At 43.6% G+C, this 72,089-nt stretch overlaps 1 protein-coding gene across 1 annotated transcript; it reads left to right on the top strand.

Moving 5' to 3' along the window:
• Positions 1-23,056: 23,056 nt before the first annotated feature.
• ednraa (endothelin receptor type Aa) lies at positions 23,057-62,258 on the top strand. Its single transcript, XM_067992263.1, has 7 exons — positions 23,057-24,025; positions 24,908-25,020; positions 42,965-43,163; positions 54,429-54,581; positions 57,679-57,812; positions 59,912-60,020; positions 61,109-62,258. The coding sequence occupies exons 1-7, from the start codon at positions 23,546-23,548 to the stop codon at positions 61,253-61,255; spliced, it is 1,335 nt and encodes a 444-aa protein (XP_067848364.1). The 5' UTR covers positions 23,057-23,545; the 3' UTR covers positions 61,256-62,258.
• The last annotated feature ends 9,831 nt before the right edge of the window (positions 62,259-72,089 follow it).

Genomic DNA, 72,089 nt, shown 5'->3' with positions numbered 1-72,089 from the left:
AGTTGGGTGAGAGCTGCTCTGAAGCAATGACTTTCCCATGACTGCTACCAACATATGCACATAAGAAATAGGAGCAGGAGCAGGCCATACAGCCCCGCCGAGCCTGCTCCGCCATTCAATAAGATCATGGCTGATCTTCGACCTCAACTCCACTTTCCCGCCCGATCCCCATATCCCTTGATTCCCCTGGAGTCGAAAAACCTATCAATCTCAGCCTTGAATAGATTCAATAACTCAGCATCCACAGCCCTCTGGGGTAGAGAATTCCAAAGATTCACAACCCTCTGAGTGAAGAAATTCCTCCTCATCTCAGTCTTAAATGACCGACCCCTTATCCTGAGACTATGCCCCCTAGTTCTAGACTCTCTAGCCAGGGGAAACATTGTATGGGGGAAGCAGAAATCATACATTGTTGGTGGTTCTTCTTTTAAACTTTTTTGCAATGCCAAGGGCTCAGCTGAATGCAAGACTCACCTCACTTAAACAGACTGACTGAAGTGTCAAGTAGTCCTGGATCTCAAACTGTCCCCTATTGGTCAGGAGACCTGTACAACTGACCACACACATTTTCAAACACAACTTGCAGAAGTAAAATTTAAGGGTGCTGGCTGATATATGTTATCCTTTCAGCCCTGGCACTTCCGTTGGCTACAAAGGTCCTATATAGTCTTAAGATAAGAGGTCGACCATTTAGGACCGAGGTGAGGAAAACTGTTTTCACTCAGAGGGTTGTGAATCTATGGAATTCTTTACCCCAAAGGACTGTGGATGCTCAGTCATTGAGTATATTCAAAACTGAGATTGATAGATTTTTGGATACTAAGGGAATCAAGGGATATTGGGATAGGGCGGGAAAGTGGAGTTGAGGTAGAAGATCAGCCATGATCTTACTGAATGACGGAGCAGGCTGGAGGGGCCATATGGACTACTCCTGCTCCTATTTCTTATGTTCTTATGGTAACAAATGTGTTAATGCATTTGTATGAAATTCCCCTGTTCACTATTTTAACCAAAGTACAATCATTAATTAGTCATTAACACAGTAGGTTTCATCTTTCATTGAAAAATCCCTCTGCACTTGAAGTCTCGGCAAAAACAACAGGTGCCCGTACATTGTACAGCAATAGTGATGTTGATGTGATGGCACATTATTTTCATTGGTGACGTAGACGCCCCTTAGGAATGGGGACACATGATGTCTGAGCAGTTTCTTAAGTCCTCCAGAGCCCTTCTGGTATATTTGACCTACAGCTGCACTGGCTCTGTGGTTGGCAAAAGTACTTTTCCCACCAAAGTTTTTTTTTCCCTGCTGATGTTAGATATCAGCTTAACCTTCAGTTTAGGATCAGAATAACTTGAGTTCTTATAGTGTTTACACTCCCCTATTTATTTCAAATGCCAAGTTTTACTGAACACTTTAAAAATGTTACAGAAGACATAAAAGGGGTAATTTTCCGACCTCATGCTTCTGGTGGGGAGCCTCATCGGCCGAAAGCACGTACTGGAACTCAGAAGCGTATAGGTGTACAATTTTCCAACCCACCAGCAGTGCAAAGTCAGAAAACTACCCCTTTAATACAAAGTAAGCTGCATTGTCCATATCATAGTAAAAGGTTTTGACACACCAAATAACCACCAAGTTACAGCTAGAATTCCCTATAGACCTTACTTGCATTCTGTTGAGGGAATGATTTATTAGTTCTTAAATGAAGTGAGTGAGGACTGTAGTCTACTCATTCTACATTAAAAGGCAATCTGGGAACTCAGAAAGTGAATGATATGCTGACAAGGGAACATGAGCCACAAATGCTTTTACCCAAAAATGATCTGTAGTTCTTTTTTTTTGTAGTGGGGGGGATTGTTTGGCTATAATGAAGAATGAGGTTTTTGTTCAAACTCCCAGTATGTGGAAAAATGAATATTCCCTTTCACAGCAATCTACTTAATTTCAGATCAAGTTTATCTATTCAGAATGTAACCTCTGAGTCACCTCTTTTGTATTTCAACTGCAATTCTTACTTTAAAATGGTCATATTGAAGCATGGAAACAACTGCAGACACTTAAAGAACGGGCAATGCATTATTTTATGTTATCCAGTGATACAAAGGGAGTCCAGAACTCTTGTGTTGCCACTATCTACCTGGGCCCTAGATTATGTTTTTTGCACATCTATTTATACTGCAAATTAATTCATTACATAGGAACATAGGAACAGGAGTAGGCCATTCAGCCCCTCGAGGCTGCTCCACCATTCAATTAGATCATGGCTGATCTGTACCTCAACTCCATTTACCCAACTTTGCTCCATATCCCTTGATACCCTTACCTAACAAAAATAAATTGATCTCGGTCTTGAAAGCTCCAATTGACCCAGAATCCACAGCCTTTTGGGGGTGATCCGGATTACTAACCTTTGTGTGAAATAGTGCTTCCTGATTTTGCTCCTGAATGGCCTAGTTCTAATTTTAAGATTATGTCCCCTAGTTCTTGATTCCTCTACCAGAGGAAATAGTTTCTCTCTATCTACCCTGTCAAATCCTTTTAACATTTTAAACACCGCAATCAGGTCACCCCTCAATCTTCTACGCTCAAGGGAATACAAGCCAATTACATTTTTACATTACATTTTTATTTTTAACCGTAGATAATTTATAAAACTAAATGATTCCATTGCGTGTCCTGAGTATAATTGTTATGATGGTTGTGTTACTGCAATGTAGATAATACATTAACAATGTACAGAGTGAGGAGGAGTGTTAATCAGGAGAATAGATGGGTTTGGAGCAAGTGGATTGTGTCCACTTTCAGAGTATTCACTTCTATCACTGCTGTAGAGGTACTTCAAAATCTTCCCATTCACTAGGCTCATTAACACCAATCTCAATGCTCACTTTTCAATTAACTTTCCCTCCCCAAAACATTTTTGGGTTCGGGCCTCATTTAAATGTGGCCAACACACTGCGGGCACCAAACAGGCAACTCACTGCAGTTTGCCGGTTGTGGGAGGGCAGGATATCGGCCGGCTCCCAGACTGAGCCGGCTGGCAGGTCGGGCCTGGGGGGCAGGGGAGAGGTGCAGCTGATCCTGAAGGGGGTTGAGCATAGGCCAGCCGCAGGCCACAGTATTTTTGTGGAGCCAGGGGGAGCACCCCTGTTCCTTCTGGTCTCAGAAAAATTCTCCCCCCTAAAAAACACAGGCCTTTTCTTGAGCAGCCGCCAGAGGTCCCTGTAACTGATGTAGGACTCCAATTTGCATATTTAAGCAGCCTTACGCCTGTTTACAGGCCTGCCTGAAAATTGCATCAGACGGACCTTGGGCATCTTTGGGACAGCCGAGATGCCTTCCCCCTAATTGTCAACTGCTGCCCGTCCGTTTTTCAGGTGAGAAATGGGCGGCCAGTAATTGAAAACAGTCCTTGTGATTTCCCTTCACCCAGGTCTCAGTACGGAATCGATGCCTCCTAAAGGTGAGCAGAGAAAATTAGTGAGATAAATACATAGATGTCAATATTCTCCCTTTGTTGTAGACTTTTTTAGGACAGTTTACAAATATATTTGAAACAATTTTAATAATAAAAATGTTGTTTTCTTGTCAAATATTCTATTATGATTGGGGATCTCGTACATTACAAATGCACCATGTTAATTAATTGCAATATGAATACTTTTAGAAATGCATTTCTTTTTCATTTTTCTGGCTAAATAACAAATTCAGAATAGACTTCAGAAAATTATTCATTGGCTGTGAAGCACTTTGGAATGAAAAGCACTATATAAAAGCAAGTTATTTCTTTTCTTTTATATCTCCATGTTGAATCTTTGCACCTTGCTCTGTCATTGTTTTATTGAATAACTAGCATTTTTTTTCCTTTCTTAATTTTTCCTCTGATCTTTCCACTCTTCTTCTCTGTGAACACATCCCTCAAGTTAGGATCCTTCCAATAACTAAATATAGAGCTCAAAATCACTGGGAACTCAGATTCCAGCAGCACTGAAATACAAGGAAAGGTCACTCACATCTGCTGTGATATAAACAGTGCAGTCAGTAAGAGATGAGCTTTGGCAGACACACAACAGACTGACTGAGGCCATCAGAGATTCATGTAAAACACAGCTGAAGAGCAAAGTCATGGGCAGGACTGCAAATCCTTGAATGTCACACCATCAGCACACAGTTTGTGGGAATTTCACATCTTGGGTCAAGGCACCTAAAGAGTATGTATAAGATGGTATATGGCTGGTAGAGTTACATGGCAATAAACCAAATAAGCAATTCTGATGATGTCATAAACTGTGAGAACGAATCTTAAGAGGCTTTAGGGACGCTAACAGAACCATGGAATGAACCTACCGCTGTGAATACACTGCCCAGACAATATTGTTCTTTATATTATACAGTCTGCAGTGTTTCTTTTTTAAATAAAATTGATTTTACTTAAAATTTAACTTTTACTATTACTTACAGGCATGGTAAGTGCATGAAGTGAATTGAAGTGAAGTAAAAGTAATGGTTACGCTGTGTGATCTCACTAGATAATATTACCAAATGATTTTCAGCCACAGATTACTGTGAAATTCACTATGAACCAATGTAAAAAGTTACCTGATTTTACTTGTCGAGTTACTTGAAATTTTATCTGTTTTTAAATTTCTTGTGTACTTATAGTGGGATCAAAATTCTGTGTGAGACTGGTTTACATTAGCAGTACGGAAATCTCCTGCAGTCCAGCTCTAATCCCTCTGGGTTTTATACAGCATACTAGTCACTGGTACATTCCACAGTTTTTGATATAGTTTTTCAACATTTTGACCAGTTTTAGCTCTGTAACAGCCAATGGCTTATTCAAAGCCTGTTTATTGATCTTTATGATTGTGTTTTTCACAATCATGCAGAAAATTTAAATGAAAATGAGTGACATTCACATGTGATAGTATTTTGTTTTTGGTCTGGTTTGTCACCAGGTTTGGGAGAATTTTGTAACAATCTTCATTCTTAACTGCAGTATTAAAAATGTAGCTAGCCTCGTGATCACTCTCAGCTAATAATAATAAGTTAATTAACACATTTAAAGCAGAGCTGTTTCTTGCTGCTGGGATCATGGAAATATCATGCTAGAGAAAATAGCTGATCAAAGGCAAATAATGCAGGATGGAAGGTAGACATTCTGAAGTCTTGTTTGACTTATGTTTGGGGAAACAGTGAGGAACTTTGCAACACCAGGTTCTCCTTCCTACTAGGGATATTCCAATGGCTTCATTGCAAAGGAGCTTTCAAATGCATCCTGGAGTGGTTCCATAGGAAACAGTGAATGCTGTAACTTCGGACCAGTCTGACAGCCATTCCAGAGCCACCGGACCCGAAGAAACCAGACTAAAGGCTGGGAAATCTGCCCTCTCTCAATGTTGGCTGTAAAATTTGTGAAACTAGTTTGTTCAGGCATGGGTCCATGACACAAATCTGACTTTAGTTCAGCACAAATTGACAATCTCGCTCAGAAAGACTATACAGATGGCTTCTGATTGAGGTGGAAAATTGACTGCAGTAGTGCAATAGGGAATGCTTTCTTGAAATTGGAGTTAAGCAGATTGTTGGGGTAAAGTAGAAAGAGCTTAACATTCAGCTGTGTTATACCTGATCTGTGATTTCCCTCCTGCTTGCAAGAAAAGTAAAAATTGTGATTCTTTACCATAATTTCCCAGGGTCCCCGTACTCTAGAATGGCTCAGGCTGGCCCAAGGTCATGACCCTTTATGTTCTCTATGTTGCCACTCCAGGGCACATGAGTACGCCCTCTGTGAATGACATAACCAGAGCGGTCCAGCAGGGAGGGAGACCTGCCTTGAGGGTCCACATGGCGGTAAGAAATTTGACAATTCGCCAAAATGTCAAAGAAATTTCTGGTATGTGTACTATTTTCCCTTTAATAAGAGGGATTATATGAAACAAAAAGTTTTGCTCCTGGACTTTCTTTCACCTTTAAGGAAACCTTTTAGTCAATAGGATTTCCGCAAGTAGTTGTGATTGAACTGTTGCATCTGAACAAGCTACCGCTTATTTCTTTATAATGGCAACAGTTTTCAATGCCTTACATTCTCTTTGAAACATGACCTTGGATAATTCTTCTGAAATGTGAAGTTAGAAGTTAGGAGGTCGCAAAATGACAAATTACTGAGAAGGGCAGAACATTCCCCATTAATTTTGTAGGGAATACATAGCATAACAAAAAGAATACATCCTGCCTGCACGAATATTTGTCTGATAAATATAAATTTAATTATGTAAAATTATCACCAATGTTATTAGTTTGCACATCTTTAGAAGTCTACTACTGTTGTAATGTTTGTCTCCCCCATCCACAGTGCCATTTTAACTCCCTCTGAAATCAGTGTGTCCGGGGAGAGCCTCCCAATGTCATCACAGTGAGATGGCCTTGATCAGGGATAAACAATGAGTAATGAAAATGAAATGGATGTGGTGCTTTCTCTAAGGCAATTAAACTTGAACTATGTTTGTACTATGACTGTGCTCCAAACCTCAGTAAACTACGTTAATTAAAGAAATATGTTAAAATGATTTATTATCCACTTCTCATCAATTGTGGGTTTCTTTTTAATCCAAAAGGAAGAACATTTTGGGCAATTACAGAAAAGGCTTGGCAGCACCAGCTTGCCTCTAATCAAGTTGGAAAGAATCTTAAGACCCTCGACTTCCACTCACTAGAAAGGAGGCAATCCTTCAGTAATATCAATGACAAAGGACTAAGAGCACAATCTTTGGAAAATGTGCAATTCTCACAATTCTCACAGCACAATTCATACTTATTTTTGATATTTGCGCAAGAAATATGAAAATGTGCATTTTCAGCACAATTGTGGGGACCTGAAAATTTTAGCCATTTTCTTTTTTAGTGAATGATTGTGCTCACTGACAAAAGGGATGTTCGTGCTGAGGAATGAATCACAATTTTGATTTTTCTTGCGCAAGCAGCAAGGAACTCGCAGATCAGATGTAACACAGCCAAATGTTAAGCTGTTTCTACTTTACCCCAATATTCTGCTTAACTCCAACTTCAAAAAAGCATTCGCTACTGCACTATTGTGAATTTTCTAGCTCAATCAAAAGCTGTCTATATAGTCTTTCTGACTGAGATTGCCAATTTGCGCTGAACTATAGTCAGATTTGTGTCATGGACCCATGCCTGAACAAATGAATTTTACGAATTTTACAGCCAACAAAGCGAAAGAGCAGACTGTCATCTTGCCAGTTTGGCCAGGATTCAAACCTAGCTCCCAGCGGTTATTAGACTATGTGCTAAACTCAATGCACCGCCCAGTCCCCTGAACCTTTGTAATTTTGCAAAATTGCTCTGCAATTGCTGTGCTCCTTTCATACAACATCATCAAAAATAATAATAAATATTATTCGATCTATAACTGTAATATATTAAAAGTCTTATGTCTGAGCATATGTCCTGGCTGCGCTATTTGACTTCCTGTTGTTCCGTTTTAGTCGCATTTTTGTGTCAACTTTTTCCTTATAAATCCCAATTCCCACATTTAACATGGATTTTGCCTATGCAAACATGTCATGCTGATTGCACAAGCACGGGTGACTGTGGAGCAACTTTCTGTGCTCACTCAGCCACCAGTTTGATTTTTCTTAAACTTTCTCAAGGTGTCGGGTGGGATCCCACAATAGCTGGCCAACATGTGTATCCCACAGAAGCTGCTCCATTCCTCATTCCCACCAGGCCTCAGGCTCGTGTATTAACATAATGCTCTGCTGGAGCTTGAGCCTCCCTAAGCCCGATAGCTGTTGATGCCATTGCCATTCGCTGCTCCAGTTAGGGTTGAGGATCGTCTCTCACTGTGGTGGTCTGCTGGAGCTTGAGCTTCCCCTTCACCAATAGCTGCTGATACCACTTCGGCAACAGTATTATTGAGAAGGGGAAGACTGAAGCTGCAGCAGGCCATACGATAAGGAAGGAGCCTCAGGCCTGGCAGTGTGGGGAATAGCAATTGCAGCAGTAGATATCAGGCAGGGGGAGGTTCAAGTTCCATTGGCCCACCGCAGTACGGCAGAGACCTGAGGCCTAGCGGGAGCAGGCAATACCAATGGTGGTGGCAGCTATCAAGGAAGAAGGTGGGCTCAAGCTCCAGCTGATAATGATATAAAATTTTAATTTTTTGACTATCTGATGAACTTTTTGAACTGCTTAATTGTATTTTAGATTTTAACTTCTCCCCCTTCCTCTCCGTTTCCTCACTCTCATCCCTCCTCCTGCCTCCATCTCCCTTCTTCCTCCTCCTCACTCCCAGATTTCCTCCTCTGCCTTCCTCCTCTACCTTCCCCTCTCACTCTGTCTCTCCTCCCTCTTCTTCCCCCACCTTCTCCCAATCCCCCATCTTTTCCTTCACCCCACTTCATTTCCCTTCCTCTCCCTCTCCCCTCTTCCCTCCTTCTCCCCTCCCCTCTTCCCTGTTCATCTCCTCCCCTTCCCTTCCTCCCAGCCCCTTTCTTCTAGCCTCCTCCCATGCCCATAGCTCCCTCCCCATCCTTCCCCTTCCCCTTCCCCTCCCTGTTCCATTCTAGCCAGGCTTACTGTACAGTGTCAATGCTTGCAGTGATGCAGCCACTCCCTCAGAGCCCCAGCTCTGCTCTGGCATCCTCTGGTGACTGATTCTCTTCCGACTCCCACCCTTGAGGACTCCTAACTCCCTTCTTCCCTCTTGCATTGCTAAACCTTCCCCCTAGCCCCAGCCTCTAACTCTGCATCTCACCCTCCCTTCCCCCTCCAGCCCACCCTGCTCTCAGGCCTCCATCAATCTTCCCTCAGCCCTAGTCTAATTAATTACCCTCTTCCAACCCTGCTTCACCTGAAGACTGCATTTGGTCTTGACTCCAGTTGGGCAACACCACAGGAGATCAACTAATCGATAATGATATTACAAATCTTCCATCTGTGTGCACTGCTCGTCTGTGTCACTTGACTTCCTGTTGTCATGCTTTTGTTCCACTTTTTTGTATCAACTTTCCAGTATAAATTCCTATGATACATTTATAATGGAAAACGCTATGTAAACTCGCCAGTCTGATTGTGCAATCTGGTCAGTATGTTGTCATAATTCTCTCAAAATGCTCGCTGGAAAAACTTTTCTTCACTGCATTTTTTTCTCAATAACTGAAATTTCTAATGTGCAAAATATGGTTCTAACTAAATATGAAAATTTTTTAAAAACATATTTCACAATAATGTGATTAAACTTATCAATTGTATCTTTTGCAGTATTAACGCCTTCATTAAAGTTTTTATTTGCAGGCCTCTAACTTGCCGATCAGCCTGGGCTTGGACTTGATAGTTTTACCTAGGGTTGTGATTCTGTGAGCTGAATTTGGATTGTGCAGTGTACCTAATTTCCCAGTGTACATCAGTATCATTCAGTCAGCTACACTGAGGAACAGTTTCTCTTCAGTTTCTAGCAGTTTCTGCTCAAAGGTTTTTCAAAATTACTTGAAGAAAAACTGGAGGACAAATTTCAAAAGCTTTACTGGGGTAAAATTCATACTGAGTGTCCTTTCTAAAAGAAAAGAGAAGCTGTGCGTGTTTGCACACGTGCACGTGGGTTTGAGAGAGAAAGAAAATGACAGATTATACACCTGCTGCAGCCTTTGCCCCGTGTTCTATAAACTTCAGAAAATGAGATAGATAGACTGGAGTCAAAGAGAGTGGAGGAGAGAGGGGTGTGGAGGAAAAAAGAGTGTGAATTGTTCATGTAATGTTACTTCAATTTTCAAGATGTGGAGATGCCGGTGATGGACTGGGGTTGACAATTGTAAACAATTTTACAACACCAAGTTATAGTCCAACAAATTTATTTTAAATTCCACAAGCTTTCGGAGGCTTCTTACAACAGACATCCACAAGGCAAAAGCTCTCTTTCACTCTCTCTCTGGCTTGCTGGCTCTGGTAGGCTGCTTGTCTTGGTTCTGCCTGTGTCTGGAGGAAGGAGGAAGCCTCCGAAAGCTTGTGGAATTTAAAATAAATTTGTGGGACGATAAGTTGGTGTTGTAAAATTGTTTTCAATTTTCAAAATAAAGTTCAATGGGGCAGAAATTGCTTGCAAAATAACGATGAGTTCAACAGTGCTCTCCATTGTTAGTGGTGAAATGGAGGAGCAAGTTCCAGCGTTCGCACGTACGCAATGAAACGCAGAAATCCGGAGCTTGCTCCTACTGGTTTGCTGGCGATATGACAGCTTTGAATTAAGGGTATATCGCACTCTGCAATCAGGGAAATCATTGAAAAACTTGCTTATCTGCCCAGCTGGAAATTATGCCACAAACAGGTACGCTTAAAAATACCAGGTCTAAACTAAGTTTTAACTAAGTCTTAATGACTGCCAAACAACTAAAAATTAACTTTTAAAAATGTGGAGTCTCATTACTCCTTATTTTAATAGTTTTTGGTCATTAAACTTTTTTTAAAAAATTAATTTACTTTTCCATTCTGTCTCTTTTATTTGATTCAATTATTTCTTACCCTCTCTTTTTTTCACTGTCTATAACTGTTTTTACATTGACCTTGTTCCTTTTTACATTGATGTTGTACCTTTCACTTCCTGGTTTAACATTCCAAGCCTGCAGAGACAGTTAACGCAGCGTGTCAAAAATGCTGTGATCTGATTGGTCGAGGGGAGAAATCGCCCCTCTTGCTTCTCCCAGGGCTCTTGCTTCGCTCGAACTGATGCTGGGCTCTTCTCTGCTTCCTATTCGAGGAAGTGGCCAAGGAAAAGACTGCAGTAAGTTAGTGGATAAGTATAAATCTATGGAGCAGCGAGCACTGTTGGTTCGCTGCTCCGAGTGATTTCTGCCCCAGTGTTTAAGTCAGCCAATTATCTCATACAAGTGTTGTTGATGGTTAGAAAAGCTCAGCAATATGAGACAGATATTCTAATTTCTAACATCTATGAGACAGAGGGAGAGAGAGAGAGATGGAGAATGAAATAGAGAGAGACAGAAAAACTCAAATAGAGCGTAAGGCAGACAGGTTCTTTCCTCGTTCGCCCTCCGACCACCCGTTGAGTGGCTAAACTTAAAATCAGTCCCATTGTGTGCAGCATAATGGGAGATCAACTAGTCTTTGATAAATTTACAAGGACATTGTCAACAGAGTTATAAAAATGTACTGAATGACAGATACATTGTCAAGTAAAGCACCATTCAAATAAACCTTTAAAACATTGTTTAGTTATGTTTTTAATTTTGTTGAAAATCCTCAGAGAGAGGGTTTTTAAGATAACCTTAGGGTACTATTAAAATACAAATTGAAACAATAGCTTTCTAAATTATAAATACCACTGGAGTTGAAACCTTTAGCAGCTGCTGCTACTGGACCATCAATAAATACAATTATTCTGGAAAAGCTATTTCATTATTTAATTTGGTGCAGCCATCGTTTGTAAGCTTAAATTATGTCTCTTTTTGTTTATATTTTATACTAGATTTTGATGAGCTTGGTTTCACTCCAATGCCATAATGGGAAATCTGCAAATGTCAATTTACAATGATGATATTTGTAGCTAAACTATGACACCAAAGAATTATAGTAAATTAGTATAAGAGGGAAATTAGTATTGAATTATAAAAATCAAAACAATTTACCATGTTATGGATATTATACCTAGAATAACAGTTGGCCTGGAGTATTATGCAAGTCCCTGTGACAATTAAGGGGCTTAAACAACATCTTAACTTAGGAAAGCAAAACTCAATAGGTTTGTAAACACTCTCTAAGCCTAGAATTGCATTGTAAACTTTTTTTTACTCTAGGTAAACCATTTTTTAATATTTAATATATATCCCAGTCAGGTCATTGTTATTCTTGTGATTGCATGGGATTGTAAAGATCACCACTGCTATGGATTCTGCCATTGTCCACAAATCTTTATCATGACAGTCTTCAGAAGGCTCTGGCAAATATTATGTGACAGGACAGGACAGGACAAGCAGGAATTCAACAGGTTTGATGGTGAAAATTCTCAAGTGCTAATGAAACAGAAATATGCAATGCCATGTTACCTTTTTCAGTCCTTCATAAAACTACAAATAAGGAGTTAAGGAGTTCTTAGCATGTGGGAAGCATCATATAGAAAGATCTTGTCCTCTTCCTAATAATAAGAGTAAGGATTTGTAGACACAGATTATTCTGACTCTTTCTGAGTTCAGTGCAGCATATAGTCCCTGAACAGTCACTGCACAGCCACTGGTAAGTGACAGTTTCAGCTTAGCTTTGTACCTCTTATCATCTAGTGTAAGTCAGCTAACAGATATAGCAATGTTCTATGAGCTATAAGAATGTCACTGAGCATTTAAAATATGTGACAATGGTTTAATTGCGTGATAGTGTTATCTGTGTAAAAGCATGTGGAAATTTTTTCCATGGTGTCTTATCCTTGTCTTATCACTTTTCATGTATGGACAGAACTTTGCTGCATCTACAGAGCAAAATTCACCCTTACCAATACACCAAGTAAGAGAAGTCGTGAATGAGAAAAAGCCATTCTACACAATGAACCGTCAGCATATTAACATGAATCAAACCCATGTGACCAGCAACAATTCTACCTTCAATGTGTGACAAAGATGAAGTGGCTCTGTCTTGTTTTGGTCTGATCGCTAACACCCATTTCTCGCCTGGCGATAAAAGTTAAACTTATCCCCAATATGTGTTTGCAGCACAATTTACAAACGAAACATTCACATTTTAACTTCAAGGCACAACATTTTAGGCTAGATATAAGTGAGTTAAAAAATCTGCAAATCAGCTTAGATATAACATTTTCATTGTATTTCTCCTCATGTATTGCCTGCTCTATAGTAATGCTATTTATCCTTAAATAAACAGCATGGTTTGGGAAATCCACTCCCACACTGCTGGACCTGCTGGAATAGATTCATCAGCTCCATAGAGTTTTGAGGATTATCTGGATATATTTCTACTTGCCAAATATAAAAATTACAATCACGCATCAGTGTTTGCACTGAATGTACTGAGCAAGGGATTTGGCTGTTGTGTGAGAATTGCTGGGTACTACAACTGAACTATGAGCTCAGTGCATGAGACGAGGACAAACTAGTTATTCCCAAGCACTAGTAGAGTTAGCATTCTGACAAAAAGGAATCCATTCGCATTCAGTTGTTTAAATTTCAGGGGACCAATTGGATTTCGGGAGTTAAAGTGGGAAAATGTTGATAAAGCTGTGATGTTTTCCATCTAGTCTTTTGTATGCTTGAAATATAATTTTCTATAAAACTTGCTAGAAAGTATCAATTTACCATCCACTTAATGTCTACTATACTGGCAGGAGCCTAATTTGGACATCTGTTTTTCCTATAGTATCTAATTGGAATGTCAGGCAGCCATTGGGCATGTGGGCCAATGGCTGGATTTAATATTGGTCTCAAAGTGTAATCACAGCCCACTCCCACTTGACTAGGGAGGGAACAGTTACTTTTTTGGTTTTAGAAGGTCACTGCTTCCTACACTGGTATGCTATGGGTCCATTCAGTCAGCTCTTGATATAGTGAAATGCTGATATAGTGAAGTATTGCTCGCTATAAAAGGATTTCATTGCAATCATTATTTTGTTATCATACTACCAGTTTCCAGAACCATGCATCCAGATATAATTTTTTCCTTAGTTTACAAAAAATTACAAATAGCCTATAATTTCCAAAACACACTCTTTGTCATAGTTTACTTTATGGATTGCTTACTCTATTACATAAAGGGACTACATGCTATTTCTGTTGCAGTATTACATAAACTATTCCGAAAAGTTCTCTGTGACAAAAAAAAACATGTATTTTTGTCTCAGTTTTGATTTAGTGGTTGTCTCTTTAAAACTCAATAGGAAGGAACATAGGAACATAGGAACAGGAGTAGGCCATTCAGCCCCTCGTGCCTGCTCCGCCATTTGATAAGATCATGGCTGATCTGTGATCTAACTCCATATATCTGCCTTTGGCCCATATCCCTTAATACCTTTGGTTGGCAAAAAGCTATCTATCTCAGATTTAAAATTAGCAATTGAGCTAGTATCAATTGCTGTTTGCGGAAGAAAATTCCAAACTTCTACCACCCTTTGTGTGTAGAAGTGTTTTCTAATCTCACTCCTGAAAGGTCTGGCTCTAATTTTTAGACTGTGCCCCCTAGTCCTAGAATCCCCAACCAGCGGAAATAGTTTCTATCTATCTACCCTCTGTTCCCCTTAATATCTTATAAACTTCGATCAGATCACCCCTTAACCTTCTAAACTCTAGAGAATACAACCCCAATTTGTGCTTAGGGAATTTAACAACCAGCTAAGCCAGAACCTTGTACAAGGTTTATCACCATACAATGTTTAGAGGTTTGTTCTTATAGTCTCCCTAGTAACAGGTTTGAGAGAAAGTCTGTCATGTAGTTTTCAAATATGTGCAAACTTCATGATGGGCTCAGTTTCTATTTGATGGACAGTTCCTTTTTGACTCAGAGAGGCCACAGGGGTCATTTTCACTGTCACTGCCTGGTCGGTTATCTGGCGGAGCGGATCACTCGCCTTGTAGAATCCGCCCGACTTTCAAGCTATTGAAATCAATGGATGAAAGCCAGGCGGGTTCTACAACAAGGCGAGTGAGACGATCCGCCAGATAACCGACCAGGCAATGACTGTGAAAATTATCCCCGTGGCCTCTCAGATTCAAAAAAGAACTGTCAATCAAATAGAAACCGAACCCATCATGAAGTCTGCATATATTCGAACATCCGCCAGCTTACCACCCAGTTAGCGGAAGTGAAATTTATCCCCCACATATTGAAAATCCAGGAAATCCCAGTAACTCTTATCCAGAAAATAAAAAGGAGCTGCTCTGTTCAAATTAGCAATGGTTAGTTTGAAAATCTCAAGAGAAAGGGGCTGTTTGAAAATCTCAAAGAAGGCAAGTTGATATTCATGAAAGAAAGGGGAAATTGTGTGTATATTTAAAAATCATTTACATACCATTAGTTTAGTTCTTAGAGTTGTGATCTTTTATTGTTTTGTTGACTTGAAGAGTTGGATAAAGGATGTTCTAGATTATTTGCTTATTTATTATTAGTATAATAAATTTACCTCATTTTTTAAACTTTAGCCAAGATCTGTGATGATACTTTATTGCTTTCAAAGACTGAAGTGAAATCGTCATAAGATAGTCCAGTACCTAAAAGCAATTACCAAATAGGGTTTGTTTACCCAGACACATTACTGAAAACCTAACCAGCTCTCAAGACAAGGACAGACGCTCTCAAAGGATTGGTGATTGGGATTCTCCCATAAAGGTGATCTGAGATACAAGAACCAAAATAATTTATTGTAAGAAGGTTTAAAAAGGTCCAAAAATGAAACATTCTCCAATGCTAAGAATAGTGTTATTAAAATACCCAACTATGAAATATTTTGGTAGGGTACAGTTTCACTAAAAGTTGTTGCAGAATGCAGCTTAATACTAGAGTAACTAGGAAGCAGAATAATGTATATGTTGTGCAAGTACTATCTGTAAATCCAAATACACAGGATATTAACATATGTCACATTTATGCTGCAGAGAAACTTCTACTCTGCAACCAGCTCTATTTCCCTACTTCCCAAATTGCTAGAATTTTTGCTATTTAACCATAAATAATATAAAATCAAAGTCTTATATTAAAATACAAACACAATTTATGACTTCAAAATGCGGACTGAATTACATCTGCACACCCCAGTCAATATTATCCCCATCCTCTAGCTCGCTTCACCTGAAGACAATTCTTGGTCTTGACTACCTGTGTCTGGTGCCAAAGGAGATCGATTAGTTCTGGATATAAATTCCACGGGGTAGATTTTCAACTTGCTACCCGGTTGTAAAACTGGTATTGTGGATCGCTCGCTCATTACATAAACCGCACGATTGAAAACAACGGAAATGAAAATTGGGTGGTTTCCATAACGGGTGGCTGATCCACAATGTAGCTATTTACTTCCAATGTATAAACAATTGTTCACATAAACTGGTATTAGGTACATGTGTAAGATATTGAAACGCTGACCACTTCCTACTCTTCCACGGTACTCACATCTCCTGACTTCCCTCAAACCGACTAGTCTCACCATCCACCCAGAACAAACTCTCCTCCAGCTCCCTCACAAATTTACTCTTAAACTTCCAACTTTCATTCTTCTGGCCCTTCACCCCTCATGACACCTCTACCACTGTTAACTTCCTCAACTGGTCCCTCACCTCTGTCCTATACACCTTCATTTACAAATGACTCACCATGTCCACCTCTGCTGTGGCCCCTGTACAAACCCCATTGTTACTCCCTTAAGTCTGAGGGCTGCAAACCTGAGCCTATCCAACACACAACTGGTCTAAGTCTGGCTCAACTATGTTAAACACAATTCAGCCTCATGCTTCTCAGCCAAATCCTCCTGCTAATCCACGATCATCTTGGGGGCCTCAAACCCCTTTCACTTGCCCACTTGACCATCACCTCCAATACAAAATGCGAAGATCTCATGGATTTTTCCATCTCCAAGATTAAGGCCATCCATGCAACTGCCTCTGGCGCTACTTACCCTGTTCCTGACCTCGCCCAGTCCCCCGCACTCTACATCCAAACCTCTATTACTCTGTAGTTTCTCTCCCATATTCCCCCCCACCATCCTCTTCAAACTCAACTGCCATGAGGCCCAACTCCTGTTCCCTCAATCCCCCATACCCACTCAACTCCTGACAATTGTACTGCCCCTCCTGGCCCACATGTTTGCTGATATTGTTAACGGCTCCCTTTATTCAGGCACCATCCCTCACCCTTTCAAAACCGCCATCATCCCCCTTCCTCATAAATCTCCCCCTCAACCCATCCGCACACTCCAGTTGGGTCGAATGGCCTGTTTCTGTGCTCCAGGAGCACAATTTTAAAAGGGCAGCAGGATGCAGCGGGGGCGGGGGGGGGGGGGGGGGGGGGGGGGGTGAACGGGCACGCGGGTAACCCGAATAATAAAAGCTTACCGTTCCCCATGCGATTGCAACATAATTGGTGGCCATTAACCTTGTTTCGGGGTTTGGCATCCGAAAGCTCCACAGTGGGCGGACTGCGCACCCGCATGACAGGCTGTCAGCTGGAGAATCTGGATTTAAAGGGCCATTGTTCCAATGGATTTTGCTGAAGCAAGAAGACACAATGTGAAGCACAGGGGCAAGGCAGCCCCAAGATTCAGTGACACCTCACTTGAGGTGCTGCTGGCTGGGGTGAGGAGGAGGAGGGAACTATTTTACCCGGCCAACAGGAGGAAGCGCCCTGCCTCTACCACCAAGAAGGCCTGGCTCGAGGTGGGAGAGGAGGTCACGAGCAGGAGCAATATATCCCGCACCTGGGTCCAGTGCAGGAAGCACTTCAATGACCTAACAAGGTCAGCAAAAGTGAGTACACTTACTGATTCTCCTGCATTCCGTGTCACACATCACGCCACCCACATCACTCTGCACTGCCAAGACTATTCCATCACATCACTCCTCACACCCACTTAAGGCTCATCCTCAACTTACCTGCACTTCCTCAGCACTTCCTCACCTCCCCATTTGTGACCCCACCACTACCACTCACCCCAATCCTCATCCAATGTGATGTCTCTATCTGATAGTCACCCTCTGATGCACCTCTTTCAGGGTCAGCCTCACCCAAACCAATGCATTCATCGGCTGGCCATTCCACCATCACTCACTCACACGTCTGTACTTTCTCCCCTTGTAGAAGAGAGCGCAAAATGCACGCAAGAGGGCAAGGACTGGAGGGCGGCCACAACAAATAGTGGTCCTCACAGAGACAGGGGAGGAAGCCCTGGAGATCAGCCGCACCCTCGAGTGCCTGTCCATCGGGGATGCCGAGACTGGCACCCCACAAATGTCTGGTGACACAACTTTAACATTCATCACACACAACTTGAATTGATATTAACAATGATTGGCATGTTGAACACCACAGTATACTCATTGCAACATGACACATCTGTGATGAAGCTTAATATTGTCTTCTGTTCTCTTACAGGTCCTTCAACGACCGCAGTGACAGGAGAGGGCGATTCCTCAGAGGAGCTCCAGGCTTCTGAGGGGGCACCATCACATCTTAGTAAACCATCCAACAGCACAGATACTCACATCTCGGTAGGTCCTAGTAGTCAGTTAGTTGGGTGAGCACGAGCAGACACTGGTGACAGGGGCAGCTGTGGAGAGTCTGTGTCGGTGAGCGCACTCCTCTCCAGGTCTGGACGCAGATGCTGAACCCCGGGGGCCATCCTTCAAAAGGAGAATGATCGAGGGACAGCAGTACATTTGCGAGGTGCTGGAACAGGTGCCACGCACACACTCCACAATAGCGCAGAGGATGGAGGAGTCCAATTCCTGCATGAGTGGAATGGTGGCACAGGTACATGAGGGAATCTCTGAGATAGTGTCGCAGGTAATGCAGAAATGTCTGAGATAGCATTGCAGGTAAGTGGGGGAATGTCTGCGATGGAGAGAAGGCTAGCCTCCATTGAGCTTCAAGCACGGCTCACAAATGAGTCCATTCAGGCCCTGACAACGGCCGTTTGGACTCAGAGTGAACAACATTCTGCCGCCTTAAACAGGCAGACAGAAACTTTACAACTGGGCTTCCAAAGCATCACACATGTCTTCCAAACTGTTGTCCAGCAGGGTTGTAGGAGTGAGGTGGGCCTGGCCCAGGAGAGGGATGATGGTGAAATGGGACGTGAAAGTGGGACGCCACTCAAAGCGCTCCCACGTCTCACCCGTTGCCCCCCTCTCAACCAGTACCCGCAATGCTGCCTTCTCTCCAAGTGCCCGAATCTGCCCCTGCACAGTTGCAGGTGGAGCAGTCTTTGGCGGGGCCCTCATAGACTCCAAAACCCAGAGGGCATAGGCCGAAAGCATCTAAGCTGTCAGGGCATGAAGATGAACAACCTGCCACTACCTCTGCTGTAGCCACAGGGGATGCACCATGTTGAAGTAGTAGGAAGAGAAAGGCTAAGGTTTTGTGATCACGAAGGGTATGCACAAGGGTGTCTGACAGACTGTCATGTTTTTCATTTATATTTGGTTTTTGTTAAATTCACATTAAATGTTATCATTCTCACCACTACTGCCATGTCTTGCCCATTCTTGACTGCCTTTTGTGATAGCGCCCTTTGATGTGCTTCATCATGAACGGCGAGACTTGATGCCAACCAGTGGGTGACTTTACAGTGGATGACTTTACAGGACTGTTTTGTGCAGGGGGGGGGTGTGTGGAGATGGTATTGACGCTGCTCTTTCCAGGTGGTCTGAGGACTGGACTCTTCTCACTTTGTGATCTCCTTATGAGAAGAGTTCACATATGAGTGACTCCCTGGCCTCACGAGCAGCCAGGTGAGCTGCTGCTCTGCCGACGGGTTCCTCCTCCTCCTGCTGCTGCTCCTCCTCAATGTTCATGGCAGATGTGGATACTGGATGAGGGGATGGGGCCTCATCAACCAGTACCCCTTTCTGTTGAGCCATTTTGTGCAGGATACAACACACTACTATAATGCGACCCACTCTCGCTGGTGTGTATTGAAGCGCTCCCCCAGAATGATGGAGGCACCAAAATCGCATCTTGAGCAGCCCTATCGCATGTTCAATTACAGACCTGGTGGCGATGTGACTATCGTTGTATCGACGCTGTGCCTCACTGATGGGGTTCCTCAGAGATGTCATGAGCCATGTGTGCCTGGGGTATCCCTTGTCCCCGAGGAGCCAGTCTTTAAAGCTATTTGGTGCGTGGAAGAAGTCAGAGATGTTGGATTCCCTCAGAACGAATCATGGCAGCTGTCAGGGAATCTCACACACGTGAAGAAATCTTTTACGGTGATCACAAACGAGCTGAGCGTTGATGGAGTGATATCCCTTTCTGTTGATGAATGGTCCTGGCTCATGTGGAAGTGCTCAGATTGCTATATGCATGCAATCGACTGCACCCTGTACACGTGGGAAGCCAGTTACAGAGTGGAAACCCACTGCCCTCTCCGTCTGGCTGACGTCGTCCATGGGGAAGTTGATGTATTGCAAGGCTCTGCAAGACAAATCATCAGTGACCTGCCTTATGCTCTTGTGTGAAGACAATTGAGAGACCCTGGTGATGTCACCGGTGGCACCCTGGAATGATCCGGAGGTGAAGAGGTTGAGGGCAGTGGTTACTTCAACTGCGATGGGTAACGAGATGCCGCCAGGCCCAGCCGGGAGCAGATCGGCATGAAGGAGGCTGCAGATGTCTGCGATCAGCTGGGGACTCACTCTGAGCCTCCGTATGCACTACTTCTCAGAGAGGTCCAGGAAGATGAGCCTCGGTCTGTAGACCCTCTGACAAGGGTAGTGCCTCCTGCGACGTTGGTCCCTCTGTTGTTCCCCATTCTGTGCAAGTGCCTGTGGCACAGCTTTGTGTGGTGGTCCTACAAGTGGCGGAAGTGAACGCCTTGCCTGGCGAGGATGGTGATGTTCCTCGTCCTCGGATGTACTGGTGAATGCAGCCATTGCGCACCCCCACCCCCCCAACTCCTGATGGTGTCAGTTTGAGGGGGTCCAAAAAGCAGGTAAATATGTGTAAACAGAACAATTATGAGTGTGAACCAAGAATTTTCAGTCTAAACACAGAGATCTCCCCACCAAAAGTTTGTCTGAGAGAACTGAGTGCCCTGCTGTAATAACTAACCTTTTATCCCCGTCTGTCAAACAGGGATTTCAATGTCCAAATGGCGGCCGGCTGAAACCCAGCTACTTTCCCATGGCGAGCTTCACACGGCACAGGAAACACGTTGAGGCAGCGCTGAAATCGCTTGCCTTCATTCTTAATTGGATTTATGGACATTTCAAGTACTTTAAGTACTTGATTTACTGCTTTAAATATCGTCCCACCGGCTTTAATTGCTGGCGGGACTTCTGGGTTCGGGAACGGCACACCACCCAGATGATTCTCTGCTCCAAAAAAATCCCAATTTTCTTTGCCCTTCCCCCATTCCCAACACAGCCGCACTTTCCTTTTAAAATCGTGCCCCATGTAACTACTGCCCCATCTCTAACCTCCCTTTCATCTCTAAAGTCCTTGAACATGCGCTCACCTCCCCCGATGCCTCCTGTTTGAATTCCTTTGATTCATTTTCTGCTGTACTCACAGAATTGAGACCATCCTGGCCAAAGTCACAAAAGACATCCTCTGTGACTGTGCTGTTTCATACTTTCTTGTTCTCCTCAACCACTTCACTGCATTTGATACGGTTGATACGGTTGACCACACCATCTTTATCTATAGCCTCTCCCCCATTGTACAGCTCCATGAGATTGCCCTTGCAACAGTCCCCCTCCTCCCTATAGAAATACAACCAGTGCATTGCCAGCATTGGCTTCTGTCCTGCCTCTGCACAGTCACCTACTAAGTCCCCCAAGGTTCTATCCTTGGCCACCTCCTTTTCTGCATCTACAGACTGGCCCTCAATGACATCATCAGCAGACATGGGTTAAGGTTCCCTATTCATGCTGAGACATCCAGATGTACCTCTTCAACACTTCCCTTGATTCGGCTCCCTTGCCACTGATTCTATCCCCCTTCCTGGTCACATGGTCAGGCTGTGCAAACCTTAACGTCCTATTCTACTCAAACCTACCATCATCACTAAACCCACTTACTTACACATGTGCAACAATTGCCCATCTCTGCTCCCATCTCACCCCAAATCTGCAGCAACCCTTATCCACACTTTTTTTTTACATCTAGACTCAATTTTTCCAACATCTTCCTTCCTGGCCTCCCATCCTAGATGAATTCAAACTTGTCCAAAACTCAGCTGCCCATATCCTGTCCCCCACTAAGTCCTGCTCGTTTATTACCCAGCAAATCCCACCCCTCCGCCCACCCCATCCTCATGGACCTACATTAGTTCCAAGTCCCTAAAGCACTGAATTTAAAATCTTCATTCTCCTCTTCAAATCCCTCCAAGAACTTGCCCCACCCTACCTCTGCAATCCCCTCCAACATTACATCTCCTCCCATGCATTTGGTCCTCTGAGTTTGGCCTTTTGTCCATTTGCAGAGCCTTCAGTCAGGTGGGCCCCACTCCTTGGTGGAATTCCTCCCTAATCCCTCCACCACCCCCCATCCCATTATGGTTGATCTGTATCTTAACTCCATCTACACCCCTTGGTTCCATATCCCTTAATACCCTTGCCCAACAAAAATCTATCAATCTCAGTTTTGAAATGTTCAATTGACCTAGCCTCAGCAGCTTTTTGGGAGAGAGTTCCAGATTTCTTCCCACCTTGGTTCCCTATCCCTTAATTTCTTTTTGCTTTTTCCCCTCTGTAAAGCACCTTTCGGACTCTTTTCTATATTGTAGGTGCAAGTTACTGCTTTTGAAACCGATGGAAAAACTCCACTTGATAAATTCCTTTGAGATTCTAAACAACTCAAAGCAAAGAGTTCAAACATTTTGCGGGTATTTTGTTTTCACGCTGTTTACCGGAAAGTCCTGGAGATTTGACAAATGTTTATGGTACAGAAGAAAGCTTCAAGAAAAGTTTTTTAAAAAGTAATGGCTTCCGCTTCACGCTTTCCGCTTCAATGGTTTGCGTTCAGCTATTTTTAATATAAACCCAAGATTATACAAGGGGTCAGTGTGCATTGACTTATTATTAACCCAAATCCTTTTTGTTCTTTAAACGTTAAAATGAGCAAATCACGAACACAGTGACATTTGTTTGTAGCAAGTTCTCGAGTGAAATTTAGAAAAGTTTGTAGGAGCGTAAAACATGCATCTATTCTCTATCTTGTGGTCCAATACGAGTTTTAATTTTAAAAAAACGAAGCACCATATATACTTGCATGAATCTTCCCTTGTTCACCCAATGTTATGTGTGGTTAGTGTCTATACGGGCTGCCCAGACTGATATTAAGACAGTGGAGAGCTCTGCTGCTGTTGTTTCTCGGGTTTGTGTCCGGTCCCGAGAGGAATGGGTTGTTGCTGACCCTGGGGGTAGGAGAGGCTTTTGACTTTCTGCCTGGGTCTCTCTCTCTCTCTCTCTCCCCCCATCGTTCCGTTTTTGGAAGCTTCAAAGAGTGACGAACTTCACTCGGACCAACCTCCAGCTTGAGGATTGAGGAGGTGGGATCCGCGGTGCCTTCGAGGTCAGACAGCTTCCTCTAGCAGCCAGAGTGGGCTCTCGCACGGACTGTACCTTCACCAAGCACCGGGCGGAGGCTTCGGATCAGACGCGGACCACAGCGGATTAAGAGTGCTGAGAAAGTGAGGACAAAGTCAACTTTCACTGCCAACCAAGGCGGTGGGATTGATCTGTGCCCAGCTCTTCGACACAGCAAAGATCTGGTGAATGTCACAGGTTTGGTGTGATTTTAAGGACCACTCCTGCACTATAGCCACTTCTCCCAGCAGTTTGTCTTCTGGACTTGGACTTCCTGAGAATGGAGATGTCGCATGTTTGCATGACTCTGTGTTGGATCTCTTTATTTGTTGGCTTTGGAATATCACAGCTAACCAACGAAGAATATCTGCCATCTGTAAATGAGACTGGAGTGAGGTTTCTTTCCCCTTCCCATCACATAGAATTATTCCACTCGACCACAGTCTCACCCAAGCAGGATGGGTTATCTCAATGGAGCATCGGCCATTCCGATGAGACGGGTGGATTCAACACAACGGCCAGCACTATGATCGGCCCTCCCAACTGCTCCCTTCCGCCCGCCAGCCCCCGCACCTTCAAATATGTTACCGCGGTGGTCGCTTGTGCCATTTTCGTGGTCGGGGTGCTTGGCAACGCGACCTTGCTGAGGATTATCTACAAGAACAAGTGCATGAGGAATGGTCCCAATTTGTTGATCGGGAGCCTGGCCCTGGGAGACTTGCTCTATATCACCATCGACATCCCCATCCACGTCTACAAGGTACATCTGCTTTCCTCTGTAGCCCTCATCCCCTGTCTTCAGCTCTCCTCTAGACCTCTTGATCTCATCTCTTGTCATCTTCACTTCTGTCCTGTTCTCTCATTTCTTGCCTCAAATTCAAACTACTTTCCTGTTCTTTCACCTCCTATCTTTGTCTGCCCTCTTCATTCCAGTCCTTACCTCTCACAGTCCTTTTTCTTCTCCGGTCCACCTCATTCCTATCTCGTTTTCTCGTTTCTTGTCCTCATCTCATTTCATAACATTTATTTTCTTTTCTGTTTCTTTTCCCCCTTTCAGTGTCGGTGTCCTTCTACCTCTGCCCTTCCGTCCTTCTGTCTGTTAACTATTCTGGTCAATTCTCTCTACGTATTTCACGCTCAGGCCATTTTCTCTTATCTACTTTTATGGTCTATTTTTATCTTTTGCATTTTAATTCATGAGATTGAAAAATGAAAAAAATGCCTCAGGTTCCTGACAGCATTCTGTATTCCAATTTAATGGTAATAATTTTAGTCACTTCTCTCTGGTGTTAAACAAGCCATTCTCTTCAGGCCTCATTCCTTGCACCTCTATTCCCTATTTCTCCCTATCTATCTAAACTGGCTTTTCCTATTCCTCGCAGCTTCCTCTGTCTTCTACGTGTGGCCTTTAATGATTTTCACTCTGATTTTGACGTAACTTTCCCTTTTTTAGTTATGAGCCTTTGTGGTTTCTTCTATCTGTCATCTGTTAACTCTTACCATTTATTTCCCTTTATACTATTCTAAGTGAACTCGCGGGCTAATTGTTGTCTTATTTTTGTTTCTTCCGCCTCCTTTGTTAATTTTTCTAATTTATTTTGACACATTCATTGACGTGTCCTTTGCCAATCATCTTTTCCAGCTTCTGGCTCCAGAGTGGCCTTTTGGAATTGTTGTTTGCAAGCTGCTGCCTTTCTTGCAGAAAACTTCCGTGGGGATCACGGTGCTGAACTTGTGTGCGCTCAGTGTGGACAGGTAGGCCTCACTGTTACATCTCTGTAGCACGTGCAGATTTGATGTTATTGCACATTGTTTGACGATCTCCAATTCTGTGTGTAATCCAGGCTTTGATACTGTAGCATGTTAGGCAACCTTGTGACCAGGAAATGTTATTTTGACATTGTACAATATGTTCCTGGCACTCAACATCAAACACAGAAAAAATATCTCTAAATAAAACAGAATCTGGTTATGTGGGAATTTGAAGTTCAGTACTGTCAGAATCTTGTTTAAATTCCATACTGATTAATAAAAACATAATTATTTTTGTGATTTTTATTAAAATAAATCATAGAATTGGGCAATGATAGATTGTTTAAATGTTTATACATGCTGGCATAGGTTATAAAGTGAGGTTATGTATAAATATGTGTTTTCAACTTTATTAAATGGCTTCACATTGGTGTCAGCTGTGATAACAGCTAAGTGTTTTCTGGCAAACTGGTCTCTGCAATTATTGATGCTTACTTTTCACTTCCTTAAAGGATCTTCACTATTATTTGTTAAACATTTGAAACTCACTGCAGTGTAATGGCTCTCCAATCCTTAGTGTCATTTCATACCAAATTGAATCACGATTTTGTGTCTCTAAAGTACAGTACATTGCAAGTAAGATTTTTAAAAAGAATAGTAATTGACATTGTACTGTATGCATTTATTCACATTCGATTTGAATTATGTTCTTTGGTATCAATGTTAGCACATTGTTCTACTTCTAGGATCTCAGTTTGAATCCAGCCCAGACTAATGTTGGCTGTCATTCTCTTAAATGAAATAAGTTTGAAAAGCCTCATCCCAGCTCTAAGTGGACCGAGGCCCACAGAATTACCCACGAGTTGACATTAGTTGCAGTAAACTGACAGTTTCATTCAGGGTGGATTTTTGAGGTTAAGGTATATGGATAGAGTTAGCTTCACCTCACATCTGACCCATATTATATCTGATCTGAGAGCATTTGGCATTTACTGGGCAACACTGAAAGAAAGGTTACATCTCAAACACTGAAATACGTTGCCTTGATGATTACAAAATCCTCCCACCTCAAACCACTACCAAAAAACAAATTGTAACAGATCATTTTTAGATTTTAAACAAGAAATCATGTCCTTATCGTTATCACACTTCTGAGATGCATGTTAATGCAGGAGTGCTTTTGTGTAAGAGATTTTATAAAATATTATGTTTACCAAACCAATGTCTAGGAGAAATAATTTTACCAATTATTTTAATTAGAGTTTAACCTCTATGATAACTGAAGAATAAAGGTTGGAAATTGATGTTAGTTATTTAAAAGGCTCAGAAAAAAATATTTCTTCCTGAACAGTGTGAAAGTATCTTCTGGGTGGAGTGCAGAGCGGAAAATTAAACAGGGAGAGATGGTCTTACTTTAACGGTTTCCCTTAACATAACATTGCTTTAAGATTGAATCATTCTGTGATTATTACAGTTATAAACTTAAATAGTTTTTAGCATTTACCACCTGGGCATAAAGCATCACCTGAGGGGAACACAGAGAGCAAAATCAGGCAGAGGCATATCAAGTCCGTGATTGGAACCCACCCAATTTTCCTTTCATTTAAATTAGCGAAAAGAAAATCAGACAGACTCCATCGCGGACGTGCAATCCTCCCTGTTTAATTTTCCGCTCTGCACTCCACCCAGAAGTTACTTAAAACCCAGGCAGTGAAAACACAGATCTACCCCACTGCGTATAACGTTCTATATAAGATGAATTTCTGCATGAAGTTGCATCATTAACACCATTATTTCATCCATAGGAATTAGTCTTCAAAGCTAATTACACTGTTTGTTTTATACAATTAAGAAAATTGATCAGCTGGGGTCAATTTTCACTGCCTTTGCCTGGCCCTAGCGGCCTCAAAATGCGGTTGGTAGCGTTACCACCCCATTAACACCAGCGATGCAGCCAGCTCCATTTTGAAAGGGGCCTACCGTTGGGTGTCCAAAGCGCTTGCGTGATTCAGGCGATAGGCCTCTTTTAAGATGAAAATCCGGGTCCTATGGCGTAAATAGAATCCCAATTGCCATTTTATATCTGACCTGGTCAGAGCCTGTGCTGTGCTCCTTGGGCATTGGAACCGAAGAGGCACGTCAAGGTAAGCGTCAAATTATTTTTGTGGACCCCCACCCGCAACTTACCTTGCTGGCGGCTGCCTCGGCCCGATCTTGAGGCCTCAATCCGTTGAGCTGAATCAGGAAGGCTGTTTGATGTCCCACAGTTCGCCTGCCAAATTTAAATGAAGCCGGGGCCTTGAAATCACGGGGGCCTCTTCGCCGCCGGAACAGGCGGCCAACCAGCGCGCTCCACCAGTCGGTCACCTAAGAGTCAAAACCCTGTTGTCTCATAACTTTTCCCCCAAATTTCTGCCCTCCTTTTCCCTTTCCTGGTACAGACCTTTGGTCACTGGCAGCTCCAGCATAAATTCACCATTCTACATTGTGAGCCAGGCTGCTCCACTACTGGGAGTATTGGAACCAAACCCAATCCTGTTCTCACTTGATATCCACACATGCACATGTTTCAAATAATAATCAGGTGCAGGAATAACACCTGATTATTTTCTCTTTCTAGCCCAAGAATACTGGGGAATATTGTAATGCCCTCATTAATTTAGCATAGATCACCATCAGCTTAGCTCAGTTGGTAGCATTTTCACCTCTTGAGTCCAAAACTTCTGCGTTCAAGCCCCACTTCAGGCCTTGAGGCTAACACTCCAGGGAGGTGCTATCTTTTGTTTGAGATGTTAAACCAAAACCAACCTATTCAGATTGATATAAATGATTCAAGGGCACTATTAGAAGTGCATCATTAACACCATTTCTCATCCTAGTCAACATTCCTTCTTCAAATAACAATATGAAGAAATAGATTAATGGATCATTTATCCTACTGCTGTTTGTGGAGCCTTGTGGTGCAAATTTTGCTATCAAAGCAAGTAAAGGCATTTCAAAAAACTATTTATTGGGTGTAAAGCAGTTTGAGATATTCCGAGGCTGTGATAAGGCACTATATAAATGCAAGTTCTTTCTGATCAGTGATTGAACCTGGGACCTTCCATTGATCCACTAAGCCACCAAGGAAGGCCAGAAACAGATCAATAGGATTTTCCGTCTAATTAATTTCTCTTTGCTGAATAACCCACTGTTTTAATATTGACATTAAAATTCTGTGAATTAATTGAGTACCTTTAACCTTGTAATGTCTGGCTGATTATCACTCAATTGGGGAGGTCAATTTTGGTAGCACTGAGGGGGACCTGGGAGTCTGTGAGAACTAGAGGAGAAGAGTCATGGGGTATGTGAGAGTTATGGAGAGGAGGGTCCTAGGATCATCCAGCATCAGACTGTTGGGGGGTGGGGGGGTGGCGGGTGAGAGAGGAGGGTGGTTCCAGGATCTGGCAGCAGTAGGAGAAGTTCCTGGGCCTGGCAGCCCTGGGAGGGTGGTTCCGATGTTTGGCAACAAGGGGAGCTGGGCAGATAATTACTGCTTTTCCCTCCAATCTCATAAAACCATCAGCCCCTGGTGCTCTCTCTTAACCCGCCACAGCCAGATCCCCAATCCACCAACCTTATCTTCACCAACTGTCAGGGTGGAGACAGGGCAGGTTAGAATGAGGGGAGATGAAATGGGGCGGGTCTGATAGTGGTGGATTGAGAGGGATGATCAAGACTGATGTGGTAGATGAGACTGTTGAGACAGGGAGGCCTGCAGTCCGGCAATATTTTGGAGGAAAAGAGTGGAGGACAATGGAGGTTATCAGCATTCATTCTACCCTTACTCTTTTCTCCCTCAATGCCCTCCCTGTCATTTGTCTCCCTTCCTCAGCAGGAATAAGCAGGGGGCAGTGGGATCTAGGCAGAAATGAGCGGGAACGGGCAGTGGGAACTGGTGGCAGTAATAAGGTCCAGTGGGGGTGCAGCGGTGGGAGGAACCACACACAGTTCCATTAAAAAATTAAAAATATATTAAAAAATTAAAAACTTTAAAATACACTAGCTCACAGTGTCCCCTAGTTTGGATGCTCATTTAGGAGATTTCAAAGGTAAATACACAACAGTGCCACCTACCCTTCGATGCCAGGCATGGAGGATTTAATCAGAGGTAAGTAAAATCAATAGGAAAATATTAGAATAACAGAAAAGAGTGACAGAAAAGCATGATAGAAATTGGAAAATTCATGACAGAAGGAGTGTTATAGGAAGTAAGGGTGACACAGAAAGTGTGTGCCACATGCAAGACTTTTAACGTATAATAGAAAGGTAGATATTGATTGTGAACTGACAGCAAAAGTAAATACTGTTCAAATCTGCAAGAAGCAAACTGTAGTATAACTTCAAAAGCAAAATACTGCGGATGCTGGAAATCTGAAATAAAAACAGAAAATGCTGGAAATACTCAGCAAGTCAGGCAGCATCTGTGGAGAAAGAAACAGAGTTATCGATTCTGACGAAAGGCCATTGACCTGAAACGTTAACTCTGTTTCTTTCTCCACAGATGCTGCCTGACTTGCTGAGTATTTCCAGCGTTTTCTGTTTTTACTGCAGCATAACTTAATGGTTGAGGGGGTTTTTCAGAGTTCCGTATCGTGAAAGTAATTGAGGTGACGGCGCATCGAAATCCAAAACATGAGTTATCGTATAGAGTAACAAATTAAAAATGTAAGCATACCAGATCCTAAATGAAAACTGTATGTAGAGCATGATGGTTAAGACATGAAACAAAATGTCAAAATCTCAGAAACTTTCCAATGAAAACATTTTTTTTATTCGTTCACGGGATGTGGGCGTCGCAGGCGAGGCCAGCATTTATTGCCCATCCCTAATTGCCCATATTCCTGTTGCTTCCATTTGAGGGAATTGTGTGAATAGCATGAGCCAGATTTTACTGGAGTGGGGCATCTCGTGACGTGCCCCGTTAGTTAGACTTGTTCGTACACTTTTAGGTTTTAACATATTTTGCCCACAAAGTTGCTGGAAGTGCGAGCTGATAACGGCACAGTGAGGGCAACAGGGCATCTGGGATTTTGGTGAACAATGGGACAATCAGTGTATCTCCTTAATCAATGAGATTTAAGGATTGAGAAATAAACAGAGGAAGGACTGAGAAGGAGGGTGAATTAGAGTGGGTGAATTCAATTCCAAATCAGGCACAGAAAGAGAAATAAAGAGAGGAAAAGAAAGATTAGATTAAGAGAGAAAGAAAAAAGAGACAGAAAGGAAAAGTAAGAAAAAAAAATTTAATTTGACATTTTTAAAATCTCCTAAAACAATTCACAACCTGAAGGAATAAGACTGTTCCAAGGAAAACAACCCCAGCTTCTCCAGTTTATCCACATAACTAAAGTCCCTCATCCCTGGAATCATTCTAGTAAATCGCTTCTGCACCCTCGCTAAGGCCTTCACATCTTTCCTAAAGTACGGTACCCAGAACTGGACATAATATTCCAGTTGTGGCCGAACCATACTTTTGTACTCTATGGAGACGATTTTCGGATGGCCGAAAGGGTGTGTTGGGGGTGGGGGTCTCCAAAAATGGCAGAATCCCGGAGCGGGTTCGGAGCCCGGCTCCTACCCGCTCACTTCCGGGTTCCCCAATGACGCATTCGGGTGCGCGCGCAGCTCCCGCATGCAGGATGATAATTTAAATAGTTATTTAGGTAGTTGAGGTACTTGACAGACCTCATTGACTGGAGATTTTGGCAGGGGTGCAATTTTGAAGGATCCTCAGCATGTTTCCCGTGCTGTGGGAAACACTCCCTGTTGGAGCAGACGTGTTTCAGTCAGCAGTCAGTGGGAGATGCAAAGGATTTTTTGAAAGGTGGGGGGAAAAACGAATTTATTGCAGCAGGGCACTCTGTCACTTCAGACAAAGTTTTGGCTGCAACACCTTTGACTTTCCACTCAAAATTATTAATTTATACCCAAAACTCTGCTGTGCAAACCCATTTACCTACTTTGCGGACCCCCTCAAACTCACACCGTCAGGGCGGGGGAGCGCCATAGCTGCATTCATCACTTCATCCGAGGACGAGCAACATCACCAGCCTCGCCAGGCACACCGTCCACCTCCGCCATGTGGAGCTCCACAACACAGTGCTGCGCCACAGGCACCTGCACAACAGCAGGGAGGGCAACAGCAGAGAGAGCGGTGTCGCAGGAGGCACTACCCTCGCCACAGGGTCCACAGATCAAGGCTTAGCTTCCTGGACTTCTCTGAGGAGCAGTGCATACGGAGGCTCAGAGTCAGTCGCCAGGTAGTCGCAGACATCTGCAGCCTCCTTCATGCCGAGCTGCTCCCGGCTGGGCTGAGCAGCATCTTCTTACCTGTCGATGTCAAAGTCACCACTGCCCTCAACTTCTTCGCCTCCAGATCGTTCCAGGGTGCCACTGGGGACATCGCCAGGGTCTCTCAGTCGTCTGCACACAAGTGCATAAGGCAAGTCACCGATGACTTGTTTTGCAGGGTCTCGCACTACGCCAACTTCCCCATGGATAACCTCAGCCAGATGGAGAGGGCAGTGGGATTCCACGCTGTGGCTGGCTTCCCACGGGTGCAGGGTGTAATCGATTGCACCCATATAGCAATACGAGCACTTCCACATGAGCCAGGACTGTTCATCAATAGGAAGGGCTACCACTCCATCAACACTCAGCTCACCTGTGACCACTGCAAGAAATTCCTTCACGTGTGCGCCAGATACCCTGGGAGCTGCCACGATTCCTTCATCCTCCGGGAATCCAACATCCCGCCCCTCTTCCACACACCGCATACTCGCAAGGGCTGGCTCTTCGGGGACAAGGAACCCCCTGCACATGGCTTATGACTCCTCTGAGGAACCCCACCACTGAGCAACAGCGTCGATATAACGACAGTCACATCGCTACCAGGTCTACAACTGAGCATGCTATAGGGCTGCTCAAGATGTGCTTCAGGTGCCTTGATCAGACTGGGGGAGTGCTTCAATACGCACCAGACAGGTGGGACGCGTTATAGAAGTCTGTTGTGCCTTGCACAACATGGCACAACAGAGAGAGATGCCGCTGGAGGAGGCCCCATCCACATCTGCCACCCATATTGAGGAGAAAGAGGAGGAGGAGGACAAGGAGGAGGGGCAACCCGTGGGCAGAACAGCGGCTCACCTGGCTGCTCGTGAGGCCAGGGAGTCGCTGATATGTGAATGGTTCTCCTAACATCAGACAGTGTGAAGAGTCCAGTCCTCACCACCTGGACAGAGGAGCGGCCACCAGCCCCCTCCCCCGCTCCCTGCACAAAATAGTCGTGCAAATACACATACACCCACTGTAGAGTGACCCAATGAGTGGCATCAAGTGTGGGTGTTCATGGTGAACCTCATGAAAGGGACTTATTACACAAGCCAGTAAAGAATGGCCAAGACGTGGCAGTAGTGGTGACAATAATAATATCTAATGTGCCATTAACAAAAATCAAATAGAAATAAAAAACATGACAAACCGTCAAACTTGTGCATCCCCTTTGTGCTCACAAAACCTTTGCCTTACGCTTCCGACTACTCCTACGTGGTGCTTCCCCTGTGGCTGCAGCAGAGGTAGTGGCAGGTTGCTCTTGTTCATGCCCTGACCAATTAGATGCTTTGGGTCGATGCCCTCTGGGTTTTGGTGCCCGTGAGGGCCCCTCCAAAGACTGTTCCACCTGCACCTGTGCAGGGACAGACTTGGCCACCTGGAGAGGAGGCAGCACTGTGGGTACTGGTTGAGAGGGGGCAACGGGTGAGACGTGGGAGCGTCCCCACTTCCATGTCCCCTTTCACCATCATCCCTCTCCTGGGCCAGCCCCACATCACTCCTACCACCCTGCTGGATGATAGTTTGGAGGACATGTGTGAAGCCTTGCAAAGCAAGTGCTAGTGTATCTGCCTGTCTGTTTAAAGTGGCAGAAAGTTGCTCACCCTGAGTCTGAAGGTCCGTTGTCAGGGCCTCAATGTACTCATTGGTGAGCCGTGCTTGAAGCTCAATGGAGGCTAGCCTTCCCTCCATCGCAGACATTCCCGCACTTACCCGCAACACTATCTCAGAGATGCCCTCACATCCCTGTGACAGTATCTCAGAGATCCCCTCCTGTACCTGTGCCACCATTCCACTCATGCAGGAGTTGGACTCCTCCATCCTCTGTGCGATTGTGGAGAGTGCGCATGGCACCTGTTCCAGCACCTCGCAAATGTGCTGCTGCCCCTCGATCATTCTCCTTTTAAAGGATGGCCCCCAGGGTTCAGCATCTGTGTCCAGCTGAGCAGAGCCTGGAGAAGAGTGCTCCCACCGACGGGGACTCTCCACAGCTGCCCCTGCCACCAGTGTCTGCTCGTGCTCGTGTGTGGTGACTCACCATGCGCAACCCCAACTAACTGAGAACTAGGACCCACCGAGGTGTGTGTATCTGCGCTGGTGGATAGCTCACTCAGATGTGACGGTGCCCCCTCAGAGGCCGGCAGGTCTTCTGAGGAATCGCCCACCGCTGTCATAGCAGTCGCTGAAGGCCCTGCAAGAGAATAGAAGGCAGTATTAAGCATGATGACAGATGTTGAGGTGCTGAAGATGGTAAGGCATGTTAACATCATTTGCTATTGTGAGTGCTGGACGTTAAAGTTCTGTCACCAGCCGTTTGTCGGGTGGCAGTCTTGGCGTCCCCAACGGACAGGCACTCGAGGGTGCGGCTCACTTCAACAGCCTCCTGCTCCGCGTCCATGAGGACGACCTGATGTTGTGGCCCCCCTCCGGTCTTTGCCCTCTCCCGTGCATTCTGGGCTCTCTTCTCCTATAAGGGGAGAAAGTAGAGAGGCGTGAGTGAGGGATGGTGACGTGGCCAACCGCTGAATGCATTGGTTTGGGTAAGGCTGACCATGAAAGAGATGCATCAGAGGGTGAGTATGAGACAGAGCCATGAGATTGTATGAGGATTGGGTTGAGTGGTAGTGGTGGGATGAGTACTGGGGTGGTGAGTAAGTGCAGGTAAGTTGAGGATGAAGTTTGAGTGGGTGTGAGGAGTGATGTGATAGAGTAGTGTTGGCAGTGCAGAATGAGTTGTGGGGTGGGGGTGGTGATGTGGAAGACGGAGTGTAGGAGAATGAGTAAGTGTACTCACTTTGGCTGACCTAGTTAGGTCATTGAAGCGCCTCCTGCGCTCGATCCAGGTGTGGGAGACGTTGCTGCTGCTGGTGACCTCCTCTGCCAGCTCGTGCCACACCTTCTTGGTGGCAGAGACAGGCCACTTGCTCCCGTCCGCCGGATAGAAAATCTCCCTCCTCCTCCTCACCCCATCCAGTAGGACGTGGAGTGAGGCATCGTTAAATCTGGGATCAGCCTTTCCCTTGGGCTGCTCCATACTGCACTTTTGGTTGGTTGCTGCAGGTGCAGCATTGGAGGACTGCCCCTTTAAATAGGACTCCTCCAGCTGACAGCCTGTGATGCGGGTGCGCAGTCCGCCCGCTGTGCAGATTGACGATGGGAAACCCGGAAACCACGATAAGTGCCTTCAATTTACCCACGATCGCGTGGGGAACGGATGGATTTTACTGGGCGGGTTACGCACTCACTCAGTCGCCCCCCCCCCCCACTCCTGCTGCCATCCCGCCTCCCTGGTAATATCAGGGCCCATGCCTCTATAAAGCCCAGGATCCCGTATACTTTTTTAACCGCTTTCTCAACCTGCCCTGCCACCTTCAACGATTTGTGTGCATAAACCCACAGATCTCTCTGTTCCTGTACCCCTGTTCCTCTTACTTGTTTTTTAAAATTCTCTCCCCACCTTAACTGGGTGTTCTATTCCTTAGTTCAGCTAAGTTCGGCTCATATTTGATGAGAGCTTTATTACCGTATTTTATTGGAAGAAATATTTGCTGGTTGTCAGGAAAATTGGTCACTTTATGCCAATCTACATCTACAATACACTCTGATCATTGTTTCCCGTTCATAATAATCTTAAGACAAAGAATTCTAAATAAAAAAAGGGACATGTGTCAGGGCCAGGTGATTTACAAAAAATAAATTAATTACTCATGGCCCTGTCAGTTCCAGTGCTGACTCAGTGGAGACGTAAACCACTGGTCATGAGTGGTAAAGCACTCATGACCAGCACTCACCAAAATACGTGCTCTATAACCATACTGATATGGCAGTCAGGCAGAAAGAAAGCTGCAGTATATTATTCACGGCCTGCTTATTAACCTCTGATACTGGATCTTTAAGGGTAGTATTAATGCCTCTGTGCTCTAATAAAACCTCCATTGTTGAACGTGCAGATCATTGCCAGTGAAGCACGTTAGCTCTTTTTTTTAAAGAAAGAGCTGGAGGGCAGTCTCTGCAAAATGGAAGGAAGTGCTTCAAAGTGACAAGAAGGAGCTCCTCGGCTCCTGTTGAAAATACTAGAACTTTGAGAAAGTTTCAGATTGCAAAGAGTTTTTTTTTAATTCTGGGCCTTTGAGAATCCTCAAGAGAATCACTTTGCAAAAAAAAAAGGAAGGCTAATTTCTCCAGTGTGTTTTCTTTCAAAGTTTTGTCTGAAGTAAACCCCTGGTTTTACTCAAAAACAAAAACCGCATAAGCTTGTAATACTACTTGTTATACTTCAAAAAGCATCAAATATTTAAAAAATGTTGCATTTTTCCAAGGAAGGGGCTTGTGATGAAAGCTGGTCACTTATAGAGTAATTGATGATCTGCAATTAGCTGGAAATATTTGGCTTGAATTCCAGGTTCAGATAAAGAGAAAATTGATGCAGTGGCAGATGTAAAAAAAAAACTGGTACAGGGAAAAAAAATCCACTTGCTGCTTTGACCTGGCCACAACCCATCCCAAATCCCGGGGATGGGGTCATATAAATAATAGGGCCAGCCACCCGCTCCAGTAGGGATACAACAGGGAGGCCCGCCCTGCAGAAGCATCATAATCTCTGAGCTCCGAGAGTCGGAGCCAGAGGCCAGAACAGCCCGAAAATAAAGAGGAGTCTTTTTTTTTCAATTCTTCCCCAGGATAATCTGGGTGAATTGCCATTCCATTCCTCAGTGCTGTGGCATACACTAGGTCCAGACAGAGCCGATGCCTACTGTCAACACGTAAATGCAGTTTCCGCCAAAGTTACAGCGGCGGAGTGGAAAAGCAATAAGGAAACTCACCACCTCCCCCCCCCCCCCCCCCACTCCCATAGGTTCCACTGGGCCTATCAGGGCAGGAATCCAAAGATAACCCTGGAACGCACTTAGATATGGCCAGAAACTGCTGCAGCAACATAATTGGGATAGGACGTAAGCCTCTGTTAGAATATTCTGTGATATTATTGATGGGGCAGAAACCCACGCATCTGGATTCTGACCCAAATTGTAGTTCCTGCAACAAGCCTGCCCCATAAATCCATCCCTCACAGGAGCGGAATTTCAATCTTATAGTCTTTACTTAAACTTATATTCAAGCAGGGCTGATTGTGATAGGATATTGCAGATGGAGTGTGTTCTGCCTTTATTCAACCTCCATAAACCTCTGTTAGCATAATAAAAGTGTTTTCATTTATTTCTTTGCAAAACATGATTCAGTAGCATTCAAATAAATTGTATTTCTTTTGTTACATAAAACACTCGGTGAAGCATTCTGTGTATAGTACATAAAGTATTGTCATTTATAGTTCGATATAAATAGATTTGAATGGATAACCCAATCAGTAAGTGAGGAATTCCAACAGGGCTACACAATCCATTTAAGTCACAGTTCTGTTTTGAGGGGAATGAGGGCAGAGAAGCTGAAAAACATATTTCCAAAGAATTTTGATTGAAGGTACATGCCACACAGATTGGGTAAATGGAGCCGATGACATGATATTAATAGGGATGTGGCCCTTTAGTTACATGGATAGACTGGAGAAGCTGGGGTTGTTCTCCTTGGAACAGAGATGGTTGCGAGGAGGTTTGATAGATGCATTCAAAATCATGGAGGGTCTAGACAGAGTAGATAGAGAGAAACTGTTCCCAATGGCAGAAGGATCAAGGACCAGAGGACGTAGATTTAAGGTGATTGGCAAAAGAACCAAAGGTGACATGAGGAAAAATTTCTTTACACAGCGAGTGATTAGGATCTTCTAAAATTCGCTAATGAATCACCTGGGGCATTGTTGATGAAGAGTTTTCCTGTCAACCCCATGGCCACCAAGAAGAGGAAGATATTGCACTAATTAATGTTCAGGTGATATCTGATCACAGAAACATCATTGTGCACGTCAGTAGCAGTAATCCAGGAAGCAGCCATCATGCCTTTAATGTGTGCAATACATGGGGATCACATTATTTGAAGGAGAAGAAACATTGGGTGAATGAACCTTAGGAGAACAGGGCTGTTCTCTGCAACCATGGCTGCTGAGCCCACCGGAAATGTCTTTTAAGAACAGAGGAGCACCTCAGCCTGGAAACCTCACCATCTGCTTGCTCACTGCCACCTCCATCTTCAAGAAAGGTGTCCCATGCAGTTTAAGAACAATGAAAGGACAATGGTTGTGCACAATGCTTGAAATGGTACCTCCCAGAGAGTGCAGGGGTTCTCAGATTAGGTTTTTGCCATGCTTCAGGGGCCCACAAGAAATATGTGCACTCACCTTCATCGCACACCTGAGAGCAGCAAACCTCTTCCTCATGTACAGTCAGGTACGAGGGAGTAGGATAATTGCATTGACTTAATCAGCAACCTCCCTACATACAGGTGGCATTGGTGCTTTTACTAGAAAGTGCCCTTCAGTCCCAATTAGGGCCATTCACCATTGGGGCACCTTCTACAGCAGGACCTTCTACACTTCAGCATCAAAGGGAGCAGTGTTTCCCACTAGTCTCCACTGTGCCATCATGAACAATTCATCCACTTTTCCACCACCACCACAACTTCCCCTTTTATGGTGAGTTCTCTAAGACACCATGGAAATGCAAGTATTTCCTTTTTTTCTCTCTTCTGAAGTTCAGGCCGAGGCACATTGTTGGCCAAAGTAGCTTTACTCTGCATCTAACCATGCTATACCTGACCTGGAAATTTCTGATGCTGATACTGGAAGCCCAAAATGGAAAATATTCCAATCCCAATATTAAAATTCCTCACCTTGATGGCCACACAAATAAGAGTGTGCTATAACCACTGTATTATACATTGTGTAGGTCCATAGATAATGATGCTGTAGTGCACTGTGCCACAAATTGATAGGATATGGGTTTATACGCGATTCCCCAGACAGTAAGAATAGGAGCAGGAGTAGGCCATATGGCCTCTCGAGCCTGCTCCGCCATTCAATAAGATCATGGCTGATCTTCGACCTCAACTCCACTTTCCCGCCCAATCCCCATATCTCTTGATTCCTTTAGAGTCCAAAAATCTATCGATCTCAGTCTTGAATATACTCAACGACTAAGCATCCACAGCCCTCTGGGGTAAAGAATGCCAAAAATTCACACCCCTCTGAGTGAAGAAATTCCTCCTCATCTCAGTCCTAAATGTCCGACCCCTTACCTGAGACTATGCCCTCAGTTCTAAACTCTCCAGCCAGGGGAAACAACCTCTCAGCCTCTACCCTGTCAAGCCCCCTCAGAATCTTATATGTTTCAATGAGATCACCTCTCATTCTTCTAAACTCCAGAGAGCGTAGGCCCATTCTACTCAACTTCTCCTCATAGGAGAACTCTCTCATCCCAGGAATTAATCTGGTGAACCTTTGTTGCACCGTCTCTAAGGCAAGTATATCCTTCCTTAGATAAGGAGGCCAAAACTGTACGCAGTACTCCAGGTGAGATCTCACTAACACCCTGTACAACTGCAGTAAGACTTCCTTACTCTTGTACTCCAACCCCCTTGCAATGAAGGCCAACGTGCCATTTGCCTTTCTAATTGTTTGCTGTACCTGCATGCTAACTTTTTGTGTTTCTTGTATGAGGACACCCAAATCTCTCTGGATACCAACATTTAATGGTTTCTCACCATTTAAAAAATATTCTGTTTTACTATTCTTCCTACCAAAGTGAATAACCTCACATTTCCCCACATTATACTCCATCTGCCACCTTCTTGCCCACTCACTTAACCTGTCTATATCCCTTTGCAGACTCTTTGTGTCCTCCTTACAGCTTACTTTCCGTGGGGCTTCTCCCAATCTCCCGCCATACTTTCAGCAGGAGTACAGCGGAACCTCCGCTGGTATCAACAGCTATAAGCAGCCGTTTGCACCGTTTCTCGGAGGCGCTGCCAGTTTTCCATTGAAGTTACGGTGGGATATCTGGAGGATCCCATTGAATTTCATTGCCACTGTGTCGAAGCTGCTGTGCTGCAGGTTGGGAGAAAGTCAACTGCATGTTTACTGGTACAAACAGATGGTGGACAAATTGTGAGGAGCTTGGCCAGGCCTAGAAAATCAAGAAAAATGACTTTAAGGTGGCAATATCATCATGAAAAAGTATTTGGCAAACATATTTTAGTCAAGAATGAGATGAACAAAAAAAGCATGTCATTTCCATCATGATGATATTTTACGCAATTGACACGATGCCACATATTGAAGCGATTTACATCATTGCATATTTTGTGAAAATTTTAAATGGGTTAACACCTCTTAATATAGCAGAGGAAAAAGTTTCAAACAAATGTATTGAGCATATATTCAAGGCAAATAAAAATGGTTTGCTAGAAACCTTTTAATGAAGACAGCGATCACTTAAATGGGCACATTTTAAAAGTTTTCAACAGTAAAAATGATCTAAAATGTACAACACTTTGTTTAAATTAGAACCAGAAGAGCTCACTTAAAATGCATGTCACTTCCCCATAATATATAAAAGGTGTGTCATTTCCCTATAATGTATACACGGTGTGTAATTTCCCCATAATGTATACAAGGTGTGTAATTTCCCCATAATGTATACAAGGTGTGTAAATTCCCCATAATATATACAAGGTGTGTAATTTCCCCATAATGTATACAAGGTGTGTAATTTCCCCATAATGTATACAAGGTGTGCAATTTCCCCATAATGTATACAAGATGTGTAATTTCCCTATAATATATACAAGATGTGTAATTTCCCTATAATGTATACAAGGTGCGTAATTTCCCCATAATGTATACAAGATGTGTAATTTCCCCATAATGTATACAAGGTGTATAATTTCCCCATAATGTATACAAGGTGTGTAATTTCCCCATAATGTATACAAGGTGTGCAATTTCCCCATAATGTATACAAGATGTGTAATTTCCCTATAATATATACAAGGTGTGTAATTTCCCTATAATGTATACAAGGTGTGTAATTTCCCTATAATGTATACAAGGTGTGTAATTTCCCCATAATGTATACAAGATGTGTAATTTCCCCATAATGTATACAAGGTGTGTAATTTCCCTATAATGTATACAAGGTGTGTAATTTCCCCATAATGTATACAAGATGTGTAATTTCCCTGTAATGTATACAAGGTGTGTAATTTCCCCATAATGTATACAAGATGTGTAATTTCCCTGTAATGTATACAAGGTGTGTAATTTCCCTAGAATGTATACAAGGTGTGTAATTTCCCCATAATGTATACAAGATGTGTAATTTCCCCATAATGTATACAAGGTGTGTAATTTCCCCATAATGTATACAAGGTGTGTAAATTCCCCATAATATATACAAGGTGTGTAATTTCCCCATAATGTATACAAGGTGTGTAATTTCCCCATAATGTATACAAGGTGTGCAATTTCCCCATAATGTATACAAGATGTATAATTTCCCCATAATGTATACAAGGTGTGTAATTTCCCCATAATGTATACAAGATGTGTAATTTCCCTGTAATGTATACAAGGTGTGTAATTTCCCTGTAATGTATACAAGGTGTGTAATTTCCCCATAATGTATACAAGGTGTGTAATTTCCCCATAATGTATACAAGATGTGTAACTTCCCCATAATGTATACAAAGTGTGTAATTTCCCTATAAATGTATACAAGGTGTATAATTTCCCTATAATGTATACAAGGTGTGTAATTTCCCCATAATGTATACAAGGTGTATAATTTCCCTATAATGTATACAAGGTGTGTAATTTCCCCATAATGTATACAAGGTGTGTAATTTCCCTGTATTGTATACAAGGTGTGTAATTTCCCCATAATGTATACAAGGGAAAGGCGAGTGGCACGCCATGCTGACCTCAACATTGAGGCCTGGGAGATTTTAAGTGTTAATGCTCCTCATGGCCCCACAGAAATCAACCCTTGCGATGCCTGACCCTCCACTGCCCTCTCTCATGATCGCTCGCCCCTCCCCCTCGTTAACTTACATGCACTAACTGGGAATAGTAATGGAGCTGCTGGATTTTCGGCCCCCTCTGATTGGCGAGCTGCTGTAAATGCACAAACAGTAGTGAGGCCCAACCGTGAAAGTTAGTCGGGTCTTGGATTGCTTTTATCTAGTGGCCAGTGGACTCGCTCAACCTGCTGGCCAACCAGTGGAAGAGGTCACATGAAAAAAGGTGTGTCATTTCCATCTGTTACAACCAGTAAAATAAAAATCCGCTGCAACATGAATCACAAGATACTATACTGCCTGTAGTTTGAATCACCTGATACAGTCCTGGCTCCATGCTGTTGAACAACATCTGACCAACCTGAAAACCCATGAGCCTTTGACCCCAGTATATGTGGTGGGATCAACCTACCATGTACCTTCTCCACTGACGCTGCTGGAATATCTGGGTTATGAGAGGGTCCCTCATTTCAATATTTTTGGCAGGCGCCCATGCCACTATGGGCCTATCTTCAGGTGCCTACCAATATTGGCAGGGGAGCGGGATTTGACAGAAGAATCAATGCTGGGCAGCTGATTTCTTTACACTCGCAGCCTTGTAATTTTAAAGTGATCCCTTTCCAAAGGGGGCCAGGTCCTCCCCTGTGCTGGATGCACTCTGTGGAGGTTCAGGCCAGACCCCAGGCCTGGCCCCCCAAATGGGCCCAAATTCTGCCAGTCGGGACTGCCTGCTCTGTAGATCCCAGTTCAAAACAGAGGAAACTCCTGGCCTGACAATCTCATCTCCCTGGCCATGCCTCCTCTTGTGCGCCATGTAGATGGGGAATCCGTCCCAAACAAGACCCCACAGAACTTAGGAGCAGAGGCCGCGACCCAGTATATCTGGGCTGTGGCCTAATTTGTTGGTCTTCCACAGTATTGCTGCCTGACCTAACTTACAGCGGGTGTATAGGCGAAGGCCCATGGATTTTCAGGCACCACATAGATTTATATTACAGGCCTATTTGCGCAATCCCATGTTCTCAGTGGGAAAGTTGCTCTCGAAGAGAGTGCAGTTGGAGATGGGGCTACAAGTCTGTATTCCTGATTCTCTTACCCACATTTCCTGCGGGCTCAACTCCTCATTGACACATGTGGGACCACAGAATTAATCCCTACATAGAACAACAGACAGGGGAAGTAGATTTCCAGACGGTATCAGATTTTGAGGTTCAGACAGTGTTGATGAACTGGTCAAACTTCACTCTAATGGATTTATACTTTGTAACACACTCCGATCTATGGATTGTATATTTGCCACTTACAAAGAATTACATAGAAACTACAGCACAGAAACAGGCCATTTGGCCCAACTGGCCTTTGCCGTTGTTTATGCTGCACATGAGCCTCCACCCTCCCTATTTATCTGACCCTATCAGCATATCCTTCTCGAGGGCAATTAGGGATGGGCAATAAATGCTGGCCTCGCCAGCGACGCCCACATCCCGTGAACGAATAAAAAAAAAATGTGTTACCTACACTTACATGCTTTATATAGATTGTGGAGGATAAAGGTAAATATAAGGACTCATTCTTTTTAAATGAATCTAACAAGACTCCTGTTGTTAATAAACAGGTACCGAGCCGTCATCTCCTGGAGCCGGGTTCAGGGGATCGGGGTCCCTCTGTTGACAGCCTTAGAGATCATCAGTATCTGGGTTCTCTCTATCATCTTAGCTATTCCCGAGGCCATCACCTTTGATATAATAGAGCTGGAGTACAGAGCACGGAAGTACAACGTGTGCCTGCTTCTTCCAAAATCGGAATTTAATAAGGTAAGACTGTTCTTCTGAAAATCAGTAAATGTATCTGCTTTATCCTTAAATTTAATAAACATGAGATAAGTATCAAAATTCACTGATTTATTTATCTATTTTAGATCCTTTTCAGCGTCAAATAAGAACTGGCTTTTGCATGCTGGGCTGATGTATTATTTTGCACAGTTTAACAATGAAAATATCTAGAATGAAATAAGCACTGATATTCAATAGGTGGCTATAAGGGGAAATATTGCCACCAGCAAGATTCAGGCCACATAGAACTTTGCAGTCGGGTATAATGTCCTCATAAATTGCTCTTGCACACTTAGTGCGAGGGCTTAATTTCAATATTTCAATAAGTTCTTCATGTATATAAGTACTAGCACGCACGATTGCTTGTTGTTTAACAATGGGATCGTGCTGTGCACTCAGCTCCCCCAACTGGAGTGGGGTAAGGAGAAATTCTGTTTGTAAAGGAGCTCCTAAGGGGGCAGACTGAATATTTTTCTGGGTTTTTTTTCAAATTGTTTTTTACTGCTGGTGTTTCGTAGTGGCTTTTGATGTCATTTTTCTGTGTTGGTTGTTGTTTTCGTTCTTGGTTTTTTTGCTGTTTGTTTTGGTTTTTTTTTTCATTTTTTTTGGCATAAGAACATGTTGGAAATTTTCATTTGGTAACAAGAACAGCCAAATGTCTGCCAGATCAGCAAGAAGGACACTGTGGTAGAAGAATTCATAAAAGTTCATCAAAACAGGAAATTTGTAAAAGAAGAGCAGATCTGAAAATGGGCTTGTTACAAATGGTGGGTCTGTGCTATATATTTGCTCAGGCTCAGCATCTCCGGTATCTCCTGTCAGTGGACCCATGTCCCCTACGATCGTGGGTTTACCTTTTCAGACAAATGTCTGATATAATATAGTGTGGCTCGGGGCCATAACAATGAAACCTCTCATCGTGTGTACTGGATACTGTAATCTTGCACATAGTCCCATGTGCATTTCTCCTCACTTCTACAAGGTGGACTGATAAACATTCTAGTTAAACAAGGCCCAATTGTAAACCAACAATCTGCTTTATTTTGTTTGTAGTCTAAGAATGAACAGAATACAATTCTCATTGAATCTCAGTCTATTCCATAACATTCCTTTTAACATAGAATGTAACAGTACACCAGTCTACCCCTGTTAGCAGGCTAAATTCACTTTAGAGACCAGCAAATATATGAAACTGGTCAGCTCTGACCTTAGGATGAGAGTTCTCTCCCTCTGTAATTATTCCATTACAAATATCTCCAGACTGCCCCTATGTCCCAGCTAGATAGGATGCCAAAGACTTGAACTCTGACTCTCCTCCTGCTCTCCATATTAGGGTTTGGTCAGTTGAGCTGCCAATCAACCCTGCTATCGCCCACTTATGTGTGGGCTGCCTGGCAGTTATTCCAGCTGAATGAATGAGTTATTTCAACATATTAGGTATGAATGACATAACAAACATCTTTGTCTCAAACTGATAAGGTATGTGAAAACTATCTGAATTTAATCTACAGTCCCAGAAATTTGTATTATGTATAGAGTTAGCTTCTTAATTGAACACAATTTAACTTAATAGCAAAATCTTTAATATAAATTAATCTGAAATTCCTCCTAGGTCAAATAATCAAAAATCTTGAAATCTGACCTATCTCCTCCCACAACCACCACCCCAACCAAGAGAGGGTCCTTGTGTGAGAGCCCTATGGCTCACTTGCATAGACCAGGCACCCTACATTAGGCCTACCACTATGGCTGCTGGTCTCCCCGGCCCCCCAAAAGCCCACAGTCTATGCGGAAAGCCACCTGGGGGACATGCAACTCCTGTGCCTGGAGCCTCTGATCCCTTCCTCTAACCCTGGTTCCATGCAATGAGCAGCAGTGTCTGACATCACCTAGCCTCTTTCGAAGAAGAGCAGGGGAGTTCTCCCCGGTGTCCTGGCTAATACTCATCCCTCAACCAACATCACTAAAAAAACAGATTATCTGGTCATTATCACATTGCTGTTTGTGGGACCTTGCTGTGCACAAATTGGCTGCCGCGTTTCTTATATTATAACAGAGACTAAACTTCAAAGAGTACTTCATTGGCTGTAAAGTGCTTTGGGGCATCCTGAGATCATGAAAGACGCTATATGAATGCAAGTCTTTCTTTTCTTTCTGCGACCGAACCATCAGTTTTGTCCCAAGACCGTAGCTGGGTGCTACTTATGGATTTTGCCACAGGCTGTCCCCACCAACCAGCTGAAGCAGCCATGCTCAATGTGCCCCTAGTTGGGCGATGTACCACATAACTCCCCATGTCTTCCCCCTGTATAGGCAAGACACATAAAGCTCCCTGAATAAAGTGGAGTATGGAACTGCTTCCCAGCTACGTCAGGTTCCCGTGTGTCTGGGAATTCACTCCCTGGATGAAGTGCCTTTTTAAATTCAGACTGTGTGAGTTTCCTTCCTACCTTTCCCCAGTGTGGTTAGCTAGTTGCACCTCCTTTGGTCCCCCTCAGCTTGTACTACTTAAGCCTCCTTAAACAGTCAAATCCCTAAAATCATTTACGAGCATACGAAATTGACAGGCAGGAAAAGGCCAACTGGTCCATCAAGTCTGCCTAACACCATGGAGCACATGACTAAACACTTCCTCCATCCCCCCACCCCCGCAGTGATGTAATCTGCTGGGAGAGGCAAATAATTTGCCACACAACTTGCCACTACTCCACATGCCTTCACTATGTTGACCCAGCTGAAATTACTCCCTGACTTTGTTCAGACTCAACTTCTTCAATATTTACATCATTCCCTACCAAATCCTTGAATAACATGAATGAATAGACTCCCATTTCTGTAAACAAAATATTCCAGACCAACTCTGGGCAAAATTATCTTTGTAGTTTTCCGAAGTCCCCCCACTTTACGGTCATCTTGCACCAGGTGGACATGTACCATCATCAAAAAACAACCAGAGTCCTGTAACGCCTTTGCATGCATCTCATTCACCATGATTGGGTGGTGCTAAGGAGTCAACCTGTCTATAATCTGCAGCCACCACTTAAGAAGATATGAACATAAGAAATAGGAGCAGGAGTAGGCCATAGGGCCCCTCGAGCCTGTTCCGCCATTCAATAGGATCATGGGTGATCTTCGACCTCAACTCCACTTTCCCGTCCTATCCCCATATCCCTTGATTCCCTCAGAGTCCAAAAATCTATCGATCTCAGTCTTGAATATATTCAACAACTGAGCATCCACAGCCCTCTGGGGTAAAGAATACCAAAGATTCTCAACCCTCGCAGTGAAGAAATTTCTCCTCATCTCAGTCCTAAATGTCTGACTCCTTATCTTGAGACTATGCCCCTAGTTCTAGACTCTCCAGCCAGGGGAAACAGCCTCTCAGTATCTATCCTGTCAAGCCCTCTCAGAATCTTATATGTTTCAATGACATCACCTCTCATTCTTCTAAACTCCAGAGTATAGGCCCATTCTACTCAATCTCTCCTCATAGGACAACCCTCTCATCCCAGGAATCAATCTAATGAACCTTCATTGCATTGCCTCTAAGGCAAGTGTATCCTTCCTTAGGTAAGGAGACCAAAACTGTACACAGTACTCCAGGTGTGGTCTCAACAAAGCCCTGTACAATTGCAGCAAGATTTCCTTACTCTTGTACTCCAACCCCCTTGCAATAAAGGCCAACGTACCATTTTACCATTTGCCTTCCTAATCACTTGCTGTACCTGCATGTTAACTTTAAATGTTTCGTGTACAAGGACACTCAAATCCCTCTGGACACCAATATTTAATAGTTTCTCACCATTTAAAAAATATTCTGTTTTTCTATTCTTCCTACCAAAGTGAATAACCTCACATTTCCCCATGTTATACTCCATCTGCTATCTTCTTCCCCACTCACTTAACCTGTCTATATCCCTTTACAGACTCTTTGTGTCCTCCTCACAGCTTACTTTCCCACCTAGCTTTGTATCGTCAGCAAACTTGGATATATTACATTCGGTCCCTTCATCTAAGTCATTATTATAGATTGCAAATAGTTGAGGCCCAAGCACCGTTCCTTGTGGTACCCCACGAGTTACAGCCTGCCAACCTGAAAATGACCCGTTTATCCCTACTCTCTGTTTTCTGTCCATTAACCAATCCTCTATCCATGCTAATGTATTACCCCCAACCCAATGAGCCCTTATCTTGGTCGTCTCCGACCGTGCGAGCTCACAGGATCTCCCAGCTTGTGTCGCAAGATTTCTAAAAGACCAGCAGAGATTGGCCTTGTGGCCCATCTTGCCACACTTAAAACACCTAATTTCATTGTCCTCAGCCTTCTGAGTTCTATTCAGCTGATCTGACTTAGACTCACTCTGAGTAGATTAATCAGTTGGCACACCAAGCGTTTCATCCTTGGGACGGGTTGGTATCTGATCTCCAACTCATGAGATAGTTCATCTGCACTCAAGGCCATAAAATGATTAGCATGTTCATCTAGCTGCTTGACAGTTTTATTTCCTAATCAAGTAACCTTTTCTTAAATTAACTGAACTATTTCCAAAAATGTTATCTCTTAAATGATAAAGACCTCTGTCGTCAGTTATATTTTCTTTCTGTAACCAAAGCTTCCATAATTTAAAAACCATTTATCTCTCTATACTGAATAGATTTTCCCTTAATTTCTTAAACATTTGCTCACACCTGGAATGATTCCCATCTTCACTCTCAAGTTCAAGGAGTGCAGTCTTGAGCATATCTGGCACACAACTGCTTTAGCCATCCATCACCAGGTCTGGCTGGACCACGTCAAGTGCTATTGGGCCTCAGTCTCCTCTGCCAAAACCAACCTGCTCTAGGATCATGCTGGAAAACAAAGATAACCCCGGGATTCTTTTCTCCACTACCAACCATCTCCTTAAACCCAGCTCCCCTAGCACCTCCACCTTTACCTCCAACAATACGTGTGAGGATCTCATGGACTTTTCTGTCACTAAAGTTGAGACCATCTGTTCAGCTGTCTCTGCTGCTTCTCCCCTTCCACTTTTCCACTTCCCACCAAGTTAAACCTCCCCTCAGACTCCCCCCCTGACCTAGCCCTGAATCCACATCTCTCTCTAGGTTCTCCCCCATCTCTCCTCATGCCCTTTCTGAGCTCATTTCATCCATAAGGTGCATCTCCTGCCCTCTTGACCCCATTCGCACTAAACTTTTGACCATCCAATTTCCCTTCCTGGCCCCCCTGCTAACTGACATTGTAAATGGTTCCCTCGCCTCAGGTCCTGTCTCCCTCCCTTTCAAAACTACCATCATCACCTCTCATCAGAAAACACACCTTTGACGCCTCTTTCCTTGCAAACTACAACCCCTTCTCCGATCTCCCTTTCTTCTCTAATGTCCTTGAATGTGTTTTTGCCTCCCAAATCTGTCTCTATTTTCCCACAGTTTCCTTTCTAAATCTCTTCAATCAGGTTTCTGCCCCTGCCACAGCACTGAAATGGCCTTAATCAAAGTAAAAAATGGCATCATCTGTGACTATGACTGTGGTGCATTATCTCTCTTCGACATCTCTGCAGCTGTCGACACGATCATCAGTGAGTGAGAAGGGCAACAAAACCTAAGAACTGCATGGTACGAGCCCTGAACTTGGGGAGGCTTTTGCCTTCATTTTCCCCTTTGACCTCCAATGCTTTTATAGACCTCCTGCAAGAAAGGCAATAGCTTGTAATTTCTGAGCCCTGGGTCTGTTCCCTTATATTAGGTGCCATCTTGTACAAGCAGGGACGTAGCCTTGACATGTTGTAATGTGATGGAACATGTATACAGTGTCAAACATGTATCCCAGCAGCAGCCATCCTGTGTGTCAGCAATTGATCATGCATCATCCAGCAAGGTTGTGTGACAGTGCTTTTATGTGTGAAGCTCTTTGAAGATGTCAGAAGCTTTCACTTGTAAGTTGCAGCTGGAGTATGGGCATGCATGGCCGCAATGAAAGAGCTATAAGGTTGTGTGAAAGTTTGGCATGGGCTAGCAGTAAATATGGAACAGGTTGACAGGCAGTATGTATACTTGTGCCATCTATCTGCTAAATGGTATGGCTGGGTTGTCTTCCCTTGGCAGTTTCTTTAAGATGTGTCATCTTCTTCCGCACCTGTTTGAAGGTTTTGCAGGTACTGCACACATCATTGAGCCTGGCTGCCCCTTCTACCAGGTATGCTGCACTGCTGTCCTCTAGGGGGGTGCCCTGGAGTGCCCAACAGGACAACCTGCCTTGCATCCACCTCATGTGACAGCACCTCCAGCCATCAATCCAAGGGTCAGGTTGCTGCACCACTACGTAACTTGCTCGCAAATGCTGTATTGTGTCTCCGCATTTAATTTGGCTGCCACTGTTTTTACTGGCCACATTCTTGCCCGTAAAGTTAGTGTAAAGGCTGAAAATTCAATTTTTAAATATCTATAGCCTACATAAAGGCTGGAAAAGTTTTGCCCCAATGTATGCAGCCACTTATCTTTAAGTGGCTGCATCCCTCTGAAGTTTGCCAGCAGTCCTTTAATTATGCTGACACACAATTTCCTGTGCGCTCCCTGTTGGTGAGCTCTCACACAGGCCCACAGGAGCTCCGTGTGTACATTGAATTGAGACTGACCCCAGTATATCCTGGAAAATGAACCTGGCAGGAAGTTGGTGAGCAACAAGTTCACCATGCTCCAGTTCTATCACAGTGGCAGAGGGATTGGAAAATTTACACTTACACACTTAAATAATAAGCAACGAGGACGGGCAGCTGAGCTGATCCATGGTGTCAGTCAGTGTGACTCGACAATTAGCTGGTTGGTGATAGAGTTGCCAACTCTGGTTGGACATATTCCTGGAGGTTTCATCACATGATCTCCCTCTACCAACCGCCCCACCCAGTCAAACAGCCTTTTTTCCCATCTCCAATATTTTTATAACTAATAAACAAAAGCATTCGAAGAAAATGAATAAAGGCGCATTTTTTAAAATTCCCTTATGAGTTTTCCCTTGGATTGCTTGTAGCGGTGTCCAGGAGATTAAGCTATAATTCCAGGAGATCCCAGGACAATTGTGGAGGGTTAGCAACCCTAGTTGGTGATGTATAAGAGAGGCCTGGGCGAACTGCTTTCTAAATTTCTCTCACTGTTTTATTGTATATATCCCCCATCACCCCCATCCAGAGGCTTGGACGAGATTAGGATCTGAACATATTCATCATGTGAAGTATTGTAGGAGCAAACCAAAATCTGACCATCCTGTGCACAGCCTGTCAGCCCACCAACACCTTCTGTCACTTTAACTACCTGTACCTTATCAGTAGTTAAAGCAGCTCGGTTCAAAATAGCTGAATGATTTCTGGATTTCAGCACACTCGTATCTGTCCGGGGGAGGGGTGTGTCACTTCTCAGAAACATTACATGCAACAACTGGAAGTGAAAATGTTGAAATTTCAGGGTAAATTTTCCGCGTGCACTGCTGATGTGGAGCCTTCACCTCTTGACCCCTCAATGCTTTTCCACCATTTACAAGGCTCAAGTCAGGAATATGATGGAATACTCACCACTCACCTGGATGGGTGCAACTACAACAATACTCAAGAGGCTCAACACCATCCAGGACACAGCAGTCTGCTTGGTTGGTGCCCCAGCCACTGGACTCAATATCCACCCCCTCCACCACCGGTGCACTGCGGCTGCAGAATGTACTAACTACAGAATGCAGTGCAGTAGCTCACCAAGCTTACCTCAACAGCACCTCCCAACCCTGTGACCTCCACCACCAAGAAGGACAAGAGCAGCAAACTCATAGGAATTGCATTACCTCCAAGTTCCCCTCCAAGTCACAGACCATCCTGACTTGGACATTTACTACTGTTTATTCATCATTGCTGGGTTAATATCCTGGAATTCCCTACCTAACACCATCATGTGACCTAGAGAGGAATTTGGAGGTGTTGGTGTTCCTGTGACGTTGTTGCTCTTGTCCTTCTTTGTAGTAGAGATTACAGGCTTGGAGCAAGGAGGAGGACCGCCACCACCTATACAGAGCAATTAGGGATGGGCAATAAATGCAGTCTTGCCGCCATCTACCATACCCTAAGAATAAATAACAAAAAAACACCTCGAATACTGTGTCTAGTTTTGCTCACCAAGGTACAAGAGAGTCTGTGTAGAAAAGAGCCAAAATAATGACCGAAGTGTTAAAGGATTCATTCATGAGGGGAGATTAGAGAAACTATTAGTCTTTAGCCTGGAAAGAGAGGGGGCTTTATAGAAACATAGAAGATAATGAACTGCATAGAAAAGGTAAATCTGAAGCTCTATTTCAAGGTAAGTTATGACAGTAGGGCTAGGTTGCCTAAATTCAAACTGATGAAAGGCAAATTCAGGACTGTTATCAGGAAGAATTTCTTCAATCATGGAATAGTAAACACTTGGAATGGACTTCCCGATAGAGTAATGGAAGCAAAAACTTTAAAGGATGATTCCACTACCTGGCTCCCAGTGGATAATGGTGATCGTAGGGAATGGCGAATGTAGGGAACGTATCTTGGGAAATCACAGGTGTACAACCTTTAATTTTCGTTTCATTAAAAAATGGATGGAACCCAAGATTTTCCAAAATATGCCCCTCTTATTTCCCCTCCCTGCTGGGAGCACCAGATCACGGAATCACCCCATTAGAGTCAATCAAGAGCCAATTGAATGCTAAGATGTAAGTATTTCTTTTTGAGACAGATGAATTAAGCTGAGCTAAATAGTCTTCTCCTCTGTATTTATCTTGTGAAGATAGAATCAACCTGGACTCACTTTCAAAAAATAAATGAATGTAAACGTATTTCTATCCGTTTCACTGTGGGCATGTTATGTATAATATTCCTGTCCTCATGATTCAAGAGTTTTAAAGTGTTTAGGTTTTACCTACATAGGATACAAAAGATATGATGCACTTGGTAAAAAAAAGAGATAAAAATGTTAATTGTAAAATATGTGAAGAATTCTCTGTTAATGTGTGATAACAGAATAATGTATGGGAGGTGTAGAATTTGAAGAATATTTTCCAAATGGACTAATCGATTGGAGAATGTTAAGGGAGATCTAATAGAAGTGTTCAAAATTTCAAGAATTTGAGAGAGTAGATAGTGAAAGATTATTTCCATTGGTCGGTGAATTAGGAACAAGGGGGCAAGAATTTAGAATTAATACAGGCAGCATAAAGGGAGAGATCAGATTGTTCTTCACGTAAAAGGTATTTAAGATATGAAATACATCACCACCGTGACTAGTCAAGGCACATTAATCACAACAGCTAAGAGGGAATTAGATAAGCACTTGAAGGAGAAGAAAAATAAAGGGTACAGGAAAAGAGCAGGGAAATGGGATTAGCTTAGATTGCTGCAATCTAGAACTAACACAGGCGTAATGGGCCGAAAGGCCGCCTTTTGTACCGAAATTTCTATGATTCTATGATAATCAAACTCAGGAATAACTGCATTACTTATTGACTTATCGTGTCAGTCCACATATGAACATGATCATTATATTTACTCTCTCTCCCCAAACAGTGACCTCTATTTAAAAGACTAGTGGTTTTTCAGGTCTGTTAAGCATTAAATAACTTATTTCTGTTTTGCCTCATTTCAGTTGTCTTCTATTGATCTTACAAGTTGAAATATGGTGTTTGTGTCTCACAAAGACAAAATTATTCATGGAATGTATCCAGAAGGCACATGTCATGAAAATTAAATTGCTTCGATATGGGATCTTTGTGTTTATCCCGAATGTTAATTTGTCCCTGGTGTTTTTGATTGGGTTCTACAGGGAGTTACACAACAAGCATTGTGCAGTAACAGAACTTTCATCCTCAAGTATAGTACTGTATAAAAGTTTAGGACTAATAAAGTCTAAAAATCATTGAACAACTCCCTCAGACAGGCTTGATTTACATTAACTCTGATTGTTCACTTTTAAAATTCTTCAGTAGACGCTTGCCTGCTGAAGTTGGTCTATAGTTATCGGTTGCCAGCCGGTTTTTCACTTCTGTGGGTGACGTTTTCAATGACCTAGAAGTAACTACAAGCAATAGTGATGATAACAATGATACGTAACTGTGGTGGTGGTGGGGTGAATCAACACAGGCTTCACTTATACACTTCATAATAGCTGGGTACAGAGCAGCAGTGGGGAGAGCTTCTCTGCCATGTCAATCCAAGAACAATATGTACCAAAAGGGAAATTCAGCACAAGGAGGGAAAACTGGGTAAAAATACAAATAAAACATTATTAAGTACTTTATAAACAAAATGTAATCTGCAGCTATAACCATTGTGTATGCTGAATGTAACAAATGAAACTTAGAATATCTGAAATCAGAAAAAAATTGCTGGAAGTACACAACAGTTCAGTCAGCATTGATTCTCTGATAGTTGGGGTGCATGTACAGATAGAAATGTGCTATATAGAATCACTAATAGGAACACACACTAGTTGGAAAGCTGATTATCATGTCATTAGTAAAGCCAAGCTTCTAACACTTCAAACTTTATGTAATACAAGCTTCTGAAACCCAAGCTTGGCAAACCGCTGCTTCTTGATTTACCTCATCATTTCTCCATGGGGCAGATTTTCTTCTGCCACTCTGCCTAATCTTGGGCGGATCAGGGGTGGATGAAAGAGGAAAAATGGCTGGCTTTCCTCCATCTGATATTACTTTGACGATTTCCCGCCAGAGGTGACGTCAGAAGCAACATATATCCATCCAAATATAGACGACCATATTACAATGCACTGCAAAGGACAGGAATGCATCATATGACATGTTCTTTTCCGCCTTAGCAACACTCGGTGCTAGGAACACCATGCCTTCCTGGTGTCTAGCATTGTTAAGGACTTTCAGGGGGGACTTAAAAATTAAACGGTGATCGAGACGACCAAATTTACTGAAATGACCCTGATCTCAGGAATTTAGCCAGATTCAAGAGTGGAGGCATGGGGCAGGCAAATGTCCAAAATTTTACCACCATTACGATCAAAAGTAAAATTGGCCGTTTACTCTTTTCAGCTATTGTGGCGTCCTGTACTGAGGCTGAGGCTTTTCAACTAGGTTTTTCATTATTAAAAGAAAATAGTACTGTGTAGATATTTGAGTATGCTCTTTCTGTGAATGACTGGAAGGAACAATGTATTTTGTTTTTTCTATCTGACCTGTTTCCATCTAACAGAATATTATTTGTCTGTTTTCAGTTCTACATCAATGTGAAGGACTGGTGGTTGTTTGTGTTTTATTTCTGCATGCCCCTGGCCTGCACTGCTTTCTTCTACACTCTAATGACCTGTGAGATGTTGAACAAGAGGAAAAAGAGCTTGAGGATCGCTTTGAGTGAGCACTTGAAACGGGTAAAAAATTTTGACTATCAGTTAACGTTGGAAAGGAGCTGTGCCCAAATCTGAATTTATCCTAGCTTCTCAATTCCAAAGTGTTCAGTTTCCTGAATTGTCCATGTCTGATCAGCATGTGCCTAATTCACATCCCTTCCAGGTACATGCAGTGACAACTGATGTGAACAAATAAATAACTGAAACTCCCCATAAGACAAATTGCATCAGTAAGAATTCCAAATAAAAATATCACAAGGTAGATTCACCAATCCTGTGCTTTCAATGGGGAGTGAGTGGGGCCAGAGGTAGGACTATTTGAAGATGCTCCCAATGCAGCACCAATTCTCCAACAGTATTCCCTGAGCATGGCTTCTCTCTGGGAGCACAGGATTAGTAAATTTGCCCTCACATTCCTACTTGGTAATTTTAACTTCCGCCAGTGGAAAACTGACAAATTTTTCTCTGGAGGCTTAACAGTCAAAATAAAATGTTGTTATTAATCTCACTCCCCTTCATTTTAGACCGAAAAATAACAACTCAGAATATAAAATAAACTGGTGGCTTCAACTTTGCTCCCAGTTTTCCACCAGTTTTAACCTCCGTCTCTGCTGTCATTGCCTTTAAGTTGGAGAAAACAGTCCATTTTTCCATTCTTTCTTTGTATTCTTAACTCTCTTTTGTTTCTCTACTCATTATTTTGGCCTCTTGCTCCCTTAATTCCCCTTATTCTCTTACACAGCCCGTCTCCTGATCTTCTACTCACCGTTATTTTTTCTACAGCAAATAAAGTTCTTGTCTACTTTTTTATGAATTGGTGGATGAAAGATTGAAGTGGCAAATGTCACCAGTGTTGGCTTGAAAGGATCCAGCCAGGTTATTTTTTTTGTTGCTATGGTGAGCTATAATGAGGCCCATACACTGTCAGTGCACAGCCTCCAAAATCTGCAAAACAAATTCTATTGCTCAATTCAGTGCCTCATGAATCTGGTGCTCAGACCTACTTGCCAGCGAAGCAGTCTTGTGGAATGCATGGATACGGTCTCAGGGAATCACTTCCAATGGAAAAAAAAATTAGGCGGGGTGTAAAACTGGCTGCCAATTCGCTATCGCCTGCTTTGCGCTACAGCCCAAGATCAATTTCAACCCCAATATGTCCGAACCAAATTTGTATAGCTGTTTGTTATCTTGAGCTCAGTGGTTCTAGTTTATTTCAAATGTTCACCACTGTACACATAAGAATATAGGAAAACATGAAATGAGAAAAGGCATTGGGCCCATTAAGCTCACTCCCTCCACAGACAATATACAATTTGCCCAGTCATGATCTCTACGCAACCTTCAGAGGAAGGCAATCAACCAAAGGTAAAGCCTTCAAGAATAAAATACTGTGAAATTTCTCCCCCATTCTCAAAAGTAATTGTATGAAACTCTAAGGTAACCATTTATTCTTACTACAGATCTATTCAACTCAACCCAGGTGAATTCTACAATTATTTCATCCTTGATTCCAGTAGCACAGAAGCCATCATGTTCTATAGCAAATCCAACACCAGAAATAAGCATCTGCCTTCATCCACATTGTTCAAGAAGGATGAAGAGTCTATAGCTGTCCTTAAGTTTGAACAATTTAATGGTTACCATGGAAATATGAGACAAACATTGTTGCCAACTGTTTTTTTGAGCCCGCTGAGCATAAAATACGTGCTCTTTTTTGGACCAACGAGCTCAGTCCTGAGCGTGTTCATTGGTCTCTTCAAAATGTTGGAAAATGCGTCAAAAATTGAAATTTCCTGTGGGGCCCTATCCCCAGATTCTCCCCCAGGAACTAAATTTTGGACCATCTGTGCTCAATTCACCCTTCAAAATATTCTAAATCCAACACTTCAAAAATTGCTCTTTTGTTCCTATAATGCTGCTATTGAGTTTAGCTACAGCTTAAGTCATGACAAGTTCATGTCCCACTGCACTTCCATTGAAAATACTTCTTTTTGTATGTCATACATGAAGCCATTGTGTTTCAGTTTTTGCAGAATTGTGGAATGTGACCCCAAGAGTCTAATGTAAAATAAAAATCTTGAAATCCAATGTAATAAAAAGAATTATAACATTCAGTTACCTTCAGGGAGTGGGTTCAGTCTTAGGCTTTTACTCGGGGCTGTTTTTTTCAGTTGTACATTGTTTTTTACGCTGTTAGCTTTTTTAAAGCTGTTCATCAGCTTTTCTGGGTTTTGTAGGTTGGCATATATGGACAAAGAATCAGCTGGTTATTCGGTGATGTATGGAATTAGAATCACATCACTTGGCTCTTTCAGTTACCATACCCTGCCCGGCAGAATTCTTTCCACAGTTCACTTTACCTTCAAGTGTTTCCCAAAAATCCTTCTCTATGACAGTGTACCCCATAAATTTCCCACTTATCTACACGGTGTCCACTTTTTCGATTACTCTTGAGATAGAAACAGATAAGGCTGGAAACACTCATCAGGTCAGGCAGCATCTGTGGAGAGAAAAGCAGAGTTAATGTTTCAGGTCAATGACCTTTCATCAGAACCTTTCATCTCTTGAGATGTCGACCCTGGATTTCTGCAGGGGTTGTCCCAATCTCCTGCCATAACTTTGGCGGGAGCTTGCCATTACCCACAAGAAAAACAGCATAAACATCCGTTTCTTTACAATGAGGACTGCTGTGTAAATGTAAAATGTTGGCTTATCTCAGTTTTCAGATTCTTCCATCATAGTTCTAATTTCCAAGGAGGAAAGCAACATTAGAATGGGGGCAATTTTGACTTTGGGTGATAGTGTAAAACGGACGATATTGATTCAGCCGCCCGAAATGAAAATCGTATATATGAAAATGTATAACAAGCGGCTGATTCAACATCATCTGTTTTATACTATCAGCCAAAGTCAAAATTAAGCCCTGTGATTTTTCACCAGAAAGTGCTGTGTGTTATTTGGTTAGGTCCATCTGCTGAATAAATACATCCAATGGATTCCTGCCTTGAACCTTCAATTTACGAACACTTGTGTGGAGAAATGTCAGTTTAGTTTGAGGCTATGTATAAATGGCTAATACCCATTGAACTAAAGCTTATTTTGTGTGTTTATCTTTCAGCGTCGAGAGGTGGCCAAGACAGTTTTATTTTTAGTTGTGATTTTTGCTCTGTGTTGGTTCCCTCTCCATCTTGGTAGGATTTTAAAGAAAACTATTTACAAAGAAAACGACCAGAACAGATGTGATCTCCTCAAGTAAGTGAGATCAACAAATACTCTTTACATAAACCTTAAATTAACTTCATGGAATACTGACATGTGAATGTCATATGTTCATATGAATCTCCTTCCCCCACTATCGTAACAGAAATATTAACCTGTTTAAAATTACCGGTTTAAAATAAGCAGGTTAACATCTCCATTACAATAGAGGAGGAAGGAATTTCATACAATCCCATTTAGCATTCACACTAGAAAGAGAGAACTTTCCATTATATAGTGCCTTTCAAGTCATCAGAATGTCCCAAAGTGTTTTAATTTTGAAGTGTACTCACTCCAAAAGTATCTTACAAACCTATCCTCTTGGTATCCCAGAGGGTAATTACGAGGTTATAGTCATCAACAACTTGCATCATAAGCAGAACTTGCATTATATTGTGTTCACATCTATAGGAGATCAGCAGAAAAGGGCTGGAGAGCAGTTAAAATGGAGCAGCTCCATTTCTCACTCAGATCCCGACAATCTGCAATTTTAACACCATTGGTTTTGCCAGCAAATGAGGCTCCCACCAAACTCTGTTGGAAACCTCATTAGTAAATGAAAATCAGGGTTCCATGACATATGCGGGACTGCGATGGCATTTTAACCCGGTCCTGAGCTGCTCAGCCACGTACAGCTGTCGGGAAGCCAGCAAGGCCGCTGAAGGTAAGTTTTTTAAAAAAGGTATCATTAATGGGGTCAGTAGGAGCAGGAGTGATCCTCGGAGCCCCACAAGGAATGTCCGGCCTCTGCTGCCCCTGGCTCTCCTCCCCAGACCCTTGTGACACCCCCCCTCCCGGACTTACCTTGCTGCTGGCAGCCTTCTCATGGTGCTGGCTGGGGGCCTTTGGGCCTTCATCCCAACCTCCACCCGCCGGCCAGCTGCCACTTTCCGCCCAAAATGGGCAACCAGCTGAGCGGCGGCATTCAAATGAGGCCCGGCAGTTATCTGAGTCAATAGCGGTTCCTTCTGGAAGTTAAAATCGGCCCTTATATGTCTGTTTTTCTTTTAATATTTATGTAGGTTTATTCCAGGAGAAAAATCAGGGTTCCATGACATATGTGGGACTTTGATAGCAGAGGGACAAAGATGGCCTGACTGTCTATCCTGCTCCCCCCACCACCATCTCTTCCTTAAACATAACTGCAAAACTGGGTGCAAACAATCCTCTATTGCATTTTTTGTCTGTTGTGAAGAGGGCCAGAAAATGGTATACAAAAAAAATGCACCAGATATGTTTTGGGTGCAATGAACAGCTGACATGTTGCATATTATGTGGGGAATGTGTGCATATTGCTTGCAGAAAGTCATATGCTGGAGTCTATTTTGATTGGGTCAGGAATTTTTAAAGACCCTTTTGTTTTTAGTAAAACACATAAATGTGCATGTACGAACAAACTAATATATAAACAACGACAGACCAGAAAAGACCCCTGGTCCATCCAGCATATCCCACACAATTGTGATACCATAATATATACACTCCCTAGCCCATCCAAAACCATGTGATTTCATGGGAGAGGCGACAAACCAGATTAAAAACCCAGGCCAATTTGGGGGGGAAAAATCTAGGAAATTCCTCTCCGACCCCTTTGGCAATCGAAACTAATCCAGGAGATCACTCTGACCCTGAGAATTCTATGCATTATATTACCTACCTTTTGTAAGAGGTGATCTCTGCCCCAACCAGAAACAGTCCAGCTCTCGCTTGAAGGAATTCAAGCCGGCAGCCTGTTCCAGAGCTCCAATTTTCTCTGGGAAAAGATCCACCTCCTGACATGACAGGTCTAATCTCTGCGAGTTTTTAAGTCTGCCTTTCCTGCACACCGATGGGAAAAAGTGCAAGGCAGACCACACTAAATGACGGCCCTGCCCCTTCAAGCCCCAGCTTTTTGGCATGTCTGCTTACAAAGAGGAGGGGGAATGTAGTATGTCACATGCCAGCAGCTGCAATAAGATGGTCAATTGATGTATTTGATCTTTAATTGCAGGGCAAGTAAAAGCAAATAAATGTACAGTCTCCAAAAGAATTTTAGATTACATGAGAACGTTCTGACATTAACTATCGTGATGCTATTTTGTTCCTTTCCCCAGCTACCTGCTAGTGTTGGATTTCATTGGCCTCAATCTAGCAACTCTGAACTCCTGCATAAACCCCATCGCCCTTTACTTTGTGAGCAAGAAATTTAAAAATTGCTTCCAGGTAGGAGCTTCATTTGAAAAGATATGTAATTAGGAAACGGGATTCTCAAGAGTATTAAGTGAGAATGAGTGAGATCACACATATTTATTTAACTTATTAATTAGTTATATTACATAAAAGGACAAATTCAGTGACTCTGTTCCCAGTATTGCACCCTGCTCGAAGGGAACTTATTGTGGTAGTCCTTTTCTCTAGAGGACATGTCTTCCTCCGATCTTAAGATGGTCTTTTATTCGAGAATGCTGCTTACTGCTGCCAACGGCTAGGTGACAAGTCACATCTTGGCCCTGATTTTAACTCCTGACAGGTTTTGGGCAGTTGGGTAGCGAGGTGAGTTGGATTCACCTGCTGCTCCAGAAATCAGGCCCGGGAATATTTTAATTCCCAGGCCTCATTCAAATCCTGCTGATCAACTTCCCACCTGGAATGGGGCAGGAAATCAGCTGTAAGTGGCGGAAAATTGCCCGGCCCAGAGGCCACCTGCCAATGCAAGGCAGGTGGCGGAAATGGCTTCCGGGGCCATCTTGCTGGAGTTTTGTGTTTGGGAAGGGGAGAGTCTGGGTCAGGGAAACCCTAAGCTTTCCTTGTGGGGCCTGAAGAAGCACTCCAGCTTTTCCTGGCCTCACAAAGGAAAGAAAAAAACATACCTTTTTCGAGCTCTTCCTCTTCCTGAAAGAACTTGACTGGCTTCACCTGGTGGGAAAGCTACCCCGGCTTCCCCGCTCAGGCTTCAGTTAAAATTGCAGTCGGGTCCCGATGACATCATTGGGACCCAACATGCATATGTAAAGAAGCACCCCGTCGGCTTTGGGCGGGTGTCCTTGCCGCATACTCAGTAGACTAATATTTGGAAGTATTACTTGGAGGCCAGGAGGAGCAGGAGTGCTCTTCCTACAGTGCGCCGCCCGCTTCGGGCCACTCACGCACCAATCCCGCCCTGAGATCTAATCAACCCCTATGTGTCGGCTTATGTTTAGGGGTGTACATAATAATAAGGCATTGTGCCATGCCGTTTTTCAACAGTCCTTTTTCTCACTGGTATTTAGAAAGTAGAAAGCTAATATGTTAATTATTTGTGTGTCTTTCAGTCCTGTTTGTGCTGCTGTTGCCAGAGCCAGTCTCTCATGAACGTGATGCCCATGAACGACACCTCGAAACATGTAAGCTTATATTGGAAAAACAACGAGCACAATAACCCTGGCGATCGTAGCAGCCGGAAGGGTAGCATGAACTGAAAGATGATATTTCCAGTCAACGTTGGGAAATGCAGCATGAGCACGCGCCTCCATGTCTCAAACTGTATCGGTGACACCCTCTGTGGTGGAACAGAAGGCAGAGTGGATTGTGACTTAAACTCATCACCTCAGACTCATTTTGAACTCCCAAAGAATTTTGATTACCTGTTCCAAAGAGTTTGTTTATGTATCAGCGTTGAATTTTTTTTTTGTTGTGAATATCATCAGACAATATTTGAAAACAAGCACTGTCCACCAGGCCAGATATCCGTGTGGATTATTATCTTCTTTAACAGTCTTTAGGGTCCACAAAAGGTTTTTATCCACCTCTGGCATGCTGTTTAAATTGAAACAACTGGACAATGCACAAGTCCTGTGACATTTTACAGTAAATGTCACTAAGCTGTTAGATGTTAGAATCCAGGAAGAAAGATCTGTTTCACACATGTATAAAAACCCCTGTCTTTTATCATCAGGGACCATAATGATATTTTCACAAGAATGCAAGTACTGCAGGGTGGCAGATTCGGCAGATCAGTTCAGTTCAGTTCAGTCCAATTTAATTCTGTTCAATTCAATTCAGATCAAATGTTGACTGAAAAAAGTAATGGAAATATCAACACTTTTTAATAAAAATTTGTTTAAATACTATAGTCTATTTTTAAAAAAAGAAGGAAACATCGTCTCCACTCCTGCAAAAACATAGAGAATGTTACATGATGCCTAAGTGATTAGTTTTAGGGGAGATATATCCTTTCCCTTTTTATATATAGCCAATTGTGATTATTATATATTGTTTAAATGTGCATAATTATTGTCAGCTTTTGGAAATGTTCCATAGATGTACATATGAATGTAAAGGCCTCAGTGGCAGTATCATCAAAAGAATAAAAATCAAGGTTTTCTTAAATTATATAAATTGCAGGTGAGCTCTGACTTATTTGTGTTTGTAACGAATCCCCCACCTCCCCCACAATGCAATAAAAGCAAGAATGGTTCTTAATTTCTGTAATTTCATTTAATTGCTGTTTCAGTATTTAACGTGGTAGACAAATACATAACAAAAGCTGCTTCTAAACAGTTTATACACCATCCTTACCCAGTTCATTCTTGCATTTGTTTGACAGATGTTGACTAATGTATATCTGACACATTTTAAAATGTCAAGCAGCAACTAGTGTGATAGTGATGGATTACTTCACAGAAAAATTCACCTTTCCATATACTTACCTGTGTGCATTGTTTAAATTTCAGCCATTGCTAGCTGATTAAAAGAAAACTCAGAAACCCTAGTGCTGTTTTTTAGATAAGCTAAATGCGTCAATGGTTCTAAAATGGCGTACAGCCATTATACATTGCAGAATTAAAACAAAATTTGGATTTTTTTTTTGATTTTCCATTAAATTTCAGAGAGAGATCCACTTTCATTTGAAAATGTTTTCAGTGTAACCCACTGTAGACTATGTTTTGCCTTATCTATATTTTTGTGGTTCAGTGGTGTGACCTGAATTATGAGTGGGTTTATTTTCTACCCATTGACTATGAATGGTGGAAATTTCACTAACGTTTGCATGTATTTTTTTAACTTCCACACTGAGCTCTCAGTGGATATATACATTGCCTGGTGTGGTGCTGAGTCATTTGGATCTGGAAAGGCCCTGGTTTGATCCCTTCCCTGTGCTGAGTTGGCAGGGCAATACAACCAGCCTCAGCAGCCTGGGCTAAAAAGGGAAAAATCAGCTAAAGTTCATGCTTCTGATTACTATACAGGGACTGCTGCTGGAAATATGGATGTTGGCTGAACATGGAATCAGATTGGGCTGTGCTGCCGCATACGAGTTAATGAGCTAACACATTGTTGCACAGGATCCCAAAATTTCCCCTGGACCGAACCAGTTTAATGCATGTTAATACACAGACCATTCATTTTTCGGCTTAAGCACCAATTAACAGTGCATGTGTAAATTTACTTAGTCTTGCCTTCTAGACCACATCACGTAAATGACATCTGGTATAAAAATGACACTAAGGCAGTGGAGGGTGTTGGCAGGGTCCAGCATGGAGCAGAGCAGGAGATATCATCAAAATAATTCAACTGTTGGGGGTCATTTTGACTTTGTGCAATAGTGCAAAAAGAGGGATAGTGAATCAGTAATCCATTTTACATCTTGCCCGATTTTTATTTCCATTAAGTCAATGTAAATAAAAATCGGAAGAGATGTAAAACGGGTTGCCGATTCGCTATCACTTGTTTTACACTATCACCCAAAGTCAAAATTATCCCCTTTTAGGCCACACAGCAGGATGGATACATCAGTACATCTTACTCTGCTAGACATGTTGGAGCTTTGTGTGCTTTGATTTTACGAGGAAACTTAAGAAAACCCACTTGTGAATGGTTAACGCTGTGGTAGGAATGCTGTGGTTATTTAGAATTTGTATGTGCGTAATACATTGGTTCAGTGTTTTTTCAACACCATTGTGCTGTGGCGTAAGACAGTTCACTCGCTATTTAACTGTGTAGCAGAAGCCAGCTGCTTTCACACCAAAGGGAAGGGGAAATGAGAGGGTGAGTCACCCAATCACTTTCAAGTGTCTCCTACCAACTCCCAGACTCAAGACGTTTAGCTGGGGATGGTCTGTGATGTAAGGAGATTGACAAGATGGGGAAAAAATTTAATTTTTTTTTATGAATAATGAACTTTGAGGACAATCGCTGCCGATCCTTTTCTAATATGTGCTTATGGAAGGTGAGAATCATCAGTTTGCACTCAGAAAATTACCCCTCTCTACATTATATTAATTTTTTTAGTTTTCTTCTTTAACATGCAATACGTCTAATCGCATTGTTAGTAACAGAATTAATAAAATTGGGATTCTGGTGCCAATGTAAAACAATTTCGTTGCGATATTCAAATTATACAAACAAAATGATTCTCCTTGAGGCACTGGTGGTACAAATGGAGGCAATTGACGAATCAGTCCTCCTCCATGTTGAGCACCACTTGGAGGAAGCACTGAGGGTACCAAGGGCACAGAATGTACTCTGGGTGGGGGACTTCAATGTCCATCACCAAGAGTGGCTCGGGTAGCACCACTACTGACCGAGCTGGCCGAGTCCTGAAGGACATAGCTGCCAGACTGGGCCTGCGGCAGGTGGTGAGCGAACCAACACGAGGGAAAAACTTACTTGACCTCGTCCTCACCAATCTACCTGTCGCAGATGCATCTGTCCATGACAGTATTGGTAGGAGTGACCACCGCACAGTCCTCATGGAGACGAAGTCCCATCTTCGCACTGAGGACACCATCCAACGTGTTGTGTGGCACTATCACCGTGCTAAATGGGATAGATTCAGAACAGATCTAGCAGCTCAAAACTGGGCATCCATGAGGCGCTGTGGGCCATCAGCAGCAGCAGAATTGTATTCCAGCACAATCTGTAACCTCATGGCCTGGCATATTCCTCACTCTACCATTACCAACAAGCCAGGGGATCAATCCTGGTTCAATGAGGAGTGTAGAAGAGCATGCCAGGAGCAGCACCAGGCGTAACTAAAAATCAAGTGCCAACCTGGTGAAGCTAAACAGTGGAAGCAACATGCTATAGACAGAGCAAAGCGATTCCACAACCAATGGACCAGCTCAAAGCTCTGCAGTCCTGCCACATCCAGTCGTGAATAATCGTGGACAATTAAACAACTAACGGGAGGAGGAGGCTCTGCAAACATCCCCATCCTCAATGATGGCAGAGTCCAGCACGTGAGTGCAAAAGACAAGGCTGAAGTGTTTGCAACCATCTTCAGCCAGAAGTGCCGAGTGGATGATCCATCGCGGCCTCCTCCCGATATCCCCACCATCACAGAAGCCAGTCTTCAGCCAATTCGATCCACTCCACGTGATATCAAGAAACGGCTGAGTGCACTGGATACAGTAAAGGCTATGGGCCCTGACAGCATCCCGGCTGTAGTGCTGAAGTCTTGTGCTCCAGAACTAGCCGTGCCTCTAGCCAAGCTGTTCCAGTACAGCTACAACACTGGCATCTACCCGACAATGTGGAAAATTGCCCAGGTAGGTCCTGTCCACAAAAAGCAGGACAAATCCAATCCTGTCAATTACCGCCCCATCAGCCTACTCTCAATCATCAGCAAAGTGATGGAAGGTGTCGTCGACAGTGCTATCAAGCGGCACTTACCAATAATCTGTTCACCGATGCTCAGTTTGGGTTCCGCCAGGTCCACTCGGCTCCAGACCTCATTACAGCCTTGGTCCAAACATGGACAAAAGAGCTGAATTCCAGAGGTGAGGTGAGATTGACTGCCCTTGACATCAAGGCAGCATTTGACCGAATGTGGCACCAGGGAGCCCTAGTAAAATTGAAGTCATTGGGAATCAGGGAGAAAACTCTCCAGTGGCTAGAGTCATACTAGCACAAAGGAAAATGGTAGTGGTCGTTGGAGGCCAATCATCTCAGCCCCAGGATATTGCTGCAGGACTTCAGCTGCTTCATCAATGACCTTCCCTCCATCATAAGGTCAGAAATGGGGATGTTCGCTGATGATTGCACAGTGTTCTGTTGCATTCGCAACCCCTCAGATAATGAAGCAGTCTGAGCCCGCATGCAGCAAGACCTGGACAACATCCAGGCGTGGGCTGATAAGTGGCAAGTAACATTCACGCCAGATAAGTGCCAGGCAATGACCATCTCCAACACCTCCCCTTGACATTCAACGGCATCACCATCGCCGAATGCCCCATCATCAACATCCTGGGGGTCACATTGACCAGAAAATTAACTGGACCAACCACATAAATACTGTGGCTACAAGAGCAGGTCAGAGGCTGGGTATTCTGCGGTGAGTGACTCACCTCCTGACTCCCCAAAGCCTTTCCACCATCTACAAGGCACAAGTCAGGAGTGTGATGGAATACTCTCCACTTGCCTGGATGAGTGCAGCTCCAACAACACTCAAGAAGCTCGACACCATCCAGGACAAAGCAGCCCGCTTGATTGGCACCCCATCCACCACACTAAACATTCACTCCCTTCACCACCGGCGCACTGTGGCTGCAGTGTGCACCATCCACAGGATGCACTGCAGCAACTCGCCAAGGCTTCTTCGACAGCACCTCCCAAACCCGCGACCTCTACCACCTAGAAGGACAAGGGCTGCAGGCACATGGGAACAACACCACCTGCATGTTCCCCTCCAAGTCACACACCATTCCGACTTGGAAATATATCGCCGTTCCTTCATCGTCGCTGGGTCAAAATCTGGAACTCCCTTCCTAACAGCACTGTGGGAGAATCTTCACCACACGGACTGCAGCGGTTCAAGAAGGTGGCTCACCACCGCCTTCTCAAGGGCAATTAGGGATGGGCAATAAATGCCGGCCTTGCCAGCGACGCCCACATCCCATGAACGAATTTAAAAAAACGTTTTCCGCTTTCGGCTTTGAGAAGAAGTGTTGGTTCCATCTTGAGGACCATATATTTGTATCATTCGCTGCTGTAAAGGCTGCTTAAATACTAACTAACTGACTACTTATATTTCACTGCTTACTAGCTAGGGCCTGAAATTCAAATGTCGCCATCACGTGAGGTGGTGTGAAACCTCCACCGACCAAGAAGTTATGGCATTGACCCTGATGTGTGGGGTCAGTTGTATAAATATAAAGAGGAGTTCAGGCTGTCTAAATCCAGACCGGAATGCCTCAGCTATGCTTAGAGCGAGAGGTGGGAAACTAGGCAATCGACAGGAGGTAGACTGCAAATGGCTAGCAGTTAGAGGTGAAAGAGAAGCAGAGTCCTGGTGCAGCAGAGCATAGAAAACCTGCTGCCGCCAAAAGAAACACTGGCAGCACTGGAGGAAGTAGGCAACCTGGGCAACAAGAATGGCAAACAGGTCAAAAAAACGAGTGGCAATCTTCCTGGAGCTGCACCTGCATGTCCTCCTGGTGGGGATATGCAGCACGAGGGTTGGGCTGTTTGGGGTAAGGGGCCGGACACTCGCTAAGAATGTGAATGCACTTTATGGAGGGGGGTGGTTGTGGTTGTGGCAATGAATGCTGTGCAGCAAGAAGTTTAATGACTTCATGAGAACAGCCAAGGTAATCTACCTGCAATCCCGACTCTTCCTCGCAGGATCTTTATGTGTGTGGCACTCCTTCATTCATCACCCTCACAGTGTCAGAGGAGTCACAGGTGAAAGTTAGATCTGGCAGTGAGGAATGGAGGCACTGCAGAAGTTAGGCCCTGGCTCCTGGGCCTGTGGTCTCTGGGATCCTGCTGTAAAAAGAAGAATGCTGGATGAGCATCATACTCAAATGGAGCCATTGAGGTCCTGAGACAGATGACTGAGCTCACCGAGAAGTCCAATACCATCCTCAGTATCGATAACAATGAAAAATTCGACACAATAGCGCTACCTGGAGTGGGTAATGGCACCATAAACCTCGGCATCCAACCCCCACCCCCTCCTCCCCGCCACTGTTATGGAGGTCTCCAGACCAGTCATTGCATCGAAAGTTGATTCTTTGACCACTGGCCTTCAGGTCTTGGGGCACCATTTGGAGAGAATGATGGAACGTGCCTTCCAAGAGCTTTGAAGCGGCAATTCTCAGGGTCTGCAGGATCTAGCTGCGCTCTCACTGATCAGTGGGCACTCAGATCCAGGACCCAGCACAAGTGGCATGTCTAGAATTCGCCTTCATGACGCCATACTCTATCCTGGTGACAGCTTATGTGACCTTTCTAGCCAGTCCTCTCAGATGCCTAGTCTTGTAGATGTCAGAATACAGGACCAGGCTGCTCGTGCACCTGAAGTGACAATGCAGCATATTAAGGAGTCCTCTTGGGGCTGAGTTGCCCTGGGGGAGAAATTGGATCTTGTTGTGCCTGTTGATTGGGTACAAAATGGAAGGAAACAGATCCAATTTCGCAGGGCTATGTGCCATGCCCCAAGAAGGCCTGAAATACATCTGATGCCATTTTGGCTCCTGCAATATTGAGACAATCCTGGCGGCCACTTTAAAGAGGCGTTAGGTCCCTTGCATATGCTAATGAGGGGCCTAGCGCCTGTTTAAAGACCCCTCATGGAACTTGGTCAGCGCTGAGCGGAGCATGCGCCAGGCAGCTGCCTGAAATGACGACAGGCCTCATTCAATATGGAAATGAGGTTCCTGTGCCCGTTTCAGAACTCAGCCACGAAATTCATCAGGCCTGCTCCGCTCAGCCTTACCTGGTCTACAAGCAGTCTAACCAATGGTTCTTAAAGGGCCGCCACCAAAAATGTATAATTGTCTTCATACCTAACTTGATGTGGAACCGGGAGGAACGCCCCTGATCCTCCCGACTTCACTGCACTACTGCGGGCTGCCCCCAGCCTATGCTCAGCACCCCCCTCCCATTCTCCTTCCTCCCCCCGTGACTTACCTGGGGGCTGCTGTTGGTAAGGCACGCGGCCCAAATTCCATCCGGCCACACGAGTGATCTGCCTCTGGAAGTAGCTCGCCCTGAATATTACAATGAAGTCCTTGGGACTCCCGTTGTGGGCTTGCAGGTCATCAGTTATGTCATTGTGGGGGAAAAATTTGATAGGGGACGTTTTTGGATGTGGGTAGCGATGTGCTATTACCCCATGCCCAATGGCCCCTGCACAGGCAGGACGAAGTTTGGACCCACCGGAGCACTTATCTGCAATTGTTCCATTCCAGGCCTTGCACGTGGAATCAATACAATTTGCACTTTCCACCACCAGAGGGAGCTCAATCTCTTAAAGGGAGGATGTTTCTTAGAAATCTCTTAAAGCTGGTACCTGTTATTTGCTGAAAATAACAGTCTACTGTCTGCATGGAGTCTGAACGGAGATCAGACATCACACACGTAAAACACAGATGCAGGTCCCATCCCTATGTTTACACACTGATGAGTTATGTTAAAACATTGAATAAAGGTTGAGCACAACAAAATCTCACATCCTCCAATCTGCTCGCCAGACATCACCAAACTGCCGATCTTAGTTGGCAACAGGACTGCGAGAGTGCATGCACCAAGGTTCTCTGCTGATGCACTAAGACCTTGGGTGCAAGAGGTGGACAGAAGGAGGGACATCCTATATCCGAGGTGGGGAGGAGGGGGTGCAAGAGGCCCTCCAGACATATACTCAAAAGGCAGTGGGAGGCAGTGGGGGACGAAGTCAATGCCAGGCGCACAGCATCATGAACATGGATGCAGTGCAGGAAGAAGTTCAATGCTTTGACATGAGTGGTGTGGAAGTGCATGAAGGGATACTTGACCATATTAATGTGGAAGTGCATGAAGGGATACTTGATCGTATTAACTCTTTATTAACTCACATAATAGGTTTAGCTACAGCACACAGAGAAGCACAATTGTGTAATTATGTTTAAGCCTTGGTATGTTGATAATTAAGTTAGCTGAGCAGGTGCTTAGTACCGTCTCCCCCCGCCCCCCCCCCCCCCCCCCGCTAGCAGTTAAGGGTATTGTTGACTATAAAATATAATGAGAATACAGTTTCCTGAAAGGCCATGTGGCCCTGAGACTGACTTCAGCCCTACTGATAACCAGGACAGAAATGTGGGGAGGATGGGAATGTTCAGGCCTACGTGCCAAAGTAATAAAGGGCTATGGACGTTCGGGGGGGCAGGCTCACTGCTTGATTGACCAACTACCTGAGCCAATAAAGAATGTATGTGTACGCCCATATTCTGTGACAGGTGGGCGTTGTTACTGAGCTGTATAAACGTGAGCTGTTTCTTGAACTCAGCGAAGATGTATCCTCAACCATTGTCTTGAGGTGCTCTTCCCTTGTGTACAAGTTAAGTTAAAATTTTCTCTTTGTACTACTGGTTTGGGTGTTAATGCATTGGTATAGTGTTAAGTTTCGACAGTTGTCAAGGTGAGTGAGGTCAATTGTCAAGTGGTGTCTCCTACCAACTGCACCACGCACTACACATACCAATAAACTCTTTCCATCAGTACTCAATTCTTCCAATCAGATGCTTCCTCTCACCCTTATACATTACCACTGTTTCAAGCCGCACACTCACAACTCACAGGCCATACACACTGGCAGCTATTCAACCATGACAGGCACATTACCCAGACACATGTCCTGTTTTCTTGCAGGAGAAGGTGGCGCATATCAAGAGGCAGCAAGTGGCAGTGGCATTTAGCCTCTCGAGCCTGTTCCAGCATTCAATGGTGGACCTGTGACCTAACTCCATATACCCGCCTTAGCCTCATATCCCTTAATACCCTTGGTTCAGAGAAATCTATCAATTGCAGATTTAACATTCACAATTGAGCTAGCATCAACTGCCGTCTGCAGAAGAGCATTCCAAACGTCTCACACCCTTTGCGTGTAGAAGCATTTCCTAACTTCACTCCTGCACGTCATGGCTCTAAATGTTAGACTATGTCCCCGTGTCTTAGTATTGAAGTCTAGGAGACCTCCAAAAACAGTTACAAATGTCTTGGCAGCCAGAAGCAATAATCCAGCCACTAACCTGTAAATCCTGCATGGTCCCTTTAAATAGTGCAGGTGGGGGGTCCTCCAGGCACTCTAAGACACATTCAGATGGTCGGGGTTAAGACTGTGCGTTGAGTTGAGCGTTAAGTCCCAAAATGTTGTCTATCACTTTAAATCAGCGTTGCACACTGATTGAAGCCATTTTCTCCCTACTTTACATGATTCCAGCGTTCGTTATCTGTGCCTGCGCTAACTCCTATACCAAGATGGCGTCCGGTACATGTCACACAGGAAACGTGCGTGCGCATCCAAGACGTCATCTTGGATGTCGGAGAGACCGTGTGGCGCTGAAACAACGGGCACTACACAGCCCAATTTAGCGCCCAATGAATTTAGCCCCCATTTTCTCTCCTTGAACTCCCTACTAGGATGCATCATTTCCCCACGAGATAGCAGGCAGGCGAACTTCATCCAAAATTGACCTTATATTTGTTTTTTTACCTCCCACTGTGCAACACTTTCCCCAACGATCTAAGTGAGCTCAGGAATTTATTATGTGGAGAATATTTAACATTTTGCAACAGAGACTGAATTCAGCAATGTGCGGTTTGTGTATTCCCCAGTTCGCGTGTGTGTAGTCACACTAATCACAGGATATCAGCGGTGACTTTTATTTGAACACGTAGCCAAAGCATGCACATCAGTGTATTAATAAATAAAACAAAAGCACTTTCAATCATGATTGTGCCAGTTATCCTCAAGCAAGAATACCAAGGCAAATGCTCGATATAAATACACTTGCACAGCGAGGGCCTAGTTTTCTTTTGTTAATTGAATTTTGAAGAATTTTCTGAATCCACTGTGCATTTTTATTACATTGTGCAATGATACAGTGAGGTTTCTTAGCAAGGCTGTGCCTGCCCTCAAAAGAAAGGGAATTTAAGGATTAAAGCAATTTGGTATTGGGGTCTGGGGTTCAATTGGATTAGGGAGTGAGGCGGCTTGTTTGTTAAAAATTTAGTGGGATTGTTGTATTTGTCTTCCTATGAGTGGGTCACTGCTGTGGGTCTGCATTCTCTTCTTGAGAGTGGCTTAGGCATTTTGGGGTAGGGGGTGCACTGAGTGCGATGCCAAATATAGGCATCAGGCTGATTGGTATTTCAACAGTTCCAGGAGGAGGCCAAACATCACTCATTTGGATTAAGATACATCCCACAGGTGCTTCAGCTATGTGCCTGTTGTGGGAGGGCTGTACTCTGCCACAGCAGGGTGAGGGGGGAGCATACGTTTTTGAAGTTAGTACTGAGCGGTGTGTTAGTCTGTATGCTGTGGTGAGCCCT

This window comes from Heptranchias perlo, chromosome 1 (genome assembly GCF_035084215.1).
Source record: "Heptranchias perlo isolate sHepPer1 chromosome 1, sHepPer1.hap1, whole genome shotgun sequence".
NCBI lineage: Eukaryota > Metazoa > Chordata > Chondrichthyes > Hexanchiformes > Hexanchidae > Heptranchias > Heptranchias perlo.
This window is presented reverse-complemented; position numbering and strand designations above follow the sequence as displayed.

Excerpts from the sequence above, each read along its gene's own strand:
- ednraa (XM_067992263.1), top strand. The coding sequence starts at position 23,546 with ATGGAGATGTCGCATGTTTGCATGACTCTGTGTTGGATCTCTTTATTT. Across the intron at positions 25,021-42,964 it reads TGTGCGCTCAGTGTGGACAG|GTACCGAGCCGTCATCTCCT; the intron begins GTAGGCCTCACT and ends GTTAATAAACAG. Across the intron at positions 57,813-59,911 it reads AACAGATGTGATCTCCTCAA|CTACCTGCTAGTGTTGGATT; the intron begins GTAAGTGAGATC and ends TCCTTTCCCCAG.